General features: G+C 48.8%; 3 protein-coding genes across 5 annotated transcripts; 2 read left to right on the forward strand and 1 right to left on the reverse strand.

Annotated features, from left to right (window-relative positions):
• Positions 1 to 263: 263 nt before the first annotated feature.
• On the reverse strand, positions 264 to 21,688 carry P3H1 (prolyl 3-hydroxylase 1). Its single transcript, XM_059716394.1, has 15 exons — positions 21,213 to 21,688; positions 19,050 to 19,202; positions 13,396 to 13,585; positions 12,939 to 13,070; positions 11,673 to 11,812; positions 10,324 to 10,413; positions 10,059 to 10,111; positions 6,780 to 6,901; positions 6,542 to 6,669; positions 5,686 to 5,781; positions 5,103 to 5,253; positions 3,120 to 3,237; positions 1,892 to 1,967; positions 1,184 to 1,324; positions 264 to 967 (listed from the first exon to the last, which is right to left on the reverse strand). The coding sequence occupies exons 1-15, from the start codon at positions 21,660 to 21,662 to the stop codon at positions 824 to 826; spliced, it is 2,184 nt and encodes a 727-aa protein (XP_059572377.1). The 5' UTR covers positions 21,663 to 21,688; the 3' UTR covers positions 264 to 823.
• A 190-nt stretch (positions 21,689 to 21,878) lies between these two features.
• C13H1orf50 (chromosome 13 C1orf50 homolog) lies at positions 21,879 to 28,716 on the forward strand. The gene is made up of 4 exons (XM_059716396.1): positions 21,879 to 22,064; positions 22,655 to 22,741; positions 25,743 to 25,874; positions 27,437 to 28,716. The coding sequence occupies exons 1-4, from the start codon at positions 21,894 to 21,896 to the stop codon at positions 27,620 to 27,622; spliced, it is 576 nt and encodes a 191-aa protein (XP_059572379.1). The 5' UTR covers positions 21,879 to 21,893; the 3' UTR covers positions 27,623 to 28,716.
• A 4,667-nt stretch (positions 28,717 to 33,383) lies between these two features.
• On the forward strand, positions 33,384 to 60,248 carry CDC42 (cell division cycle 42). 3 transcript variants are annotated; one of them, XM_014597186.3, is made up of 6 exons: positions 33,384 to 33,486; positions 46,570 to 46,711; positions 49,644 to 49,716; positions 51,931 to 52,040; positions 52,151 to 52,348; positions 57,262 to 58,151. In XM_014597186.3, the coding sequence occupies exons 2-6, from the start codon at positions 46,607 to 46,609 to the stop codon at positions 57,349 to 57,351; spliced, it is 576 nt and encodes a 191-aa protein (XP_014452672.1). In that variant the 5' UTR covers positions 33,384 to 33,486; positions 46,570 to 46,606; the 3' UTR covers positions 57,352 to 58,151. The 3 variants fall into 3 exon arrangements, with proteins under 3 accessions (XP_014452672.1, XP_014452671.1, XP_014452673.1); XM_014597185.3 differs by lacking the exon at positions 57,262 to 58,151 and adding an exon at positions 58,809 to 60,248 and having other exon boundaries at positions 33,387 to 33,486; XM_014597187.3 differs by lacking the exon at positions 57,262 to 58,151 and adding an exon at positions 58,809 to 60,248 and having other exon boundaries at positions 33,420 to 33,490.
• The last annotated feature ends 9,118 nt before the right edge of the window (positions 60,249 to 69,366 follow it).

Below are 69,366 nucleotides of genomic sequence, written 5' to 3' on the forward strand. Positions count from 1 at the left end.
GGGAGTCTAAACCAGGACAAGGACAGGAGCATCATCTGCATAGAGAAACCAAAAAGCATAAGCAGATCAGGTGGAGGCACCAGACCGGCAGGTGGAAAGGTCTTTGGGAAACAGGGGAAACGCAGGACACCTACCTATACCCCAGCCCTGACCCACTCCCTGCTGCAACCCAAGCGCAGGGAGCCAAGAGGGGCCTGGAATCCCACCCACGTAAGCAGCAGACAGGAGCTCCAGACACGGCTGACAAAGAAACAACGAACATATTAGAAAAGAAACCTTTATTTCCTAATCATCTGCAGAAGGCACTTAAATACTTGTGGCACATAATGGTTTGGATTCAGAGGTCCTCTGTGGGCTGTGGGGGGCACTGGCTGCAGCTCCAGCTCTTTCCCACACCGAAGTACCAAGTCTCAAGGTGTTTGACCTCAGCATTCTGGACTTTTGCCACCCAGGGGCAGAGAGAGTCCCCACTGCAGGTGCAGCCTTGTCTGTGACACGACCTACCATGGGCTAGCCTCAGTAGCCAAGGATTTGTGTCCTTGCAATGGGAGATCGGGAGCCTGGTTGTGACAAAGGACCCAGGTGTGGTGGGTACGGTGCAAAACCAGCAGGTTCCTTTTCAGCCCCAGCTGTGCTCAGACTCCAGGCATCAAAGCAGCCCACAGATACTGCTGCTCCTGCCGAGAGGCTTTAAAGGAGCTAGTCAGTTGTTGGAGGCTCAGGACAAGTGCCTCACATCCATGAGCTGCAGTCAAGGCAGGTGGAGTCCTGAAATGCTTTAGCTAGCACCCTTCTTCCCAGCAGGGCAGAGCCTCAGAAGGCATCATAGCTCATCCTTTCCTTCCACACGCTGTCTGGGAGCATCTGTTGTGGTTGCCGGCTCCACTTCTGGCACCTTCTCCGGAGGCAGATCCACCTCCTCTGCACTGAAAAGCATCTTCACCAGCTCATCTGCTTGCACACGCTCCTGCGGGTGAGAGCAGGGTTACTGCGTGCTGCAGGAGCTGGGACGTGCCCCCGCACTGCTGTTATGGGACCGGGGGGTGCATACCAGAACCTACAAACAGCCAGCTTCAGAGGGAGAGGTGAACTGCTGGAAACCTCATCCAGCCACCTCTGTGCCCCAGAGCTCTCTAGAGCCCTTGGGAAAGAGGAGACAAAGCAGCAGCCTGGGACCACTTACCCGTTCACTGTGCCGGGGGTCCAGGGTGAACCAGAGCGCAATGGCACAGCGCTGGCCCTTGGTCACAGCCTTCACCCCGTGAGGGTTTTCTGAGCCCGAGGAAAAGCCAACCGCACGCCCGCACTGTGGCTGCACCTCTGCCTGCAGTGGGGAGATTGGTTAGGAGCTACCCCCGGCACTGCCCTGTGGACGCTCCCCAAGTTCCTGAGCCCCGTGCACAGGCTGGCAAGGCTGAATCAGTGCCGAGTCTGGGTTTGGGGTGTTGTGACAAATGCCAGGCTGCATCTTCTTCAGGAGTGCTCCCTGCCCAGCACTGGAGTGCCTCTGCCGCACAGGGAACCCTGCTCAGCCCACAGCACGGCACAGCCAGGCCCCATTTCCCTGCTGCCGCATTAGAGGGAACACTGTGCAGGTGCTCTGTGCTCAGGATTGGGAGAGATGCAGCTGAGTGCGGCATCCAGCCCGGCCTCTTCTGCACCCTGACAGCCATGCAGTTCCAGCCTCACCAGCTCAGGGTTGTTCCCACCGCAGTCTCTCAGACTAAGTTGTTTAGCCAGGCAGAGCTGGCAGGGGCAAGCGAGAGGAGCAGTTTGTCCATGCCTCCAGAGGTGTCTAATCCAGATCCCAGAGGCATAACGTGGCCGGGCACCCAGCCCCAGTCATGCCCCTGCCACAATCACCCAAAAGGCACATGCAGAGGCCACTGACCGTCTCAGTCTTGGCATCCATTTCGGTGAAGTAAAACGTTCCTCCTTCGAAGTCCCCGTTGAGATAGAGGATGGCGCTAGAGCCAGACACGAAGCAGAAAGAGTGTCATTTCCTAGCCCCATGCCCACAGGCCTCAGAGAGCCCTTCCTTCTTCCAAGCCAGATAGAAGAGATGACTGCTGATTCCTCTGCCCCTCCTAAGCCCCTTCCTCAAGAAGGCAGGCAACCCCATCCTGAAGCTGCACAGCAGCGCTGCTGAGAGATGCCAAACACCTGCTCTTCCTCACAGGGTGGGACAGGACCCTAGAGCAGCGTGGCCACATCGGAGCCTTGCTCTTCTGCAAGGGCCCAGCCAGCAAGCACATGTCTGTGCCTCTTTCACCGTGCTGAGGAGCACTGTCAAGAAGCATGACCCACCCACCCACTCCTGTCCAGAGTGTGCCAGGAACGGAGGCAGTGAAACTGCCCTGAGGACATCTCCTGCCACTGCTCGCACAGCCCATCTCCAGCAGGCCCGAAAGTGGCTCCAGCCCTCGTGTCTGGGACTGGCTTACGCAGGCCAGGCCAAGCAGGCAGGGCTTGCTTCTCAGCAGTGCTTCAGGAGTGCTGCAGCAGTGTATACGTGACCAAGTGCAGCACTTGCACTGAAAAGGGCAGGCACCAACCAGGCTGTTCCTGGGCTTGGCTCTTTAAGGGAAGGGAATTTGGGGATCTGAAGCCTCCCAGGAAGGACTGACAGTCTACAGAACAAGTCACAGCATCGTAGAGCAGTGGGGCTGGAAGAGAACTGCAGAGGTCACATCTGGCCCAACCCCAGCCTGAGACAGCACCAGCCCTGACAAGCCATCATCTGAACTCTTCACAAAACTACTGTCAACCCTGATACACCACCAGACATCACACCCACGCCTGCCGCAGGGAAAACAGGGGGACCACAGCAGCCAACATCCTGCTTCTAATAAAAGGTTAACATACGCTCAAGAGATCCCAGGTATAGACTGTGCCCCCTGCTAGAGGAAGGCAACCCCTCCCCTCCCAGTCTGACCAGAGGGTAAAATTCCTTCCTGACCCCACATATGGCACTGGTCCGACTTGGAGCAGCGGGGCAAAACCCTCTAGCCAGGAACCTCTACCCAGGTGACCAAAGGGGAACCAGTCAAGTGTGCGACACCCTCAGGCCAGCAGCAGCAGGAGTGCCTGGAGCTGGGCGCTGTGCCGATGGGCCTCACCTGTAGTCCCGGAACGTGTATGCCGGGGGCTCCTTGACACACACCATAGCTTCTGCGTTGAGGATGCAGTTATCCACATGCACATCGTGGCTGTTGTCTGTCCGGTCTTCTTGCTTATCTAAGAGAAGACAGCCTGGCTGATCAGACTGGCTACTGTCATGTCAGAGGGCAGGACTTGGATATCCATCTCACTTACCAAGCACTAAGCCAAAGGAAACCTGCAGCAAGACCCCACCCCACAACACCAAAAGCCTATCCCTTTACCAGCGCTCTGACTTGAGGATTTGGGGCTGTCCCCAAGGAGGCCGCAGTGCAGTGGGAGAGCTCTGTCATCCTGTTGCCTGGCCTGACTTACACCTGCAAGGTGTCCGAACCCCTCCCTATTTTTGGTGGGACATCAGTTATTCCCCTACTCATTCTGAGACAGGCATTGAACTGCTCTACTTTACCCAGCACTTCTGAGGGTGTGGACAGACATGGGGCAGAGCCTGGGATGGTGGGCCAAGGCAGGGAACAAGAAATTCAAGCATCTGCCAATACTTCAGGAAGCCACTGCCCCTTCTCAGGGGTAAAAGGCTTAAATCTCCGAGTGCTGAAAACCTAACTCCCTTCCCAACATGTCCCAGAAGGGCAACAAGCTCCACCTTGCTGTGTCCCACCGCTCTTGCTCCAGTTGCACCGTTGTGCGGTGCAGTCGCTTGCTGCCAGCACAAAAGTCTGCAGCCCAAGGAGAGCATGGAGTTGAACTGCAGCTGCTGAGGCATCAGGCATCACATCCTGCACAAATGGGGAGAGGTTCCCTTGGGCACACAGAGCCTGGGTCTTCTCCAGGTTGAAGTTCTCAGAGCACATCTTTACCCTGAATTACAATTATGTAGCAGTAACCTCGTGTCTCACTGCAAAGTTTATTCCCTGCAACTGGGAGACAAGTTCTCTGACTTTAGCAACAGCCTGCCTAGTTTCCTCCTCCCTTTATCCCTGCAAAGGCAGCTTGGTTCAGAAGGAGAGTGCTGGACCCCGTTCCCTCCTGTGCCGTGACTGAATTGTTCACCGAGTTCCACGCAGTTGCCCCAGTGCAAACACCCGGGGCTGTACAGGCTGTCTGTGTGCAGGACACTCATGGACGGAAGTGACTCACGGACAGAGAGAACCAGCGGGACCCTTGGATCAGGTGGGACTTTCAGGGCTTGCTGCTGGAGGACTGAGGAGCCAAGTATCTAGCTTGTTTGCAGCTGCATGATCTGGAGGGGAGGATGGCGAGGAGCAAGAGGGAATCCCAAGGACTCATGCATGCAGCTCACTGGACTGAGCAGCAACAACATGCTGAGGGCAGTGCTTGGCCTGTGTCATGAGGGAGGTGAGGCTAGAGGGTCCCAGTGGTCCCTTCTAGATGGTGACCATCTGAATCTGTGGGCACTGCTGCCCTTGAAATTCAAACCCAGGTAGTCAGGATGCCCAGCTCTTTCACATGCTCATGGACACTCACTGCCCCAGGAGGTACTGGTGGAACCCATCTTTACTTGGTATCTGGGAGCAGGGAAGATCCCCAAGGTGGGGAGTGTCCAGAAGGGACAAGATGATCAAACACACAGTCTTGGTTCAGATACTGGCTGGATCGCTGTTCTAAGTCTGGGATGGGGGAAGGATTCCAGGGAAGCCAAGAAAGGGTCCTGCGAGATGCAGCTCAAGATCATCCCCCAATAACAGGCAGGCATATGCCACCTAAATCTCCAGTAATTTCAGGGAGCCCTGCAGGTAAGTGTCCTCTGAAGCCCCCATGCTTTGGGGCAGGTATGTTAATAAGCACAGGGCTGAGCCACACATGGACCTCTGATCTCCAGGGAGGGGTAAGAAGGAGCCCTTAGCATCTGACCCAGAGCCTGAAGGCCACTGAGGGCAGCAACACCAGTGAAAACCAGGAAAGGGAAAGCACAAGGCCTAGGTCTCACTGAGGCCGGGTCAGGCCCTGCCACCTGCATTTACCTTCGATGGCTGTGCGACACACCAGGTGCGAATAAGAGAAGTAGAGCGGTGTGTCCAGGCGGAAGTAGGACTCCATCAGGCGCCGCACCTTCTCCGTCACGTTGTAGTAGAGCCAGGCACTCTGCACAGGGACTTTGTGCTCCTGGCCCAGCTGCGGGAGACAGACAGCATGTTCATGAGGGCTGCAGCTGCCGGGCAGCCAGGCTTCTCCCCTGGCTGTTACCCTGATCTGTGCCTCCAGCTGCTCTATGGGAATGGCAGTGTTCAAGAGATGGTGCCCTTTGCCCAAGGCTGGGATACGAAGACTGGGGCCCACCCCCTCGGCCCTCTCTGGCTGGCACAGGGGCAGTTCTTTGCATTCACTCAGGGGTTACTCTACAGTTTGGCCATTCTCTGAATCAACTTGTCATGGGTAGCCAGTGCTGTTCATGTCTCCAGGCAAGAACAGATGGGTGTGAGGTCTGCCAAGACCTCCTTCCTCACTGGCCCAAACCCCAGCCCCACCCAGCTCTAGTCCCACTCTTCTGCCCACTTGCACCTGGGGTTCACCCCTTCCCCAAATCTGCCACAACAGCAGTCCTACCCTGAGGGCTTTATAGACTGTCACGCCGTAGAAGGTCTCGCTGGGAGTGTGAGGGGATGTTTTCCCACGATAGCCATCCCCAGCAGAGGCAGCCGCCTGCAAAACCCAGAGTCAGAGGTGAGACATCTGTGCCACTGCCTGCCCAAGAGAAGGGACCAGGCAGACCCTGGTGAGAGCAAGGAGACCAAGCAGGGCATTTGGGGACCCCACACAAGCACAGTAGGTAGGAACTCCTCAAAAAAACAATGCCAGGAGTAGACACCAAGATTCATGGTGCCGGGAACCAGCCCTGCTAGAAACTCCAGTCCCAGCTACAAGCATCAGACTCCAAGGTGAGGAATTCAGCCTGGCCCCTCTCCACCCAACACAGGCCCTCAGTGACCTCCATCCTGCCTTCCAAACCAGACCCCACACCCCTCCCTTCCCAGTACAGGCTGGACACGCAACAGCTACATTCGTTGTCTTGCAAGTCAGACAACGGGATGTCCCTTGTATGCAGCAGTGGGTGGGCTGGAGAGAAGGGGTGTCTGCACTGCCAGTTGGGGAGGGGGGCTAGAAGGGGGTTGGGCTGGGAGACAAAGGACTCCGTTTCACATCTTAAGAATGACAGTGGATTCGTCAGTGGATACTCTCTCTAAAGAGTTTGCTCAGGTATTTTTAAGTGTCACTCCTCCATCATCTCCCTCTCCCAGCTACACCCAGAGTCAATCCTTCCCTCCTTCCTGCCTGGCTTTGGTGTCTACCTGGACCCACACACCTCAGTTTCTCAGGATTTCCCTACCCAGGCTCTCCATGTCTCCCAGCCAGCCTGTTCCTCCCCAGCCCTGTTTCCTGCGGATAGCAACTAGCCACTCACGTTGGTGAGCCTCTGCAGTTCCCGACACTCCTCATCAGAAATAACTCCATCCACCACCACGCGCTGAGAGCCATTCAACATCCTGGAGTTCATGGTGATGCTGACCCCATCATACAGCAGTGGGCCACCTGCAGAGCCAATGCACAGGTCAGGGGAGCACCCGGAGGGGTCAGTGGGACCAAGGGTAGAAGAGGGTGTGTTGGCCCCTCCTCACCCACTGCCCTCTGGCTCCTCTCACCTTCCCGAATTAACTTGTTCATGTCCACAGACTCTTTGGTCTTCTCCTCCACCAGCGTCTCTATCTCCTTCATCAAGTTGCCAATCTCTTCAGAGATTCGTGCTGCTGTCTCACGCTCTACCCTGCAAACAGAGAGGCCTTCAGGAGCAGCCCCAGGGCTCCACTGCCCCAACCTGCCTTGGAGGCGGGGGCCAGATTGGAAGACCTGCAGGAGACTGTGGGGGGCAACTTTGAAGTCTCCATAGAGGGGGCAGTGACACACAGTAGGGCTGCGCGAAATTTCAGCACCAGTCTTGTTTCGACTTGTTTTGAGGTTGAAACAGCAAAATCGAAACAAAACAGATATGGTTGAAACAGCCTCGAAACGAAACGAGGCAAGTCAAAACGTTTCGCCGTTTCGTCCATAGGCTATAATGGGAAAGGTCAAAACAGTCTATAACTTTGTCATTTCTGGACCGATTTGGATAAAACTTTCAGAAATAGTAGCCCCTTCTGAGGGCATAAAACGTGCCAAGTCTCAAGAAGATAGGTGCAGGGAGTTTGGAGAAACGGCACCCCAAAATCCTGAGAGCCAAATTTGTGTCATGTGTATGCGTTAAGGCACAGCAGGGTCAAAACTACAGGAAAGCTAGTGCCTGGCGAGGCCACAAAGCCTTCCACATTTGAAGGAGATCAGTGCAGGGGGTTCAGAGAAACTGCACCCCAAAATCCTGAAAGCAAAACTCACGTCACATGTATGTGTTAAGCCACAGCAGGGTCAAAACTGTAGGCATGCTAGCCCCTGCTGAGGCCACGAAGCCTGCCACGTTTCAAGGAGATAAGTGCAGGGGTTTGGGGGGAACTGCCCCTCAAGCTGCGGACAAGCAAAACTGGTGCCACGGGTGACACTGCGTGTGTTAATGCGCAGCGGGGTGACAGCTGCAGGGATGGTGGCTCCTGCTGTGGCCACAAAGCCTGCCAGCTGTTGAGGAGATCGGTGCAGGGGGGGTTCTGGGGCCTGCACCCCTAACTGCTGACAGACAAAACTCGTGACATGGGTGCTTGTGCAACTGACTGTGTCTGTCTTGGGGCAGTTGATTCATAGTAGCTAGGGACAGGAGGGACCTGAACAGATCATCTAGCCTGACCCCCTGCCACAGGCAGGAATGAGTGCTGGGTTCACAAGACCCCAGGCAGGTGATCGTCCAACCTCCTCTTCAATTTGCCCAAGGGAGGGGCGAGGACCACTTCCCTGGGAAGCTGGTTCCAGATTTTGGCCACCCTAACTGTAAAATATTACCTTCTGATCTCTAACCTAAACCTATTCTCCATCAGCTTATGACCATTGTTCCTCGTCACCCCAGGTGGTGCTGGGGAGAAAAGGGCTCTTCCTATTTGCTGTCGATCCCCCCTGATGAGCTTGTAGGCAGCCACCAGGTCCCCCTTCAGCCTCCTCTTGCTCAGGCTGAACAGGTTCAGGTCCCTCAGTCTCTCCTCGTAGGTCCTGCCCTGCTGCCCTCTCACCAAGCGGGTGGCCCTCCTCTGACCCCTCTCCAGGCTGGCCACATCCCTCCTGAAGTGCGGTGCCCAGTACTGGACGCAGTACTCCAACTGCGGCCTGACCAAAGTTGCATAGAGAGGAAGTATCACCTCTCCGGACCGGCTCGAGATGCACCTTTGGATGCACGACAAGGTCTGGCTGGCCTTGCTGGCTGTGGTCTGGCATTGGCGGCTCATGTTCACCTTGGAGTCGATAATGACTCCAAGATCCCTTTCCGCCTCTGTGCTTTCAAGAGGGGAACTCCCCAGCCTGTATGTATGCTGTGGAGTCTTTCTCCCCAGGTGCAGCACCCTGCATTTGTCTACGTTGAACCCCATCCTATTCTCGCCTGCCCACTTTTGTAGTCTGTCTAAATCTATTTGCAGCCTCTCTCTCCCTTCAAGTGTGTCCATCTCACCCCACATCTTAGTGTCATCAGCAAACTTGGACAGTTCGCATCGGGTTTGTCATCAGCAAACTTGGATTGTTTGTATTGATTATTTCCTCTCCTTGGCCTCTGGTTTTGTAGGTGTTAATCCACGCTGGTTAAGTCATTATGTAGTAGCTAGGTACTGTGTATTGAGCTGGTCCCTGAGTGAATCATAACTGGTAACTGGTAACACAGTAGCTTAGCAGCCAGGCCTGCAGTAGTCCCTCGCGCCCCCCCAGTGCCTTGGGACAGACACAGTTGCACAAGCACCCATGTCACGAGTTTTGCTTGTCCGCACATTGAGGTGCAGTTTCCCCCAAACCCCTGCACTTGTCTCCTTGAAACTTGGCAGGCTTTGTGGCCTCACCAGGGGCCACCAGCCCTGCAGTTTTGACTTCCCTGTGACTTAACACATACATGTAACAGGAGCTTCGCTTTCAAGAATTTGGGGTACAGTTCCCCCCAAACCCCTGCACCGACCTTCTTGAAACTTGGGAGGCTTCGTGGCCTCAGCAGGGGCTGCCATCCCTGCAGTTTTGACCCCACTGTGGCTTAACACATACACGTAACACAAGTTTTGCTTTCAGGATTTTGGGGTGGAGTTTCTCTGAATCCTCTGCACCTATCTTCTCAAAACTTGGCACGCATCATGCCCTCAGAAGGGGCTACCATTTCTGCAAGTTTCATCCAAATCAGGCCAGAAATTACAAAGTTATATCCTGTTTCGACCTTCCCCATTATATGCTATGGGTGAAATGTCAAAACGGCAAAAAATTTCAACGGAATGAAATGGAACAGACATTTCGACTCGAAACACAAGTCGAAACGAAACACCGTTCTGTCGAAATGCTGGTCGAAATGAAACGCTTCCATTTCGCACAGCCTTAACACACGGGTACCGGGGGGTAGGTAATGGGTACAAGAGGGCAGGGTCCAACAGTTAGCTACACAGGCTCCTCTCCCTTGAACTGCCCAGGAGCCCCATCAGCCCTCAGACAAGCTAGAGCAGCATATGCTTTAGCCACAAGCCCGATCTCCTGCCTAGCTGCAGAAGGCAGCCTGGGGGAACCCCAGCAGCCCTGCAGCACTTTGAGCTCTACACAGGAGCTCTCAATGGGACAAGTCGACAGGCCAGCTACATGTCTTCTATCCATGGTGGGAGGGTCAAAGGACTTCCCCTTTCAGCGGTCTCTAGCCCTTCCTGCCTGTCCTGCAACAGCCAGGTGGTCTGAGGCTGTTACCCAAACTGCCTGCCAAGAAGGCTGTTGGGTAAGCTGGCCTCCACAAGCAAACGGGCTGCCTTGCAGCTGGCATTGCTGACAGTACTCACTTTTGCTTCTCTCGCAGTCTCTTTGGTATCACCTCCTCTGGGGTCCACGTATCCTACAGGCAGGAAAGAAACCAGTCACCAGCGATAAGGAGAGACTCAAGGAATCAGTGATGTGCCGTGCCAGCCCCGGACGCACCGCAGTGCTGCTGAAGGGCACTTGACCTGTCACAACTCCTCCCTGAAGCCACTCTCCTCCTCCCCAGGCTATCTGCACCTTCCAGGTCTTGCTGCACCTCTAGGTCCAGCCAAGAGAGCCTCTACTCACCGGGTCCACAAACGGAATCCCAAAGACATCGTAGCTAAAGAAGAGCAGCTCCTTCTCCAGCAGACTGCGCTGCCGGTACACCCGGATATTCTGAAAGGGCAGGAGATGGGGACAGGTCTGAGTCTGGAGACTGAGGTGGGGGTGGGAAGCCTGAGCTTGAAACAAGGAGCCAGGGGTAGCAATGAGAGGAGATGGAGGGGATGGAGCTTAAAGGACCATCCTCAGCTCCCCAAGATGTCTATAAACTGACACCATGAGTCTGGGCAATTAGTTCACCAATTCCCGATTACAGTCTTCAATGATAACCCAGGGTGTTGATTTACGAGTGCTTAGCTTCCCCGAGCATCCCCTTACCTCTCTTGATCAGTAACCGTTTCTACAAGGCGCTCTCACTTCCTAGCTGTCAGGAGGCAGAGAAGAGACAGGACAGAGAGGTTGGGAGGGAGGAGCACAAGAGGTCAAGGCTGGAATATTTCTGAGTCATCAACAGAAGCATCTCTCCCTCCCACCTGCCTGATACATTACTAACAGTCCAGCAGCTTGGCAGACCAGTGACAGAGCTAACAAAGAGGATAGGAACTGCCTCAGTGGATCAGATTGGGGTGTCAGGGAAGTAGCTCCAGCTCTCGCACAGAGCATGCAGCGGTGGCAGTTCCAGGTCTGGCACCAGGCTGTGGCAGGGCTGGTGGTCTAGGAGCTAGGCCATAGCAGTGGCAACAGGCAAAGCAGTTGGAGGGCGACTGGGCCAGTGTCAGCTCTCGCTCCCCTTCTGCCACTGATCACCATGTCCACTAAGGTCCAAGCAACCTGGATTCTGCGGCAGGCCACTACCCCCTGGCCATGGCCCCCAACTTTTGGTGGCTCGTCAGCAGCCCAGCAGGCTGGACATGGAGCTCCCAGCCAGCTGTGTATTTGACACCCTGAATTAGATCATGGGACTTTCTAGTTTGTGATCCTGCCTGCACGTGACCTGGACATCATTCTTCAGAGGAAGGTGTAAAGCTGGAAGTGTGCACCACAGCATCCTAATAGGAGATACTCAAAGGCTTATGCCCTAGGTTATGTTCATGCCTAGCCCAGTCGTATTCATTGTCTGGTTTGGACTGAGGTTCAACTAGAAAGCTCCAGTCCAGATTCCTAGCACAACAGGAACCCTCACAAAAGGAATGAAGGTGATCCATTCCCATGCTGTCCCTTCTGCACGATAATGCACATAGACTGGACACTGAGCCCCTTCCCTAAAAGCTGTGATCCCAGCACCCCAGCAGCTGTTTCACTAGGACTGGGAAACACAAGATGACAACCCAGCTGGCAAAGATCTAGAAGAAGGTTGCCTGAAGGGCACTCACTTCTCGGGGCTGAATTGGTGCAGCCAGATTTTCCCCAAGCACAGCTGTGTAGTAGGCCACGTTCTGATTCATTACTTCGTCGTTTGGGAAGAAAAGCAAGTAGGTTTTGGCACACTCAATGGCCTTCTCGTAATTCCCACCTGAAAAAGAAATCAGCTCATTAAGAGAAGATTTTTTCTTGCTTCTCTGCTGGATGCTGGCTAGGAGAAGCACAAAGCAGAGCAACCTTATAGATGTTTTCATGCAGAGACAGTCTGATCCAGGAACAGCCACATCCCCGGAATGCAAAGGCCCAGAGCCCAGGCCCTTGTTACCCTAACAACTAAGAGATCATTTGCTCCTGGTCGGCCTGATTCCCGTCACTGAGCTGTGATTTCTGAACCTCACAACTGAGGAGGGAGCAAGGAAAAAGCTACAGGATGTGGCTGGAAACCCACAGCAATGCACGACTTCAATCCAGCCAATAGATGAAACAAGGGGTTGCCTTGCACTCTTCAATGGAAATAATTTATTTGCAGAAATAAAAAGATCATGCCGCTGAACTTGTCTAGTGCCAAAGGCAAACAGGAATTGGCTCTGCAGCTGGAGCTGTCTGCTGAGATGGGAATGGGGGCATTCCTCCCCTTCATTCATCTCTTACTTCTACACAAAGCCAAATAAAAGGCCAAGTCACTCTCCTCCCCATCACTTGCTGAAAGGGAACAGACAACTGCACAGGGGCTGGCAGGCTCATATTCACTGATAACAAATTGGGACAATGGATCAGTAACCCAGATACTATGCTAAGGCATGCAACTGAAAAGCCACCAATGAAATAAATCCCACCACATTTTGTGAAGTTTTGGGATGACGAATAGTAACTGAGGCTGAGGCCACACATGAAATAATAATAAGAAATTCTTGAGAGCTACCTCATTCTTGAGCAGCATCCATCCCATGCCCTAAATTTATTAATGCAAAGGTTCTGTGGAAAAGAACCAGTGAAGGGTCCTGTAATGCAGGGCTGTATCTTAGTGCATGAATGCAAAGGGTCAGGACTGAAGTTGTCTGTGAGGCTGTACTTATGGCATTTTCTGACTCCCTGACTGCAACATCAGCTGTCTTCTGCTAACATATATGCATTATATATTTTAATATAGAATATGCTACACACTGCTGCCTCTTTCTTCTGTCTAGGCATCAATAGAGCTGTGCTGTGGCCAACAATCCCAGAAGCGTGACTGGAGGGACCTACCAGCCTGGAAAGGGACAAGAGAAGCCACTTACTGTTGTAATAGGCAAACTGCAGGTAGTTGAAGTGAGATGGAAGGAAATCCTCAATGGGCTTCTCTTGGCCATCCTCGGAAGCCAATTCAGTGACACAGCCTTGTTTACAGCTTAGCACCTGCATGTAGTGATCTGACAGAGAAAGCACATTTAACTGGTCAACAAAGTCTTGAGTCAGAGCAAAGTCTCTTCATTCATGAGAGCCTCAGACAGCAACCACTTCATTAGAACCTACAAAATAAGCCTGGGAAATTAAAAGTTGCATAGGCTCAAGTTTGGCTCCTTCTCTTCAGCCATCGACTCCTCACGTCCAACATGAAAGTGTCCTGGTAGTCTGTACCAAGTTCAGAAAACCTTCTAAGAGCAAACTGTAGAAGGGAGATTCACCTGTAGGAGGCTCCAGCAAGAGAGGCTTGTGCTGCACACTAGCTGGCAAAGGGCTGTGCGCTGCACTCACCTGTCATGGCCTGGAAAAGGTCAGCGCTGTATTCCAGGTAATTGTAGCCTTCATAATCATAAGGCCCCTCACACAGCGCACGGCATTCTGCGTCAGCCACAAAATATTCCTCCAGCGCCTTCTCCAGATGCAGAATGGCTGCGGCTGGCTGCTCCTCCGTGTAGAACCTCACGCCCAAACGGAACTTGGTCTGCAAAAAGCCAGAAAGAAAAGTGAACCCTAAAGTTAAGCAGAAACGTTCCAGCCCTGGGGCAGTTTGGCACAATTCCCCCAACTCTCTGACCCTCAAGCCCAGGGAGAGCAGGTCGTGGCTGCCCATCTTCACAGGGACCTTCAGTAAGAAATGTCTAAGAAGAGAGCAGGCAGAGTCCATGCCAGCCTGCCTATGCCAGGCCACTGAGTTGGGGGGACCGAAGCAGTCTTGACAGCTTCGGTCAATAATGCCTTCAAAGCAACTGAGTAAGGGGAGAACCTCCTTATCCCAACCCTCGCTACTGGAGAAATCCAAGGAAGAAAAGCTTATTGCAAGTTTGTGCTGTGTGACTTGAGATGGGGTCTGAGCTCCACAGCGTCGCAGGAACTGCATTGCCACATGCTACAGCCACATGGGCGGTACATATTGAGGGCTATAGATTGTACAGAAAGGACAGGGTGGGGAAGAAAGGGGGAGGGGTTGCGCTCTATGTCAGTGAGCAATATACATCAACCCTCATCAAGATGGAATCCAAGGATGAGGAAGTAGAAGGACTGTGGGTTAGGCTACATGGGGGGCAAGGAGAAAGGGATTTGGTGGTAGGGGTCTGCTACAGACCCCCACACCAAGGGGAAGAAAGAGATTCGGGGGTCCTGAGGCAGCTCTCGGAGACCATAAAAGCTAAGGAGGCGGTAGTCACGGGGGACCTAAACTACCCGGACATCTGCTGGGAGTCACAGACAGCAAAGTCCCACCGCTCACACAGGTTTCTAACCTGTGTACAGGACCTCCACCTGACACAGGAGGTACACGGTCCCACTAGGGGGAATGCCATACTGGATCTGGTATTGGCAACGGGAGATGACATGGTAGAGGACCTCCAGATCGGTAGCCATCTGGGGGACAGCGATCACCTAATAATAGAATACACCATAAGACATCAAGTGGGTAAGGTAACTAGTAGGGTGAAAGTGCTAGACTTTAGGAAAGCTGATTTCAATGAACTCAGGGGATTAGTCAAGGACGCACTGCAGAGTAGGAGTTTTGATGGGATGGGTGCCCAAGAAGGGTGGCTGTGCCTAAAGGAAACGATCCTTCGGGCACAAAGCAAGACGATCCCCAAGCGAGGCAAAAGAGGGAAAGGGGCCAGGAGGCTTCCCTGGCTGACCAGAGAAATCCAGGGCAGCCTAAGGGCCAAAAGGGGAGCACATAAAAAGTGGAAACAGGGAGAGATCACCAAAGACGAATATACCTCCTCTGCTCGTGCTTGTAGGGAGGCAGTTAGATGGGCCAAAGCTACCATGGAGCTGAGGATGGCAACCCAAGTAAAAGACAACAAGAAATTGTTTTTTAGATATATAGGAGTAAAAGGAAGGCCCAGGGAGGAATAGGACCGCTGCTAAATGGGCAGAAACAATTGGTGACGGACAGGGGGACAAGGCTGAACTCCTCAACGAGTTCTTTGCCTCAGTGTTCCTAAGTGAGGGGCACGACAAGTCTCTCACTGGGATGATAGAGAGGCAGCAGCAAGGCGCCAGACTGCCACGCATAGATCCTGAGGTGGTGCAGAGTCACTTGGAAGAACTGGATGCCTTTAAGTCGGCAGGCCCGGATGGGCTCCATCCGAGGGTGCTGAAGGCACTGGCCGACATCATTGCAGAGCCACTGGCGGGAATATTCGAACGCTCGTGGCGCACGGGCCAAGTCCCGGAGAACTGGAAAAGGGCCAACATGGTCTCCATTTTCAAGAAGGGGAGGAAGGAGGACCCGGGCAACTATAGGCCAGTCAGTCTCACCTCCATCCTTGGCAAAGTCTTTGAAAAAATTATCAAGGCTCACATTTGTGAGAGCCCGGCAGGGCAGATTATGCTGAGGGGAAACCAGCACGGGTTCGTGGCAGGCAGATCGTGCCTGACCAATCTAGTTTCTTTTTATGACCAGGTTACGAAACGCCTGGACACAGGAGGAGGGGTGGATGTCGTATACTTAGACTTCAGGAAGGCCTTCGATACGGTATCCCACCCCATACTGGTGAACAAGTTAAGAGGCTGTGACTTGGATGACTACACCGTCCGGTGGGTGGCGAATTGGCTAAAGGGTCGCACCCAGAGAGTCGTGGTGGATGGGTCGGTCTCGACCTGGAAGGGTGTGGGCAGTGGGGTCCCGCAGGGCTCGGTCCTTGGACCGATACTCTTTAATGTCTTCATCAGCAACTTGGACGAGGGAGTGAAATGTACTCTGTCCAAGTTTGCAGATGACACAAAGCTATGGGGAGATGTGGACACACAGGAGGGCAGGGAACAGCTGCAGGCAGACCTGGACAGGTTGGACAAGTGGGCAGAAAACAACAGGATGCAGTTCAACAAGGAGAAATGCAAAGTGCTGCACCTAGGGAGGAAAAATGTCCAGCACACCTACAGCCTAGGGAATGACCTGCTGGGTGGCACAGAGGTGGAAAGGGATCTTGGAGTCCTAGTGGACTCCAAGATGAACATGAGTCGGCAGTGTGACGAAGCCATTAGAAAAGCCAATGGCACTTTATCGTGCATCAGCAGATGCATGACGAATAGGTCCAGGGAGGTGATACTTCCCCTCTATCGGGCGCTGGTCAGACCGCAGTTGCAGTACTGCGTGCAATTCTGGGCGCCACTCTTCAAGAGGGATGCGGATAACCTGGAGAGGGTCCAGAGAAGGGCCACTCGTATGGTCAAGGGCCTGCAGACCAAGCCCTACGAGGAGAGACTAGAGATACTGGACCTTTTCAGCCTCCGCAAGAGAAGGTTGAGAGGCGACCTTGTGGCTGCCTATAAGATCATCACGGGGGCACAGAAGGGAATTGGTGAGGATTTATTCAGCAAGGCGCCCCCAGGGGTTACAAGAAATAATGGCCACAAGCTAGCAGAGAGCAGATTTAGACTGGACATTAGGAAGAACTTCTTCACAGTTCGAGTGGCCAGGGTCTGGAACGGGTTCCCAAGGGAGGTGGTGCTCTCCCCTACCCTGGGGGTCTTCAAGAGGTTAGATGAGTATCTAGCTGGGGTCATCTAGACCCAGCACTCTTTCCTGCCTATGCAGGGGTTTCAGACTCGATGATCTATTGAGGTCCCTTCCGACCCTAACATCTATGAATCTATGGAGGGATTCTGCCTCCCCTAGACAGGGCCACTTCCCTGACTTCAGAGCACAACTCTCAGTCATGCAGTCAACTCCATCTGGTCATAACTCAAGAGGCCACAAGACCTTTCCCTGACTAGCCTCAAGGCTGGATCGTATTGGGAGGCTGGGCCTTTAAGGATCCCTGCACATACGGACTGTCAGTCACTTTTAGTTAATTGCAATCACCTGGCACTGAGAACAGCTCAGCAGTCTGTGCTATATTCATTAACTCAGAAACAGAAGGCAATGCCTGCAGGTGGCGTTTATGGTATCAAGCTACCACCTCCACTGGCCACACCTGCCCCTTACCTATAAACTGCCAAGAACTGAACAAAGCAACCAGTAGCAGGTAGATCTTGCCCGATTAATCTAGTCTGCTTTTACGACCAGGTTACAAAACACCTGGATGCAGGAGTAGGGGTTGATGTCGTATACTTGGACTTCAGGAAGGCCTTCGACACAGTATCCCACCCCATACTGGTGAACAAGTTAAGAGGCTGTGACTTGGATGACTACACAGTCCGGTGGGTGGCGAATTGGCTAGAGGGGCGTACCCAGAGAGTCGTTGTGGATGGGTCGGTATCAACCTGGAAGGGTGTGGGCAGTCGGGTCCCGCAGGGCTTGGTCCTTGGACCGATACTCTTTAATGTCTTCATCAGCGACTTGAACGAGGGAGTCAAATGTACTCTGTCCAAGTTTGCGGATGACACAAAACTGTGGGGAGAAGTGGACATGCCGGAGGGCAGGGAACAACTATAGGCAGACCTGGACAGGTTGGACAAGTGGGCAGAAAACAACAGAATGCAATTCAACAAGGAGAAATGCAAAGTGCTGCATCTAGGGAGGAAAAATGTCCAGCACACCTACAGCCTAGGGAATGACCTGCTGGGTGGCACGGAAGTGGAAAGGGATCTCGGAGTCCTAGTGGACTCCAAGATGAACATGAGTCGGCAGTGTGACGAAGCCATCAGGAAAGCTAATGGCACTTTATCGTGCATCAGCAGACGCATGACGAACAGATCCAAGGAGGTGATACTTCCCCTCTATCTGGCGCTGGTCAGACCGCAGTTGGAGTACTGCGTGTACTTTTGGGCGCCGCACTTCAGGAGGGATGCGGATAACCTGGAGAGGGTCCAGAGAAGGGCCACTCCTATGGTTAAGGGCTTGCAGACCAATCCCTACGAAGAGAGACTGGGGCACCTGGACCTCTTCAGCCTCTGCAAGAGAAGGTTGAGAGGTGACCTTGTGGCTGCCTATAAGTTCATCATGGGGGCACAGAAGGGAATTGGTGAGGCTTTACTCACCAAGGCACCCCCGGGGGTTACAAGAAATAATGGTCACAAGCTAGCAGAGAGCAGATTTAGATTAGACATTAGGAAGAACTTCTTCACAGTTCGAGTGGCCAGGGTCTGGAATGGGCTGCAAGGGAGGTGGTGCTCTCCCCTACCCTGGGGGTCTTCAAGAGGAGGTTGGATATGCATCTGGCTGGGGTTATCTAGACCCAGCACTCTTTCCTGCTTATGCAGGGGGTTGGACTCAATGATCTACTGAAGTCCCTTCCGACCCTAGCATCTATGAATCTATGAGTCCCTCACTTTAAGCCTTACAGTCACCTGCTAAGGGATTTTTCATCTGGGTTTGTGCCTTTCCTGGGTTTTTATGTCCTAAGTCCCTGGGACTTAGCCTGGAAGGTTATTTTCACCCCTTTTCTCCAAGAGGGAGAGGCCTGCTTTTATTAAAAATCCCCTGATAAATATTAGAAACCTCACGTTGAGCTCCCCTCAGTTATGCTAGAAGGCTTCTTGCATATCAGGAGCCCTTCCATCTTAACTGAAGATCAAAAGGTAAAAATCATTAACCAAGGCATCCTTTCTCCAAAGTGTCCATCAGGTGCAACAAGTTAAGTGGGTATAAAATGCACACACACTCTTAAGTTTTAAAACAGTCACCAAATTACTTTCCTTCTCAACTGTTCAGCTCTCACTTCCTTGTCTCTTTGATGTCACTATTTTTCTAGGTCTGCAGTCACCAGGCCTAAATTCCTACCACAAAGTCAGAATTCTTCCCCTGCCAACTCTGTTAGGCATTTTTATCTGTTACAAAGCAGCCAATAGGACAAATATCTAATCTGATATGCTGTAACCATTACAGATCAGCTTTAGAGGCCACTGACTCCTGCAAAAGATGAGGGAGACTTTGGGCACTGTGGCCCTGGGAAGGCAGCACGAGTATAAGTGCTGACCCTAATGCCAAAGCAGTAGGAGGAGACTGCACTGCCAAATGCTCTGGAAAGAGCTCCTCTTACCATGTGGGGCTTGGCCTCCAGGTCCATGAAGTCTGACTCTTTGACTCCTGCCATCATCTGGTAGTACTCCAGGTTCTGCTTCATCTCCATGTGGTTGGGGTTCCCCACAAAGAAGGTGTGTGCAGCAGACACAGCCTTATCGATCTTGTGAATCTGAGCAAACAGACATGGAAAAGTGAGACGAAAGCTGGGAATCACTAGCCATATACAGCCAGCTTCCTGAGAGCGCATTGCAGCACAGTGCAGAGGGACACCAAGATCTCAGACCCATCTCTAGCCTAAGTAGCCTAACCAAGCCTAGGGAGAGTCCTCTCCTACCATATACACCTGGCTTCAGGCACCTTCCCCAGCCCCAAGACACTGCACTAATGACAGTCATAAAAGTCCATTTGGACTATAGACCCAGCCCCTGCCTTCTGACCAGGCCTAGCCTCCTGGAGCTAGACTGACTGTCATAGCCTTATTTTCCCTTGTGCTACGAAGCCCAGGAAAGGAATGGGGCATTAACTAATCCAGGCTGCGTGAATGCTGGCTGCCCGTCTTGGAGATGCAGAACAGAGCTGCAGCTAAAATGTACAGGACCCCGATCACCCCCGAGTTTCCACAGGCTTTGCCTCCACTTCCTTAAGTTGCAGCGAAAGATGGTTTTGTGCTTTGGGCACAGGGACTCCCCCACACATGCTCTGCTGCCCTACCCTCCTCTAGTCCCCGAGGAACCGGTAGGCAAAAGGTGGGGTCAGTCCTTCTTCCCCTCCTTGCTGCATTTTTGGGACAGACTAAAACGACAGCATGCTACCAAGTAGCATAACAGGGCTCTGAAATTGGTTAGGACCTCCAGGCACTAGGGTCATTCAAATTAGAGACCCCCCCCACAGCAGCACATATTGCCTTCTCCCCTCCACCTGGTCTAGAAAGTGGTAGGGGAAGGAAGAAAAAAGACACCACCACACGAGGAAGATGGTGGTCACTTGATGCGTCTTTGGGAGGCATTCAGATCTGAGGATCCAGTACAAAAACCTGCACGGTGCCATAGCAGGCCCCAGTCACTTGGGTTGTATATCAAACTGGACGCGACAAAGCCTGACAGGCCCTGAAGAGACTAATTCTGCCCCAGCATCGACTGGACTAGCTGATTTGTTAGATCTATTTTATTTCTACTTAGTGTGATTCTGCAGATGGTGCTTAAAACTGGCAGTCTAGTTTTTATAACAATTTGTACATCAGCATGGACTAGCCGTTGGCAACCGTATTGCAGTGGTGGCCCCGCGCGGGTCCGAGGCACGCTGGTGCTGCGCCCTGGCCACCACCACTTCTCCCAGGCCCAGCACAGGCAAAGCCTCCCCTCCCTGGCTGCAGCGCAGCGCGGGAAAGCCCCGGACCACCGCGGCCTCCTGCGGCCTGGCCCCTGCCCCCGAGGTCTGGAAACGGCCTGCAGGCTGCTGACCCCCATCTAGACGTCCAAAGCAAGGGACCACTGGGGCAGGGGGCTGCCAGGTCCCTTCCAGCCTGAGTGTGCATGAAACCTATTAAGTAGTTTCAGGGTCTACCCAGAGGTTCCCTATGAAACCTGGTAATTTTGAAATCCAGACTCATCTCTAAGCACCTCTCTCCCTCCACGCAGCTGTGCGCGAGGCAAGCGTCCAGGGAGAGGAGCGAAAGTCCCCGTGCACAAAGAGCTGCCGAACGCTCGCGATGACGGAGCAGACACCTCTCCCTCTCATCGCCCCAGGGCACAGATTTTGTCTTCCTTCTGCTAACACCAGCTATTCTAACAAGAGCATCAGCCTCTCTCCAACCAGCCCGACCCCATTGTCTTCAAGCTTTCTCTGGGGCGCGCGAGACCGACTCTAAAAGCGCTCCCGGACCAGGTCCGGCGCCAGGGTGGCGGGTTCGGTCGGTGCGTCGCATCACTGCCAGCATGTACCGGTGCAGGGGGAGCGGGGCACCGCTGCGCGCGACTCGCACGCGGGACAGAGGGGCCGCGCACCCGCAGAGCGGAGACCACGTCGCGCGGGGGCGGTGGGCGCAACGCCCAGCTCGCGACGTGGCGTCGCGGCTTCTGGACCGGGGGAGGGGGGCGGCGCGCGGCAGGAAAAGGCGGGGAGACGTGTGGCGCCGGGCGGGGGGGCTCGGCAGGCATCCCTCCCCCCTCCAGCCGCGCACCTTGAAGTAGGCGACCTGCAGGTAGTTGTAGGGGCTGCGCTTGCGGAACTCGAGCTCCAGCTCCTCGGCCAGCAGCAGGCGCGAGGGCGCGGCGGGCCCGCAGGCGCGCAGGCAGGCGGCGCGGCGCAGCAGGGCGCCGAAGAAGCGGAGGTCGCGCAGGGCGGCGGGCTCGGCGGCGGCGGGCTCGGGCCAGGCGGCGGCGGCGGCGTTGGCGCAGCGCAGGCGGCAGTGGCGCAGGCGGGCGCGGAGGGCGGCCCGGGCCCGCAGCGCGCGCTCCATGTGCAGGATCACGGCGGCCCAGTCGCCCCGCGCGTACGCCGCCGCGCCCGCCGCGAACAGCGTGTCCGCCGCCTCGACCGGCACTGGCGGCGCGGGGGGCTCGGGCTCGGGCCCCGCCTCAGCCTCGGCCCCGGCCACCAGCCACAGCAGCAGCAGCGCGACCGGCGCCATAGCGGACCCCCACACAGCCCCGCCGCCGCCGGCTCCGCGCCCCGCCCCCCTCAGCCTCCGCCCCGCCCTGCAGGCCAGCGCGCCGCGCTGTCTCGCTGCGTGCGCAGCCACGTCGCCGCCCTGTCGTCATAGCCCCGCCCAGCGAGCCGGCTCGCCGCGCGGCAACGTCGTGGCTCTACCGTCATAGCTCCGCCCCCTGGCCTGGCCCGCTCCGCCCACGTGGCGCAGGCGATGGCGGCGGGGCGGGAGGAGGCGGCGGCGGCGGCGGCGGCGGGAGCGGGGGGCCCCGAGGGCGCGGCGCTGGTGGAGCGGGGCACGGCGCTGCCGTTGCTGAGCCCCGCGCGGGCCGGGCGCGCCGGGGACCCCGCCGACCTGGTGGCGCTGGCGCAGCGCGTGCAGCAGGTGCGGGCGGGCGGGCGGGTGGCGTTCATTGGGGCCCTCGCGGGGATGCGGCTGATCGCGTGTGCGGGGTTCGTTACTGTTATAATTAACGTGTTGTTATTAATCGCGGTCACGGACGGCGCTGAGTGGAAGCAGGCCGGCACAGGCCGTGCCCGCGGTCGGGGTCGGGGTCGGGGTCGGGCCAGGACGCGGTGCCGGGCGCTCACGTGGATGACCATATCGGCGATTCGTTCACTCATTATTGCCATGATTTACTCCTCGTTTATTGCTATTATTCGTTGCTGCTGCTGCTGTTAGTCACGGTGGTTAATGGCGAGGGGGAGAGCAGGTCCTGGTGGCGGTTGCGCAACGCCGCTCGCTCTTTGCCCCGCGGCCGCCCCCGACCCCCCGCGCAGCTGGCCACGCGCCGCCGGGGAGGGGCAGCCGGGCACTGCCCGCACGCTGCCCTGCGTTCCCCTTCCCCTCCTCCACCACAGCCTAGTAATAAAAAGGCAGTTTTGCTCATCCAAATGTGTGTCCGTAAGGGACGAGGCGCAACGGGACTGGCTTGCCCTGAGCTCGTCTGACAAAGGGTGTCTTCTTCCCGACAGGCAGATGAATTCATCCGAGCCAACGCCTGCAATAAACTGACCGTCATAGCGGAGCAAATCCGGTACTTGCAGGAGCAGGCGCGGAAGGTAAGGAGGAACCGGCCGCTCTCGGTGCGTCCTCTCGGCACCTGGAGGCCGCCTGAACGAATAGCTAAAATCTGAAGGATGAAAGAGCCCTTAAGGGTCGTCCTGGCCCAACCCTCTGCACGGATTCAGGCTAGAGCCCTACCCAGCCCCTCTCAGAGGGCCAAGAGACATGCCGCTTGTAGCTGTCCATTAATGGTGCAGAGAACAGAAAGCAAAGCCAGCAGGAGCTCCTTCCTGTCTCCAGCACAGAAGTGATTTCTGCTTTCCAGGAATATTGTGTGTGTGGGGAGCGTGGAGGGAGAGAGCAAGCATCCCGATTCATTAAACACAGCCAGAAGCTCTCAGGATATCTTTGCTCTGGCTCCCCGGTTCTGTTTTTTCCTATGGAGATGGTGCAGGTCACACCGAGAAGGGAGATGCCACCGCAGCAGAAGTATCAGTTTTGCTAGGATGATGGAGCTTGTCCGAGATCTGTGGTCCAGAAACTATTCTGACACGTCCGGGGGTTTTGAGGAGGAGAGGGAGAGCATAACGAAACACCAGGATTAGATGCAACCTGGAGGTGTGGGCCAGGGGGTGCCTGAAAACAATTCGGGTTGTGCTATCGGATGTGACGGGTGAGGAAGAGTAGCTTGCGGCTGAGCTTGGCTTTGGTTAGACATCAGGAGGAAATGGGGACTAGACAGAGGCAAGAGAATAGGCACCAATGTAAAGGTGATACATGAAGTCATGTGAGTAGATAAGAGAAAATAACTCAAGGTGCAAAGGAAGGAGAGGCGTGAACGTCAGGAGTAGCCCTGGGGGAGTGGGTGGAGAACAGGATCTGGCACAGGGGTGGGGTGGAGGAAGCGTGCGTTTCAAATGCCAGGAGAGGACAGCATATCGGAGATGGTCAGACTGACAGGCCTCACACAGTAGATGTGTCACCGAGAGGTATGTGGTGCCATCCTAGGAGATGATGATGGCAGTGATGATTGTAGGAGGGCAGGAATTGCTTCTTTGGTTAAGGGCCTGTGTCCTTAGAAATGCTATAGATTGATCTGTGACCGTGATTCAAGTCTGCAACCCGGGGTGAAAGCAGTGGGTGGCCGTGTCCCTTCCTTTTAGTCTGTTCTGTGTCCTTTCCCTGAATTCAACAGCCCCGAGATTTTTGATCCCTCCGTCTGGATTCTTAACCCTGATGCCCGCTCCAGTTCGTGGTAGGTGGTGGTTGCCAGTCTTTTTTGGCCTGTTGCCACAAGTTCAACCCTGCCCCTCCCCAAGGGCCCCGCTTGCCCCCAGCTCCCAGAGGTGTCCGTGACAGTCTGTGCTCCGGGGTGCTGGCGTGGAGCCAAGGGGGGCCCAGCCCCTGGCTGCATGGAGCAGAGAGGAGTGGGGACAGGATGCTGCAAGAGGGGCCTCCCTTCCAGGAGCCAGGTGAACTGTTCCCTGGCCCTGCAAGCCCAGCTGTTTTGTATGGTGGGCAAGGATCCAAAGCCCGAATTTTGGTGCCAGCTGCAGGGCTGGGGATGGGTTAACCTAGCTCTTGGGGGTGATACTTTATACCTTCTCTCACAGCAGCTGTCTTGCTCTGCTTCATGTGGCCAGAGCCTGAGTTTCCCCCAGCCCACTGTGGCACCTCCCTTTACCGGGCACTTGGGGCTCCCATGCTACACACAGCAGCTCCCGGTGCCACTAGGTGAGCGGGGCCAACCTGGTCTTAAGTAATGTGCAGCCATATGTCTTCTGTCAGCGCCAAAGAAGGAAGCCTGGGAACTTGAGATCTGGAAACGTAAATAGGAACAGAACAGGGATAGATCTCTTGGCTCGGTGCCGTTGCGAGCCCTTGTGTCATGTGAGCCCGGTTATAAACTGACCATGGAGCAGTGTGCTGACTCGAGCAGCATTCTGAATTTCCCTTTTGTTTGCTGGCTGAGATCCTGGTCTTGGGCAGTTCTGCTGAAGCCCTAGCGTAGCAGACCAGAAAATCCTAGCAGGGGGGTTGCGTGCAGTCCAGCCGCTAGAGAGATCCTTCCCACCAGAGACAGAAGGCACACCTCTGAGCCAGGAGTGTCAGGCCCAGGCAGGAGCTGCTCCGACAGGGGAAGGTGGGTCCTGCTACTTCTGGCAATTGGTCTCGCCCTGCTGCCGCTGCATACAGAGGTCAGAAGCCACTAACTGAGTCACTCGCCTGCACTGAGAAAGTCCCAGGCTGAAGAGAACCCTGCCCTGCCCTCAGTGTCTGCAGTGAGCCTTTGTGCTCCAAGACTTGTGCAACTGCTACTGAAGCAGCACCTAGGTGAGCTCATTAGTCCCAGGGCTGGTCCTAGTAATCTGCCTGCTCTCTCAGGAGAAAGGTTGCTAGACTCCTTCTTGAGTATTACTGTATGTTCTTGCATGCAGCACGTACCTCTTTTTCTGAAACTCAGCTGCTGGAAGTTGGGGTGTTGTTCATTATAAGGAAGGAAATACAGTAATAGCAGGTTCTGCCTCTCCTGGGAGCAAGCGAAAGTAATGCTGTAGGGGGGCTTCCAAGCTACTGGCGGTGAACACCTTTTCTTTCAATGCGCCTGCTAAAGCTCTGGCCACAGGAGCTGCTGCTCAGTTAGTACTGCTCAGCAGTATTTTCAAGGAAAGGTCTTTTTTTCTTCATTCTACCTTTCAGAAGCAAGGTGTGTGTCGTATTTGGGGGGTGTGCTATATGCAAGAGATTACAGCATAGCTAAGCAAGCCATTTACATTGCATATCTAAGTCTAATAATCTTCAGTTGCAGAGCAGGGGACTTGTTGGCATTTGAGTATCACCAAATTAATTAGCCCACTCTTAGCTGATCTTCCTCAAGAAAGTTCTTTCCTTCCTTTCCAGCACTCCTACAGCCCAAGGAGGAGGTGGTGGTTGGATAAGTGGTATATCATTTGAAAGGGACTTCAGGCAGAAAGGGGTTACTGCTTTGTTTTTCTTCTCCCCTGTGTGGACTCGCTGGGGGCAGGAACCTTACAGTTCTGTCTGTCTGTGCCTTAGGTCTTGGATGAAGCTAACAGAGATGCTGATCTACACCACGTGGCCTGCAATTTCGTGAAGAAACCAGGAAGCATCTACTACTTGTACCAGCGGGAAAGTGGCCAAAGATGCTTCTCCATAATCTCTCCTAAGGTAGATGATGAATTCTCTTTGTTTTAGGAAAAATGTTAAGTGAAGCCAAGAGAGAGTAGGAAGAGGAAGTCAACAAAAAATATTCAAAGTCCAGTTTATCCATCCTTGGCTCTCTTGCCAAAAGCCATATTGGCTTAAGAAGTGTGGCACATACTAAAGCTTGCTTTGTGGGTGACTGGAATTGTGTTCATGACTGAGGAGCTGTGTTGTGAAGTCACCTTTAAAGAAAGTTGACGTGCTTTTTCTGTTTGAAAAGTGTGTAAAAAGATACTCTTCTTGGGTGACTTGAGAACTGAGCGGATGGGGTTTTGTAGGAATCCCCCTGAAGGAGTTAATATACATGCTTTCAGAGCCTTCTCTGTCTCCAGCCACTACTGTCTGTTTAGGTCTTGAGACCGATTCACTGACTCCCACAGTTCCACGTCGGTGTGGATATGGGAACCAGGAGCGACCTGTGCCCAACTAGGAGTTAAGTATCCAAAATCTCCTCCTTCAGGCAGGCAGCCTTCTGTGAGCATGACCGATGGGGGTTGGAATTGTCATTAAATATGATATTGAGGCCTCCTATATCCATGTATCTTCAAATAGAGCGCGCAGCACAGCATGGAGGCAACCCTATCTCCTGCCCTGGCAGCAGCTTTCTAGGAGCTCTACAAGAAAGCTAAGGATAGAAAATGTAATGGAGCCAGGCCCCTTTCTGACTGATGTGCTACCCAGTACCAGATGTTGAGGAACATGTCAGAGTCATCAGATTGCTTGTGCCAAAGATCCCAGGTTTGGTTAGCCTTTGCTGAAGCATCCAGTATCTAATGTGTGTTGTTAAACAAAAGCAGTTTTTAATGGCCAAGTACAGAAAATTAAGAACAAGCCATACAAATGAGGCTTCTACACTATTGTCATTGCACAGAGCTTGCACTAGAAAGTGTAGTAACCTGCCTGAATTGGGAGCAGCGTTCTTCAGTCTCCTGTGTAGCGCCATCACACCCTCAAGTAACCTGTTAAGTTTGCAATGAGCATGAGCTATGCATGAATCCACTGGTTTGCATGACTTGCGGTGCTTGTCGACTGGCTTTTATGGAGGCACCCTGTGGACAGGAGGAAGCGACAGCTGTGATGTATCTTCATTTTTAGTAAGGCTTCTGATGCCATTTCCCACAACCTTCTCATATAAGTAAGCTAAAGAACGGTGGTGTAGATAAAAGTACTATAATGTGGGTGCATAACTGGTTGGATTATAGAGCTCGGCGCCAAATTGTGAGGGGGCAGAGTTCCCTAGGGGTCTATCCTGATCATGAGAGAGGCTGTGGAGTCTCAATCACTGGAAGTTTTAGTTGCAGGTTAGGCAGATATCTTGTCTGGAGTGGTTTAGACAGGAATGACGTCTTGAGCAGGAATCTGGCCTGCATGACTTTTCACGGTTTCTTCCAGCACTATATATTCCTGATTGTACAGCAGTGTGGTTCTGGTAGATGGGCCTAGGCATCATCTGCCTGTCAAGCTGATCTTCCAGCGAGTATGTGAGCGGATGCTGATGTGAATTTGTTCCCTTCTGTTTTCTACAGGAGTGGGGGACCAGTTGCCCACATGCTTTTCTTGGTGCCTACAAGCTTCAGCATGACATGTCCTGGACTCCATCTGAGAACATTGAAAGACGAGATGCTGAAATTGGCATCATTGATAAGCTGCTGAGCCAGCAGGCAGCACTACCTCAGTGTGCAGAGCCCAATTTCCAAGGCCTCATCAAGTGAAGCAGGCTGGCAGTAATCGTGGAGGAGATGTGAACAGCTGAAGTTGCTAGCACTGCAAAGAGTTTCAGGAATAGACCAAGAAGAAAAAATGGTGATTCTGCTCATTTCAGCTACTACTAATTCATTTTTCCTTGAAAAGTTTGAACACAAAGTTTTGGGGGTTTTTCAGTCCCACCCAAACATCCAGTAATGTGTAGGTTTGGCTTACGACTGTATAAGGGCAAAAAACAAAACACTGTCTTTTTCACTAGGCTCTTTTTTCTGTGATAACATGAAAAAGAGGTGACGTTGCTTCCCTGATAGTCTAGGAGATGCACGAGAGGCAAGAATTTGTGTATGATATCCCTTATTGGGCCAACTGCATGGTTGGTACGGATCTAGACCAATGTTCAGGTACCACAGGGCTGAAGGAGCATATTGTAATACCCAAAAGTTTGCCTATACTTATTTCAAGCATACAGTTGGTTCAAATAAAAGGTATCGCCCACAAGAACATAGAAAAGAGGTATTCCTTCTCCCCAAAGGAGTCTCCAGATACATATCAACCAAAAGACTAATAAGAAAATCTTGTTTTTTCAATCACCAGTTTTGTAACTCTGCCATTTGTATCAGACTTGCACAGCTTAATGTTCACCCTGCCCTTTTCTGCAGCTGCTAAGGACTCGTAATCGTGAATCAGTCTCGCTGCAGTGATCTCTTTCACTGACGTTTGCTCAATTCCAGTGAAAGGAATTGCTCCAGTATCAATGCAAGTAAATCCTTGTGTGCTCCCGTTTAGAATATCCTTCTGTTATCAGGTTCCCCTCGGATATAGGGGGGAGTAAGAAATAGGATCCACCCGGGAGTGTGTTGTGTGTGTGCCTGTCTGTCAGCTGTGCTGCCACTGTTGAGGAAAGTGGTCCATTCTAGCTAACTCTGGTTTATACAGTGTAGTACCATCTAGTACAATGGGGCTTTGAGATCTGTTTAAGGGTACTATGGGGTGCTGAGCAATATTAGCACTGTTGGGTGTGTAAACATCTCTACGCGATTTGCAAGAAAAACCCAGAGATTTCAAAGACGAATCTATAGCATTAAAAACACTCTGCCCTGTTGTGGTCTTTCTGAGTTCTGTTCAGCAGGAGAATTGTTCTTTTATTCTTCCATAGTCCAAAAAAGCAGTGAAAGCTAATAACTGGCATTTTCTAAGGGGTGCCATTGGTGCATATGCACAGGTAACTGGTTTTTCCGTTTGAGGGCAGGTCCTGGGATCCAACAAACCCTGGTTTTGGGAGTTCTCAGCCCTATGGGCTTTGAGTTGCAGGGGAACCGAGGGAGGCTGTGGCCTCCCTGCCTCTAGTGCCATGATATAGGAGAACAGGAAAATACCTAGTACCTGCTCAGCTCCAGTGGATGCTACTACTTAGTAAGACTCCAGCAGTGTTTGTATGAGGCAGCCGTGTACCTACAATGTCATCTGCAATTTGGTAGGGAACCACAGTTACTGTAGGGCGGGGTGTCACACTTATCTTGGGTTCTGGACCATGGGGGCTCCTTCTAGGCCAGATCCAGCCCAGGGCATGGGGTAGTGACTACAGCCATGGCAGCTGCTTGCGTGGGGGCAGAGATATAACAAGGCAGCTGGTGCCCAGTGCCCTGTCAGGGTATGAGAATAAAAGCATTTTCCTACTTCACAGGTGGATGTGAGAACAGGTACATTAAGGATAGTGAGGTATTCTGATGCTATGAGAATGGGGCCTAGGCAAGTGTAATAGCCTGCAATACATGCATTAGACAAAAATCTCCAGACTGATCATGGGGTGCTAGGCAATGTTAGTAGTGATTTGAAATAGGAATCCATAGGATTAAAACTGTTCTGCCCTGCTGTGGGCTTTCTGAGTTCTGTGCAACAGAAGAATTGCTCTAGTGTTTTTCTGTCATCAGAAAACAAGTGGAAGTTCAGCGCTGGCATTTCTGAGGGGTGCCTCGAGTCTAGCAAAGGGTGCCTTAAGTTTAACAAGGCTGAGACTTAATTAACAGTAGACACTAAACATGCAACTGAAAGCCCCATACGTATGTATTTGGCTGATCTTTCCTACGTGGATCCTCAGCCTGAGTATTTCTAGACTACCCCTTTGCTTTCTCCCTCCTTCCCCGCCCCCTTGCCCTTGTACTCCCAGCTCTGGCTCCAGAGCCTCTGGCAGCAGGGAGGGAAAGAGGAACAGTGGCAGCAGAGCAGCTGGAGGTTTGGTGGTGCTGAGGGGAAATATCACCCCTTTTTATTTTATTTTTTTTTGCCACAGACTTGCATTTAGTGGCCAAAGAAACCCCCCACAGTTTCTGGCAGAAAAAATGCAATGACATCACCCTATAACAAGAACTACATTTCCCAGATTGCCCTTGTGCTGCTGCTGCTGCTGCTGCATCTTCCCCTGCCAGAGCTGGAGACAAGGGGAAGGGAAGAGAGGGAGGTTGCAGCTCCTGCCCACACTTCTGGCAGTGCCCACCCAGCTCCTGCAGGAGAGACAAGAAATTGGCATCTCTGGGCTCTCCTTGCTGAGACTGACTGCAGAGTACCAAAAAAGAAAAGTCCCCATTTTAAAATGTGAACAGTTATTGGGCTGTGGCTTGTAATATGGAGTGGAACGAGGCGGTGTTAGCAATCTGCTGACATTGCCAGCATGCTGACTCCTAGGGAAAGAGGACCCCTCCCAGTCATTTTAGTCTTGGTGAATGTGCAGTGTGCTGTTTTCTGGAAAAGTGGCCTCCATCTACCCTTGCTCCATCTCTGTATTGGAAGGAGGAACATGTTCTAAGCTACGTATATTTGAGGGATCAGGGCCCTGCTAATTTCAGCCCTATTTCTGTTGCAAGAGCAGCTCTGCTTTCCCCAGCCTTATAGTTAATGCAGCACAATGCACTCTCGACACATTCCTGATGCTTCATGTCCGCTGCAGGGTTAGCTTGGAGCTTGTATGCCCGCTGTGTGATCACTAGGGAGGTTCCTGTACACGCGACGTCCTGAGGGTCTTGTTCTGCCCTCTGTTGCTAGGGTGGCACAAAATGGCCTTAAATGAGGATTAGGCCCCGTGTGTTCGAACTGCAACTCTTCCAGTGCTCAGTATTAATAACATTGACAGAAAGCCAAGAACTATTCCTATCCTCAGAGGCAGCAAGTATCACTTACTCCCTCCCCCTTTTGCAAACAAGAAACAAGGACACTTGCAGCAGTGATAAATGCTCCGTTAAGGTCCCCTTGCATATCCCTTCAAAGACTAGTGTTGAAACCCCAGAGACACAGTCATAAGCATTAGAAAACCAGGAAGTGCACAGCTCCGGTAATATTTCCCAAACAACTTGGTGTCTATAGACATGCCACACACAAGATGCATGGTAGCCCTGGCTGCAGTGATGCTGGAAGAACAGGGTGGCACTTTGCATCATGCCAGAAGTGTCAGGCCCAAAACTCGGGGGATTATTTTGGAGAAGTAGGGTATTTTGTTGAATGGGGGCAGACTTCAAATTTCCTGACTCTATTGTGTGCAAAGTACTACTTCAAACATTGACTTCCTGTTTTCGTAGAGTTGTGGTGAGGGCTCTTCAACCTCAATATTGTGCGTGGGATGAGGGAGCATCGCTGGTTTTGAAGTCTCAGTTCAGGGTTTTGAAATCTCATGTTCTGCAACAGTGCAGGGATCTGGAGGAACTACTGAGCAGCATAAACTCCACTTCAGTAGAACACTTTGTGACCAGAGCATTGCAGCTCCAAAAAATCTATAAAAAACAGGAGCAGAAAAACATGGTCGGAAAGGCCCGTAGGAGGTCATGTAGTCCAGCTCCCCGTTCAAGGCGCTGTCACCTTGTTGTGAGCCGTCCCAAATGTTTGTCCGATTTGTCCTTAAAATCTTCCAGTGCTGGCAATTCCCCACACTCTGAGCAATGTGTTTCAGTATTCAACCCCTGTCATAGGTAGGGGAAGTTCTTTGTAAAATCTAACCTTACTGCCCCTTGTTGCCTTTTTAGCTTATTACTACTTCTGTCCCCCTGCCCGTGAACACAGACAGCAATTGACTGCCATCCTCTATAACAATCCTTTCTATATTTGAAGGCTATTATCAGATGCCCTCTCTGTCTTATCTTTTCCAAAGTAAATAATCCCAATTCTTCCAGTCTTTTTTCAAATGTCATATTTGCTAGACCTCTAATCATTTTATTGGTTTTCCATAGTCTCTGTCCAGTTTGTTCAATTAGTTCTTGAAGGGCGGGCAGCGCCCCAAACTGGAGAAAGTACTACAGGTGAGGCCTTCTCAGCACTGAATAGGGTGGAAGAAGTATTTCCTGTGACTTGAGTCTCACAATTGTATTAATGCATCTCAAATGCTGCTAGCTTTTTGTGCGACGATATTGCAGCGTTGAGTCACTCACTTGTCATCTCCTATAGCTTCCAGGTCCTTTTCACAATACTGCAGACTAACCAGTAATTCCTCATTTCATATTCGTGAATTTGACTGTTTTTTATTAAGTGTAGCACTTTGTGTATGTAAGGGTATTGGCCTTGTAACAGGTTTGTCTGAAAATAACTATGTTGTTCAGAGAAAACTGACAGTGGGCAGTCGGGTTAGGAGCAGGGCTCCGGGCTGTTGCCCACTGGGATTGATTCTCAGTTAATATCCATCTCCTTTAGTTTATTTATTAATAAATGTAACCTGTTCCTGAAAGCTGACTATGGTTCCTCAATTCATAGATTCATAGATGTTAGGGCCGGAAGGGATCTCAATAGACCACGAGTCCGACCCCCGGCATAGTGACCCTGCAGAGCGCTGGGTTCAGATGACCCCAGCCAGATGCCTATCCAACCTCCTCTTGAAGACCCGCAGGTAGGGGAGAGCACCACCTCCCTTGGGAGCCCGTTCCAGACCTTGGCCACTCTCACTGTGAAGAAGTTCTTCCTAACTGAAGCACAAACAACACCTTTTGCCCTTGACCTTACTGAATTTCATCCTGTTTATTTCAGATCATTCCCCCCAATTTATCAGGGGATCCTAGTCCTTTCTTCTAAAGCAGTGGTTCTCAACCTTTTTTTAGTGTAGTATGAAGGCACCCCCCAAAATATTTTGGAGTGGAGTGACACGGTGGTTGAGAACCGCTCAGCCTAGAACCTAGCTCCGTGGCGCGTAGGTTTTTAAAATGCGTGCTGGTCCGTGGGCAGCGTTTATGGAGACGGCCTTGAGGCTAGAAGGGTTGAGCACCGCTGATGTAGCGGGCGGGGGCGACGCCTGAGCTCGCCGTGCCCTGCCCTTCCCATCGTGCGCCCCCTCCTTGCACCGGGGCCAGGGGAGCTCCCGGCCCCAGGAGCTGAACGGGGCAGCCCCGTGGCCCACCTCCCCGCTTGGCCGGTGCAGCGGGGAGTCGCGGCACGCCCGTGGTAGGACCTCGCGGCCCCGAGTCACTGGTGGAGGGGCTCGTGCTGGACCACCCTGCGCTCCAGGATTGGGCCCGCCGGGCCTCGACTGGTCCCTGCGCACCGGGACTGGGGCCTGAGCCCCTGCAGGCCGGGCCCGGGTTCGGAGTGGGGCTGGGGCCAGACACGGCCTAAGGTGGCCATCCCCGAGGACCGTTGGGCTGTCCTCTAGTAACAGAGAACCGGACAACTTGGTGTGTGGGGGACAAGAGCAGGGCACAAGGGGTCGGGTTTTGCACCGCGGGAGGACGAGCAACCCGGCCGGCCTCTGGCGGGGTGGGGACGCGCTTGCCCCACACGTGTCCGCGCACGACACACGACAGCGCCCAAGCCCCGCCCTGCCCCGCGCCGTGCGCGCTGACGTCAGGCCCCTGCTCGGAGGCGAGGAGACCCCGCAGAGCTGCCAACGCCCGGCGCGGACGAGGTGGGTGAGTGCGGCGGGGCCGGGCCGGGGCCGGGGCCGGGGGGCCTGTCCGCCCGCGGGGGCCGGGGCCGGGCCGATCCTCCGCCGCGGGGCGCTGCTGGGGCGGCGGCCGCTGCCTCTGCCTCCCCGGCGCCACTTCCTGCTGCAGCCGCAGACATCTTGCGGGGGGCCCGGCCCGGCCCGGGCGCGCTCCCCGAGCCCCGCGCTGACACGTCCTCACGGCCACCCCCGCCTCCTCTGTAACCCCCCCCGCCCCGCCCCGCCCGACCACACGTTGCCGTTTGCCGGCAGCCCGCGCTCCCCTCCCCGCCCGGCTGCCACCCGCAGCCTGCCCGGTCCCTCGGCGCGGCGCGGCGCGGGCTCCCCTCCCCTCCCCTCCCCTCCCCGCCCCTCCCCGCGCTGCCGGGGCGCGAGCGCAGAGCCGAGCCGAGCCGTGTTGTCGGGCACGTGCCCGCGTCCGCCGTCTGCGCTCGTCGCTCCGATCCCGACAAGATGGTGGGAGCCGTCTTGCTGTGCTAGAGATGCCGCCGGGGAGGGGGGCAGCCCCGGCCCCAACCCCATCCTCCCCGCCAGGGCGTTGTCCGCCCGGGGCTCGCGCACCTGCGAGGATGGAGGGTGAGTCCCACACCTCTGTGGGCGGCCTGGCCCAGCGCGTCCCTGCCTTGTCAGTCCTGGCATGAAAGCGGGCTGGCAGACGCATCGCGGGCAGCCGTGCGGTCCCGAGAGGTTCAGCGCTGCAGTTTGTGATCGAGTCCCGTAGTCCGCGGCTTGTCCGTAGACGCGGCGCGCTTCGAGCAGAACGAGATGCGCCGTCCGTCTCGCTGCCTGACACGACCCGCGGCGCCCGGACTTGAAACGGGGCGCGGGAGTTGGGTCAGCGTCTCGCGTGTTTGCAGAATGACTTGGGATAGCGATCCTTTATTTGCCTCTTGTCATCAGTACAAGACCAAAGGGAAACGATCAAGTATTTTTGCAGTAATAACATTTCAGTCTGGGGACTCGGCAGCTGGAATGGATGGCGCCCGTAAAGTTCCCCATTATCTGTCCTGTAAAGGGGCAGCATGTTCTGAAAGGAAAATCGGCAGACGAATCAATTTTTTGTGAAAATGATCATGTTTGGGTAAGACTGTTTTTACTAAGGAGCGTAGAGCTGGTTCTGTCTGTCCAAACCAGTCACTTAGTATTTCCAGTATTACCCTTATATAAAGATCACCGTACGTCTCCATAAAGCAGGGGCGGGCGGGCAATTATTTTGGGCAGAGAGCCGCTTACTGAGTTTCGGCAAGCCATCGAGAGCTGCTTGACAGGCAGCCCAGGGCAGATTAATATTCATTTTCTAAATGTTTAGGGGCCCCGCGGGCCAGATAAAAGGGCCTGGCGGGCAGCATCCGGCCCCCAGGCCACATTTTGCCCACCCCTGCCATAAGGAATAATTGAACAAAATGGTTGTACCAAAGAGTGGGTAGCTTTATGTCAAAATTTCACCAGGTAAAACCGATATACATATATGTAGTGTCTTTGTATGTGGCTGCTCACGCTTAGGCTGATAATCTTGAGACTAGGTGCATGGTTGGTAAACTGAAAAAAAAAAAAAAAAAGGATGCTATAAAATGATTACTTATTCCAGGAAATTAAATTAGGTTTTCATTGCTAATACAGGTTTCCTGCAGTCTTTCCAACATTTCTGAAGTAAACAATCTAAATTAGGGCTCTAAACATGAAATAGTTTTGATTTCCTGAGCACTGAAATAATTTGCACTGAATATGACTAGCAGGCTACTTTAAAATTCTCGCTGTGCAAAATTGAAGGCATAGGAGTGGAAGGAGTTCTGGCTGAGAGAAGGAGGTTGGAGATGACTGAGGAGATAATGCACATGCAATTAATGAATGTAAGAAGTTGGTTACTTGGGGGAGGGGGTTTATTGATGTTATCTCTGTTACAAGAGCAATGGTAAATTGAAAGGCAGTGGATTTTAGAGCTAAGAGGAAACTCCTTCCCCTCTCTAATGTGAACATGTAAGTGCAGATTTTCATTTCTGAGTATCTTGCTGCTTCCTGTCAGATGTCTAACACTAGGTCAGTCTTTGACAGTTACAGTAGTAAATAGATCGCTGGTCTAATTCAGCATGGAAGCTCCTTTGTGTCTATTAGAAAGTCCTTTCTAGTACCAAAACTGCCCTGCCCACCCCAGCTCCTGGCCCTCTGAAAAAAACCCAAACCCCCCACCCTGCACTCACTGGCTGCTACAGTGGCCTTGGGGCTTCTGGGGGCTTGTGGCAGAGCCCCCCACGCAGCACGGGTGAGTGCAGGCGTTTTTGTTTTCTCTTCAAAGAGCCAGAGCTGGGGCAGGCAAGGCAGCCGTTGAGAGCAGGCAGGGGATGGGATGCCTGTGTGATTCAGCACCAGCCAAACCTCTGAATCAGATTCGGCAGAATCGATTTGGGACAGCGATTCGAATCACCAAATTGTATCGCTGTCCCCCGAATTGGCCCTATCCGGAGCGAATACAAGCCACTTCGCACAGGTCTATTAGTTTTACAGTCTGGCAAAACTATCATTAGTTTCATAGGGTTAAAATTTGGTACAGAATTCTAGGTGACCTGGGTATTTATGGTTCTCCACTACTTGGCTAGAGTGGTGTGTGGATAAATGCCCGACATTTAATGATGGGCTGGGAGAAGTAAACACTAGTTTCAAGTAGTAGAGAGTCTGAGGGTTTTGGTTAAACATCCTGTAGTTTATTGAATTGTTGAATGAAAGAAACAAATCCAAACCTACCTGTGTTCCTCAAATGAAGCATTAAACTGGTGAATATAAGCCTTAGGGATGTTAGCAGCACTGGTAGTATTTCATGTTGGGTTTGGACTTCTGCTTTTCTGACTCTTACTAATTCCTTCTTTTAATTGAAGTAATTTAAAACCTCAAATTACTGTTGAACGTGCACTTCCTTAGCCAAATAATCATGTCTGTCTATCATCTGGGTGAAAAGAGATGAGTTAAAAATAATTTGGTTATCCCAATCTCTCTCTCTTTCCCCCCCCCCCCTTTTAAATTTAGATCAGGCATGCAGATGTGTTAAATCTGGTATTTCTGGATTTTGGATGTTTTGGTAATACTCACTTTAGGTTATTATGCTATGCCATTAGCAGCTGAGCACCTCTTTCTGTCTCTCGCTTTTGCGCAGTATCTTCAGTTGTGTAGTGAAAAGACCAGAAAACTAATAGCATGCCTTTCTTGAAACATCCATCTGTAGTAGAATAACCCCCTCTGAGCCCAGCCCCGTTGGGCTGAGGCATAAATGTCAAATCCTTGTCTCTATGAAAGCACGCTGTTGTAACTAAATCTAGTAATAGTGGTGTTCATTTTATATATTATATAGACAGAATGAGGGATGGGCAAGACCCCTGCCACAAGAAGCTTGCAATATAAATGACCACCCCCAAAAATGAGTAGCAAAGGAAGGCAAATGGGGAATTAAAGGCTACACCTCTCCTTTCCTCTGCAAATGTCTTGTATGGTGGTTTATATTCATGAACACAGGGTGTCACACAAGAAATGTGGAGTGCTAGGGTCTCTGTCTTTTACTTCCTGGCTTTTAGGCAGAAGGTAGTGCAGAGTGGTATGTAAGTGGTTCAGAGAGGTACTTTTTATTTCTCCAGGGTAGCTTCTGCATGCATGTGTTTCTGAGGGATCACCAACCGTGCATGCTTGTCCATGATCATCAGGGTGGTGAATGTTTTCCACCTCATGTTGCACAAAGGAGGTGTGGTTTCCAACTGCTTTACTTCCTTTCCGTGATTAGGCTGTAAGTACAGAAACCACCCTGCATCTTAAGTCTGGTTTTGGCTAGGCTTCTAGCTCTCTTGAGTTACTTGCTTTTGACTGTAAATATATTTTTAGGTAATCTAATTTTAGGAAGTTTTATATGCTGCCTTTTTTCTTCCCATTTTGTTTAATGAAACCTCATAGGTCCCCTACCTGACCGGTCGGACAAATATAATTTCTACTGTTTTAAATGAGAATCCTCAAAAATACATAACTGTCTTGGAAGGGGTAGAAAATCCACAGGACATATGCACAAAACTCTGCTGGGAGTGTGCTCTGCTATGTTACTGTACACAAGTGTATATTGAGCCAGTACCAGCAAATAGTCCAACAGTATGCCACGGACAAAACTTAATTGTCTGTCTTGGTCACTGTTAACTCAGGAGTTTACTGACATACGTTAGGCTGAGAGACTCATGCAGCCAGTTGGTAACAAACTAGCTTAGGAAGCTGTAGTATGTTTGGGAATCAGAATTGGTGAACATACTGTGTAATAAGTCGGATATAGTTACTCGATGCATTCTGTTAACTATTTTTCCCTAAAAGTTGACCAGATTGTAAATTAGTGGAGACACATTCTTAAAATCCCCTCCTTAATACTGCCTTCTCTTGAAAGCTCTCAGAGCTGTTTTACAATCTACTGTAGACAAGCATTTGAAAAGGACCATGCAAAACAGAAGTTATGTTATTATTACAGACAGTAATTAAGATTGTACATGCTGACTGACAAACTACTAATACTTTTTTTTCAAATGTAAGTTTAGTGCTTGGTCTCTGTCCAGAAGTCACTCTAATGAGAAAATGATGTTCAAATTTGTTGTAAGGTAGTCTGAATTAGCAGGGCTGAAAATATTCACTAATTTCAAAATATTGATTCTGCATGCAAAACTGTAACAACACTTAGGTTAGCTGTTCCTATACTGTCAAATCCATTGGAAGGAGCGCAAAGCTCAGCTTACTGTGAGGGGCGACACCTTATTGTGGGTTGTAGGCAGATCTTGGAGTATTGCTGCCTTCAGAATGTTGGATTAATTTGCTGCCATCTGAATGTCGGATTGATTTAGGCTGTTTCTCCCCTTACAGCTGCCATCCCGGAGTGTCACTCCAGTTTCCTTCCCCTGCCCAATCTGATGCTTTACTTCCTGCTCCCTGTCTCCTGCCTAACCTATAGTGTGCCATGCACAGGGGCTGCCCATGTCATTTGTGGCATGTGTGCTGTAGGCTGACCTCTCCTGTCATAAGGAAACATGTTTTGAGAAGTGAAAATATTAATGGATAGTATGATTTCATCTCAGAGCTTTACACTGCACTACCATTTGTTTAAATGCCTTTCTCACAGAATTGATAGCAAAGCATCTGAATTGTCAGTGTCATAGCAGAAAAGCTTTTTCTGAGTGGTGAGCCATCTCAGCCCGCTGTAAAAATGACCAGACTTGCAACTGGTCCCCCTCAGTAGCTGGTTTTGCTTTCAGCTCTTGGGGACTTTATTCTGGTCCAAGTGATATGCCCCTCTTGGAAGGGGTCAGCCCCTCTGTGATGGTTCCCAGATTAATATTTGGTCTCTGCAGTCAGACACAGGAGAAAGGGTCAGGTGCTCAGCGAAGTGGAGGTGGCAGGCATTTTTAGAAACTAAGGCTACCTGGTTATTCATGCTTAGCAAGAAATCAAAGAGAATCCTTAAGCTTTGAACCACTCTAAGGGATTCTTTATGCCATGAGTTTGAGAGAACTGAACCTGGTCTTGAAAGGATTTCCTCTTGCCTCTTGTGTTGCTTTGTTGCTTGGAGTTGGCGTGAGCTACCTGCTTTTGATCCAAGAGTTTAACTTGTTACAGGTGTTCTGCAGTCCTAGTTGATGTGACCCTTTGCTGTGCTTCAGAACGAGATGCGGAGTTAAACATCATCAGCATATCTTAGCACAGGTTTAATTGACAATCTCAGTACTTCTTGCAGGAGATCCAAAGTTCACAGAGGTTGATGGCCTTGAGAGGTGAAGCCAGTACTTGGGACCACTTGAGGCCTGCAGGAGGGGAACAATACAGCCACTGCTCCTGCTACATGTGGGAATATTATTAGTCTCTTATGGTCACTGCCCAATTGTAGAGAGCAGTAAAAGCATTGACATTTCTGTGATCAAGGACTTAAGAAGAGGTCATGTAGTGTAGGTAGACGTAATGCCCTGGTTGAAAGTCTGATGCGTGGCAGCCACAGTGTCACTCACTATGTAGGCTGGGTGCTTTCTCGGGGCTGGCTGTCACTTCCTCATGGCTCCTGTTGCTAGGGAGAAGGCCTTGTTTTAGAGACACAGTGTTGTATTTATATCAATGTGTGATCCCGATATGCTTCTGAATAGCATGCGTGTTAGTAGATTCAGCCTTCAGCTGCATACATTTCAAGCTATTGTCAAAGTGCGTAAGGTTAGTGTGAGCAGCACTGGAATATGTGGGATTCTGTTGTGTCCCATGATTCCCCGCATTGTGAGCGCTGTTTGGCCAGTTGCCCAGAGGAGTGAAATGAATGGTCTAATTTGTTTGTGAAATCGCTTGGTTTTTTTAAACCGCTTTTCAAAAACAGTTTTGCTTTCTTCTGCAGAAGACGAGGTTTTTTAATGTATTAAATAGCAAACTGTCAGCAAGCAAGGTGCCTCACTCAGCAAATATTTTCCCTAAGTAATTTGTAACTTCATTATTATACATCTGAAATTAAGTGGTTGATGAAAGTTCTAAGACAAAAAGGTAGCAAATGAAATCTAGTATTTTAAAGAGCTTGATGAAATAGGTTCTTAACTGCCTGCTGGTGACTTATCTGTAGCAATCTTTTAACTCGAGCAGTGAAATGGCAGCAGCAGTACTGCATGAAAAGAGGAAGCTGTGATGCAGCTGTCTCTCAACAGGAAACTAAGACAGGATATGCAGTCAAATTTGACAGCTCAGCTTCCTGGCTAAAGATGTGTGTGTTTTTAGGTTAAAAACATGAGACATTTAAATTTAAACATACAAGTCCGCAAAAAGATGGATTTCAGCCGACTCGAGGAAGAGGTAGAGATGGTAGGCATGGTGCCATGGGAGGACAGACGGAAGGATGAAAGTGCCCAGGGAAGCTTCTAAAGAGCACAGGATTGGAAGCCCAGCAAGAAGCTCATCTGACATGATGGAAAGGCAAGAAGAGTGGCAAGAGACCAATGTGGCTGCACAAAGAGCTTCTAGGATGCCTCAAATGCATAAGAAAAGCATACAGGCAACAGAAAGATGGGCAACTCGCCCAGGAAGCATACCAGCAAATAGCAAGAACTTGCAGAGACAAAACCAGGAAGGCGCAAAGGTAAAAAGTGAACTTCACCTGGCAAGGCAAGTTAAGGACAACAAGAGGCTCTGTAAATATCTTGGCTAGAAAAGAACAACCAAGGAAGCTGTGGGCTCAAGATACAGAACATGCAAAGAGAGCAGAGCTCCTCCACAGCTGTTATGCCCCAGTCTTCACAAAGTAGGATGCAACCAGACAGCTAAAAGGATTATTTTGTTAAGGAAGGGGACAAGCTGAGAAATGTGCTAACAGAAGAAACGGTCAGAGAGCTTTTGAGGATTTGAATTAATTTAGGTTCGCAGGGCCTGACGAACTTCAACCTAGGGTACTGAGGGAGTTGACAGAGGAGATCTGAGCCCTTGGCAATCATATTTTACAGAGTTGCGGCAAAAGAGGGGGCCGGGGAGCTATAGACCAGTTAGCCTCACCTCTATGCCTAGGTAGTTGGAGCATATTCTAAGGAAGTCCTTCTGCGAGCATCTAGAGAAGGAAGAGCTGATCAAAGAGCAGTCAGCATGTGGGGCAAACTTGATTGTCTTCTTTGACATAACTAGTTGGGTGGATAAGGAGAGTGCTGTGGATATAGTGTATCTGGATTTTGGCAAGGCTTTTGACAAAGTCCCACGTGACCATCACTTAAATTGGAGAAATGTGGGTTAGACAAACCTACTACAAGGAGGATAGCTAGGTAAATAGCCACAAGCAAAAGATAAAACAGCGCAGCTGTTTGAGCGCTCGTGGCACTTGGGACAGGTCCCAGAGGACTGGAAAAGGGCCAGTGTGGTCCCTATCTTTAAGAAGGGGAGGAAGGAGGACCCAGGTAATTACAGACCCATTAGCCTCACCTCTATTCTCATCCAAACCTTAGAAAAAATCATAAAGGATCACATTTGCAGGGGACCAGTGGGTAACACAATGGTGAGGGGCAACCAGTATGGGTTTATCAGCAGGCAGATCTTGCCTGACTAACCTGGTCTCTTTTTATGACCAGGTCACGTAGTGCTTAGATGCAGAGGAGGAAGTAAATATTATTTACCTGGATTTTAAAAAGAATTTTGACATGGTGTCGCACCCAGTTCTTTCGAGTAGACTGAGTAGCTGTGATATGGATTTTTTTCACAGTAAGGTGGGTGAAAAACCAGCTTATGGGACGCACCCAGAGAGTGGTGGTGGATGGGGCAGTTTCTCCCTGGAGGGATGTGGGCAGTGGGGTCCCCCAAGGCTCTGTCCTTGGGCCCGTACTGTTTAATATCTTCATCAGTGATTTGGATGAATGTGCTGAAAGCACCTTGTCCAAATTCGCAGATGACACTAAACTGTGGGGCATAGTAAACACACTGGAGGGCAGGGAGCGAATTCAGGCAGATCTGGACAGACTGGGGATGTGGGCAGATCAGAATAAGATGCAATTCTACAAGGATAAATGCAAGGTGTTGCACCTGGGGAGAGAGAATCTCCAACACACCTATAGACTGGGGGGCGCCTTTCTGAGAACCGTAACAGCGGAAAGAGATCTCCGGGTCCTGGTTGATGCAGAAATGAACGTGAGTCGCCAGTGCGACGAGGCAATAAGCAAGGCTAACCGCACTCTTTCTTGCATCAGCAGGAGCATCATGAGCAGGTCTAGGGAAGTGATAATTCCCCTCCATGCAGCATTGGTGAGGCTGCAGTTGGAGTACTGCATCCAGTTTTGGGCACCGCACTTCAAGAGGGTTGTGGATAACCTTGAGAGGGTTCTGAGAAGGTCTGCTCATATGGTTGAGGGTCTGCAGGTGAGACCCTAAGAAGACGGACTAAGGGACTGGAATCTCTTCAGCCTCCGCAAGAGAAGGCTGGGAGGCGATCTTGTGGCTGCCTACAAACTCATCGGGGGGGGCCAGCAGGGAATAGGGGACACTCTGTTTGCCAAGGTGCCCCTCGGGGTTACCAGAAATAGTGGCCACAAACTGAAGGAAACAGATTTAGATTGGACTTGAGGAAGAAACTATTTACAGTAAGGGTCGTCAAAATATGGAATGGGCTGCCAAGGGAGGTGGTGCTTTCCCCTACCTTGGAGGTGTTCAAGAGGAGATTAGACAGGCATCTGGCTGGGGTTACCTAACCCCAGTGCTCTTTCCTGCCTGGAGCAGGGGGTTGGACCCGATGCTCTACCAGGTCCCTTTCAAACCTATCTATCATTATAAATGATCCATGTTGGAGTGGCAGGAGTGGAGACCCACAGAATCTGATCTGGGCCTGGTGCTGTTCAACAAGTTTATTAGTGATTTGGATGGGGAAATAAAGAGCTTCTTGAGCAAATTTTGCAGATTGCAAGATTGGGAAGGATTGCAAATGCACTAGAGAACGGAACAACCTTGATAGATTGCAGAGTTGGTCTGGAGCTAACAGGATGGAAGCACTGGGTGTTGGCTGCAGCCAAAGCTGGGGATTTTGACTGGGATGTGCTAGTGTTCCTGCTAGGACTAAAACCTGGAGGTTCTTGGCTAGAAGGTCTTAGCCTTTTGCTCAGGGTCAGACTGATCACCACGTTTGGGACCAAGAATGGTATGGACTTGGGGAGGCTTTGCCTTCCTCTGTAACAAGAAGTGTATCCTTCTTCCTTAGATCTCTCAAGCATATTTGAACAGTTCTTGCAGCAACAGGACACTGGCAACTGTTGTCCCCCTTCTTCACCTGTGGAGGTTAGGGTGTTATGCTTGGTGGTTGTGTAGGAGGGTTGCTGCGTTCTTTTAGTAATAGGCTAGTTAAGGATTTATCTCAGATGGTTTGGATAGGGATGCTCCTCTTTGGTCTAAAAGGGATCCTTACAGTCTAAACAAGCCATAGAATTGATTCAGCAGCTCTTGAGCTGAACGCAGTAACTCAGATTTGCGTTCCGTTTTGTCTGTAGTGTATGAATGATCTTGTGTCGCTGTGAGACCTTTTATCCTGTTTAAACTTGCAAGGAAATTTAAATCTTTAACAGTGTTCCCAGCAAACTGCAAAATATTTTAAGGGGAAGGGAAATAGAGGCAAAGAAGGTTTGGGGGCTTAGCTATATTGTGATGGAGCTGTGCAGCCTCTCCTTTCTGTTTCTGTACACAAATTTTATTCTCCTGTAGAAAAGAGTATGAGGAGGATGCATCTGACTTGTTTTGTATTTTGTCAACATTGCCAAAAAATGCTGTTGGGCAAAAGCCACCTAATTGGAAGGACAAGAGATGCTGAATGAGGATGGGTGATGGGTATGGTGGTATGTTTTTAAATTTTCCATGCTGTTGCCATGTTACATGCATCCACATTTTGTGCATCTGTACATATCAGTGATGTACAGGATGCAGTGGAGAGTCTGTTTTAACCAGCTATCTTGGTTACAGCTTGCCTTTATATGAAATTAGCTTTATTTATGACACGGTATAAACTTTTACAGGTGTCTGTACTGTGTGTATAATGCAGTTTGTATTACACTTATAACTAAGTGTGTGTGTATATGTGCAAGGGGAAAAGGGGGCATTTGTGCTAGCAGTCTTTATTTTAACAGTCCATAAGCACTTAACGTTAATGTTGTATGAAATCAACATCGGGTGGCCATGTTAGTGGCTGTGGCTGGAGAAATTAATTTCATTTTTAGAAATATTAATTGCTTTCTGAGTGGAAAGGAAAGGCAGATTTCAGATAAGACACTTAGTGATTAAAAAAACCCCAAAATTACATCTTGTTCTTTCATCAGAAGATGATGATGTTGACGTACGGTACAGATTGGAGGACTGAGATTGTGCAGGATTTATGTAGGCATGGTAGATAGAGTAAAGGGCTTCACTTATGTGAAAAGAACTGTATAAATGGCAGTGTCATCAGTACAGGAAATAGCAGATGCTGCTTTTAGGTGATGGTGGTAAGATACTTTCTCAGTATGATTTGAAGTTGTTTTAGTTGTTGCTGACTGACCCATGACTGAGGCACAGGAGAAACGATTGCAATAGGTATTGAACTTCTTAACAACTGTTGAGAAATATTTTTTCTGAAAACTGAGATTTTCTCCAACAGCCACTGCAGAAATATGCGATTGTTTTCAAAGGCAAAGGGAAAATGGCTTGTTTCACCTTGTTAACAATTATCTTGCTTTGAAATTTTGACCAGGGCGTAACATTTCAGTGGGCGCCTCTAGCTAGAAATGGTTTGTTTAGACATGCATTCTCTGTTCATCCTGCTTGGACTTTATACAGAAAAGGGTTTAGCTAAACCCTTCTTGTGCATCTTGAGAATAATTGCTGAATTTTTATAGGGCATAATTTTGAGAAGCAGTTAGTTAAATATATTTTTAAAAAGGTTTACTGTACTTTTGAAAAGTGACTAGTGCCATGTGTCCCCCGTCTCCCACCCCACAACTGTAGTTCAAGCTGTCCTCACCTATTTACTGGAGTGACATGGAACTGAGAGATCAAGTGACTTGTATTGTGTGCTGGACTTAGAGCTTGGACATGAGTGTCCAAGTGCTCGTCAGTGCTCTGGCAACAAGACACTTGCAATGGCATGTAGGTGGGGTGGCATCCAGGTAATGATGAAATCAGTGGGAGTTTTAGCACTGACTTCCCTGGGGTTAGCCTAGCCCAGGATGTGAGGTTTGTGCCATTTAGACTAAGTGTGTTGAGTCACTGGAATATATAAAGCCCAGTGGCTTCTCCTGAATTTTGTGATCTCTCTAGGGAACATGACTTCTGGGGAATGTAATCCCTATGGAATTTCAGCTGCGCAGTGTTTCCTCCCCCACTCTGGGAAATTCAGGTTGTTACTTAAGATGAGTTTATCTTGAATGTTAAGTGCAATTTTTAAAATCTTGTTAGCTCAGTAGTTCAGCTAGGTGAGTTAGTCGAGCATTAATGTGCATACCATAAAAATCTACGTTCATATTCAGAACTCATGCTTCTGGTGTTTCTACATTTCCTCCCCTTAAGTATTTTTCCATTAAGACGCCTTAGAAAACGCATTGAAGGGTTAAGTGATTCAGTGAATGTTTTTTATTTTTAATCTAGTACTTACTTTCTTATACTTGTTTAATACAGGACACTCAGGTGCACAGTCATGCAATATTACATTGAAAAAACCTTGTCTTTAGCACTCTGCCAAAAACTATAACAAAGACTGCAACTGGAATTAGTATCTAACCCTAGACACTGACTGAGTAGTTATTTTCTTAATAGACATGCTAGGAATTACAACAGTTAACTTCCTTCTTGCGGATTCTCAGCAGTGCTGCCAAGCTGGGGATGACATGCGTGAGGGAGAGGAGCAGGAAGAAACACAGTATGCTTGGATTTATGAGAGTGTTTGGCTTGTCTTTTGGTAGATAAGCTTAACTTGCGGTTTGATCAGTAGCGACTAGATGGTAAAATAAATAGCTAAACAGTGGATATAAAACTACTTCAGAAAAGAGTAATTGCCTACCTTGCTGAGAGATGATTTTGTTTAAGTATGGAAGGCCAAGTGCTCTAAGCCTTTTGGATATTGTGGGATATACATCTAATGAATAAATCTTACTAACATTACATCTCAGTTAAATTGCCTCAACTCTGACCTGGAGTGAAGGGAGAGTTAAACATTTCTGACACATTTACACCTGCAGGATTCTGTAGCAATACCATATTTGCACTGTAACAGTGTGTATCAGTGTCCTTTTGATAAGGATACGACTGTTATCTGCCTATACCAGGGGTTCCCAGAGCTTTGCCCCTGAAGGTCTGTTTCAGAGGGACCTGCACTTTGGGAACCCTGGTCTTCGCTGTTAGCTTGTTTTTCCTCTGACCTGATTGAGGCGTGCATGAATTTTGAAGAATAAATTGGTTATCTTGACTGCTAGAAGGCTACAGCATCTGAAGCTAGTTATGTTTTAATTAAACTTGGGGTAATAATTATACTTAATGCTTTCCAGTAAGAAAGCAAGCAAGGATCTTAATCTCTCTTTTTTTGTAATCCCTTAGGTTCTTATTGGCCTGGATAGACTAACCAACTCCAGCTATGCAGACAATTAAGTGCGTGGTCGTGGGTGATGGTGCTGTTGGTAAAACATGTCTCTTAATTTCTTATACAACAAACAAATTCCCATCGGAATATGTACCAACGGTGAGTATAAAGGACTCTTTCTAATTGTGTTTTGGGTGTGGGGAAGGAAAAATTCTGGGTAGTTAGCTTTTATTTTGTGTCCTACCAAACCTTTTATGAGTAGCTTCTTTTTTCTTCCATTTCTGCTTGAGAGTAGTATCTGCCATCTCCTGGAAGACTTGAACAAACTTAGCTTAGGGTGTATTTTGCTCGTACTCTCTCTGTGCATTAACTCATTTTGATAACTTGTCTGTTTCTGCTGGTTGGGCATCTCTCTAAACCTGAGTATCTGTTGACAACCATTTGGGTTATGTGAGTAAGACTCCAAAGTGTTTCCTCTTTTTTAAGTGGGAATGAGCAGCAGGAGCCTATGGGCTGAAAACATGGTTGTTTAAAAGTTGTCTCTTCACATTCCCAGATTGGAGTGTTCTTCAAATGGTGCTTTTGGGAATGCTGCCCCCCCAGATCTTCCTGGACAGCTGTCAGTGGACAGACTAGAGTATCAGCCGCTCTTCTAACAGACCAAGTTCTAAGCTTGACTAGTTTGGTCTATACACTGTTGTGTCTCTGCATTACCAGCATAGGGTTTAGGTTTTAGAGCCCTTAGGGCTTGTTGATAAAGGGCCAGTCAAAGAAGTGACAGGCCAGGAAACGGAAGATATTTTTTTGAAGCCGCACAGTAGTAGCATAACAAGCTGAGCTGGTACCTGGAGCAAATCCTGTGAGGGGTGGGGAGGGTAAGTCGTCTTACCCAGGTGGGAACGCTGAGGAACATGAGATGAGCCACTGCTGTGGTGTGTGCTCTGTCTGCCCCAGCTCTGTTATTCTTGAAGTAACAGCAGCTGGGAAGTGTTTTGGAGTTCCCAGCGTGGCAGTGCTTTGGGGGCACAGACTCTGTAGGGGTGGGGGTGATTGTGGCACCCCTCCTAACTCGGCACTTGAGGCGAGTGCCCCTCTTGCCCACCCTTAGTTACAGTAGCGACTCGGGTACCTGTCCTGGCACCGCCTCAGTTTTATTCACTGTGTCTGTAGCTGGAAAAAATTTGACGAGCACATAAGCTTCTGAAGCTGTACTGAGCAGTAAAAAAGGCAGGTACCCTAAGCTTCTGAGCCTTCAAAACCTTAAGGATTTCTGGGAATAGGGGGTGCAGGTTTATAACACGTTAAATGTCAGTGAGTTGCACTGGGAATCTTGTCCACCGGCCTCTTCTCCTTCTTGTGCCTTGTTTACATTGCGCACGTGTAAGACCTGCATTTGGAACAATATCTGATAACTAAATTCATCGGTCAAAATAAGAGGCACTAAAATTGATGTTTCCCGATTAGCACTGTCAACTGAAACCCGATTTCAAAACAGGATTCTTTTTTGAAGGAGTGAGAGACTGGTTCCAAGATGAACTGTAGCATCTAGAGCAGATACAGGCAAACTGGAAAAGAATGGAAAGTTAAACTGGACTGGACCGAGCTTCAAAGCTATCTCCATTTTATTAATCTCAAGACCTGATATTTGATGATATATTTTTCAAGACTATTAAACTTGTGACATAGTCCTGCTAATACCCCACCTTTCTGTGGTAATCTTCTGTGTTGTATTTTTGGATGGGGTTGTGCATTCACTGTGTTTTCTTTGCGTACCATGCACCCCTAAATAAGACTTGCTTTGTTTCAGGAAAGCAGAATGAAGGAATAAAGATTTTCCACCCTTTTCCCCTCGCTGAGTCGTGGCTAAATCCTGCCCAGTGCTCTTCAGGAAAAAAACTACAGTTTTAACCCTCTCACAGCTGCCAGTCTCTCCCTTCTGTAGACCCCTGGCTCATCTGAGCAAGGATCAGTGTGATACTGGTTTCAGAGTTTGGCTGTGCTGGTATTAAACTGGTGAAAACCTGCATTGTTCCTGATGAAGGACGTGTGTGTTTTTTTTGAAGGGCAGTTCTGGACTTTGAGAGCCTTCCTATAGATAATAGATTTTGACGTAATAAAAGTTTTCCTTAAAGAACAAACAGTATTGGACAGCTCATTTCTTGGTTTGGCTTCATTCCCGTACATGCCTACATGCCTCAAAAGGCTTTCTTGAGCACAGTGTCACTTTAATGCTGTGCATCATTGAACTGAACCTTAAATAAATTGAGTACGCTTACACCTATCCTATATGGATGTTAAAATTAGCTCAGGTGGTAGCAGTCCAGGAACCATTTAAGAAATTTCCTTCACTCCCCTAACTCTGTCTACAGGAAATCCTAGATGCTCTGAAGGGATGAAGCCCACAGTCTCTGGAACATGTAGGGAGGCACACTGCACTGCACTGTTCTGGAAGACCCAGTGTTCATTTAGCCTCTCAAATCCTCTCTCCCCTCCCCTTGCCCCCCTGTTCTAGATATTGTCACACAGGGAAGTATAGATAATGGTAAATAACAAATTTAATTTTGAATGAAGCTAAAAGTTTTTAACTTTTTTCCTTTCAGGTCAAATGAAACATTTTAATTTTGAGATGAGATTTGAAATGTGTGGGGTGTCTTTTGCTCACCTGTGTGTCTTAAGGGTTATTTCTGCTGCCCTCTTACTCCTGCCCCTTGGCTTTAAGTGAAATCAGGTTCTCTCTTCTCATTTGATTTCCAGATCTAATGTGAACCAGCCTTGATAAGATCTAGAAAGCCTTACTTCTAAGGCATTACCCAAATTGGAACAAATTTTCACTATAGTTTTCAATTATAACTTGTCTTCATATTGGATTCTCTAGAATTCTTCACATTCCATGTGTTGACTAGACTATTGCAGGCTTCAGGGACTTTATGTAAACGGGTATCTGGAAAGTATGGTGCTAGCCTGCTTTAATAATCCTAGAGGCACGGATTGAGGGGGTCTGACAAAGTAAGTAGGATGATCAATGTTGGACAGAAGTGACTTCCTCTTGCTCCCAAAACTAATTTAAATGTTTTTCCCCCTTCTCCTTTAGGTGTTTGATAACTATGCTGTTACAGTGATGATTGGTGGGGAGCCATACACCCTAGGCCTGTTTGATACAGCAGGTGAGAAGGTTAATCTTTCAGTAACCACACCAAAGTACAACATTTAGTTATGTGAATTTGGGCTACTAATTACACAAGCTGTGTATTGGTTGGTTCCTTGTAGAGGGAAACATCTAATACTGCTCATAATACAGTTCTCAGTGACATACTTGTTTAGTAACTGCTTTCCCAACCCTTTTTTGAAGTGGTCTTCAGAAGTTTCCCTTTTCTTCCCCATTAACCACCCCTTGGCCCCACCGTCACACATTTGCACCTGCATGCATGCAGGGGGGTTGTATTCGCTCTGGTGGATGTTTGACGAGGTTCTAAATGGTGTCTAGACTGTTCACCAAACGAATGCCAAATGCTTCTGTCCTAGATTTTGGTGGCTCTCTGGACACTTGCCTAGACTACGGGGGAGTAGGGGAGTGGGTTTTATTTGCATATAAGAATGGAATTTGGCCACTAAAAAAAAAATCAGTCTTTTTTTAAGTCCTGTCTGCATACTTTTAAAACAGGTGTTTTTTTTAAAGAAGATACTAGTCTTAAGATCTCACTTTAGGTTAGGCAAATCCTGGGAGGACTAGAGGACCGTTATTCTGGTTTGTTATTAAGTATAGTTCCATGTTGGTTGACTGCTGAATATATTTGCTGTTTAGGGATAATCGGGTGCTTTCATCTACTTCAGAAGCTGTGAATGCAGTAACTTTTCAGACTAAATAAGTTCTTTAAGTCTTCTACTTGCACATTTAAAAAAGATTCTTAAAACATCAGACATGTAAGCTTGCCTTCTAGGAGTCAGAATATGTTTGCAGGGATAGATCCTGACTTTTAATGGTCTTTCATCTCATTAAGTCAGTACACACTAGTCAATACAATCGCACAGCCAGCACCTATCCCTTGTGCAGGAACAATTACAGGCTTTGGCTAGTTCTAGACTGACAGTTGTAATGGTTTGTTTAGAACTAGACAGTTTCGACTTGTGGGAGGGAGTTCATCCATAATAGTAGGAAGCAGAGTTAGGAGAAACCCACTCTTGTTGTCGACTGTGACCATCATTCAAGCAAGCACTGCTTATATTGTGACTTCAAGGGTTCCCTATGCATCTAGCAAAGTGTGATGGAAAACATTTGACATGAAGATTTCCTTCCTCTTGTTAGGCTGTGATAGGTAGCTCTATCATTAGAGATGCTATAGTCCTTGCCCCTGCCCTACCAACCAACAGGAGCTTTTTGTGAGAATAAGTCTCTTGAACTTATAAGATGAGATCTTTGAATCGGCTACCTGTGAATAGAGCAGATGACTTGTAAGTGCTCCTTGACTGTCAAGGGTTGCTTCTAAAAAGAAAATTAATGAATGAAGTTGGAGGACGCATCCAGCTTCTGCGTTTATAGACCCAGTGGTCAGAGTCTACCATGATTGTCCTGCAGTGAGGGGACCTCAGTTGTGAAAGAGAGAATCTTGCATGCTTTCTTTGGAGTACCCTTTACCCCAGCCCTTCTTGGGACTTGGCTTCTTTTAGGTGGTGCTGTCATAGGATATAGATCCAATAAAGGGAGTCCTAACTACTCCTTTTTCTAGTTATAAGGATATTCATTCTGTACCTTATGACAAATGCAGCTTTAAGACATTCGTGATATGAGTACTCTTCATGCTGGTTGTTTTCAGTCTCTCTTTTAGACTGGCCTGGATGTTAGAAGTGTGCATTAGTCATAGATTTTTGCTAAATGTTTTCCAGGATGCTATTGCCTGTTACCAAATAAAAAAAATCTTGTGTTGTTCCAGTTATGCAATTCTGCCAGTTCTGGTAGAGTGAAATGTTATGTAGTTGAGGCCATTTATTATTGAAACTTTTGTGGATAGTATGATGATGGTATTTTATCATCCTACCCCCCGTGTTCTGCTTGCATCATTCCAAGAACAAAATTTAAGATTGTTTTGGTGATGTGTGTTACATGGAATGGAGGCAGATAATTTTTGTTCATCTGTCATGTATTTGAAAAGTAAGTGTATATATGGGGTTTCTTTAACATTTGCATTTGTGGTGGCTGTATTTGTTTAACCATTGGTTACTCAGTATCAGGTCTCTCTAGTGTAATACTGACTGGTTATGTAATTCCTTACAGACGCGAATAGGGTACATTGTTGTTCGACTGAAAAGCTATCATCCTGGAGCAGCTTTTGAAGGATTCCCCTTCTAACACTGTGCCTGCTGGGTTTTTTTTTCCTTTCTAGGACAAGAAGATTATGATAGATTACGACCCCTCAGCTATCCACAGACAGATGTGTTTCTGGTCTGTTTTTCAGTGGTTTCTCCCTCTTCATTTGAAAATGTGAAAGAAAAGGTTAGTCGCACGTTTTTGCCCCAAATGGGGCTGGTACACAGCGTTGGCAATAACCGTGAAATCATGCCAAGTATTAATATTATAACCAATATGTTCTTTGTCTCCTTTAGTGGGTACCTGAAATTACTCATCATTGTCCAAAGACTCCTTTCCTGCTTGTTGGGACCCAAATAGATCTCAGAGATGATCCCTCAACAATTGAGAAACTTGCCAAGAACAAGCAGAAGCCTATAACTCCGGAGACTGCTGAAAAGTTGGCCCGGGACCTGAAAGCTGTCAAATACGTGGAGTGTTCTGCACTCACACAGGTAAGAACTGTCCTCTAAATAGCTTTGCCTGTCTGTGTTTACAATTTTTTTTTCTTTTCACAGCTGTGGAGAACAGCTAATTATAGAAGAAGGCTCTTAACCTCTTTAACGTGGTGGTATTGACACTATATGACCAGACAGAGATTCTCAGAAATGAGGGCTTAGATGTGGCATAAAGGGAAGTGCTAGCATGGGGAGTCAGCCCAGACAAATGGGGACTGAGACTGTAGGGGTAGGTGAGGTATTGCCTACCGCTGTTCATTGTTGGCGGATCTGTAGTTTCATTGCCTAATTAGGAAGAGGAGGATCTGAGCAGTGAGAGAGAATACAGAATGCAGCTTGCCAGTGGGGAGAGTAGGCAAAGTGGAGGCCTGCTGATGGTGAACATATTCCCCTTTAAAAGGGCTAAATTAACACTTTCTTTCAAGGACTAGGAACCTTCATTTGAAAGTGTCCTTCCCTTCCCGTGTATTTTAGGGAGCAGCATTCCTGCATCTTCCCTTCAGAAGTGTTTAATTATCACAAAACGATAGAATGGCAACTCTTAGGACAAGTGTTCTTCACAGCCATGGACACAGTGATTAGCTATTCATGTTTGGGGGGGCTGTTTAAGCTTTTTGGATTCCGAGAAGGTCTGCCTACTTCTTGCCTGCCTCATATAAACCAGTTCCATAAGCTTAGCTTAGTTGCATCATGGTGTTTTTAACGGCAATGTTCAGAGTACTTGCATTCACAGTATTGTGATAGAGACAATAGTCCATGGGACTAACCCCTGCTCAGAGGATGATTTAACTATGCTTCCTGTTGTACCACTCTCAGTTGGCAATTTGAAAGCTATTCACATTTTAGATATAATTTTCCTAGGTGATCGTTAGCATTGGGACCAGAACTATGCTGGTTACAGTCACCTAAATCTTGTGGTAAACCAGATTCTACCACGTACTAGCTAGACAGCATACAGGGTGTATTTCTGGTCCTTTTGACCCCTCTTCCCCCCCAATCTATTACCTTATTTTATCTTGAATAGATGCAGACAAATTTTACATGGCAATACTTACAATTCCTGGAGTAAGAACATGCATGTTAAAAGCCATTCTCCATCAGTTTTTTAAAAATTTTTACATGTTAAAACAGGAGAAACACAATAAATCTTTTTGCAGGGGAAGAGGACTTCTTTGTTTCTCAGTGTCCTCTCTTTCTTTTGACTACTATTTCTAAAATCTATAGATTTGTAAGAAAGCAAGCTAATTATGTTGGAGCTTTTTTCACAGACTCCTTCTGAGATTCTGGTAGGACACCTCTTCATGCTTTCTGGAGATCCAAGGGCAGTTCTGTATGATAGAGCTGACAAGTGTCTAATCTGGGAGACTCCAGAGCATGACCAGTAGGTTCGCTGGTAATCCCACCTACCCACTGAAGTTTAAAAAATGGATTAGTGAGAGTCAGTGTTTCTTAATGACTACAGCTTTAGGCTGGGATTTGAAGGTCTCAGTTTCATTCTGTCTGACACGTCCCTTGGGGGGTGATCTTGGACAGATTACTTCACCTCTTTGCCTTCATTTTCCCCATCTTGGGATAAAGATGCTGACATCTTTTAATAAAATGTTTCAAGATATCTGGGTGAAGAAAAGTTTATATAAGTTTAAGTACTGTGTTTTGAGAGAGATTTGGAAACCTCCTCAATGCCATTTTGCAGCTGTGAAATATTTGCATACAGTTAGACTCATCAGGGGTTAATAAACACTAGTGGCTTTTTGTAGGACTTCGGGGGAAAATGGTGCGTCCTAAATGTAGCCTAATACCTTCTGTTCACTAAAATTAGTATCTTACTCCAGTTGAACTGTCTTCATAGTCTCTCTTATGACTATATTCACTTGTTAGACTTTCCCAATTCTCAGATGGATTCTGGGTATTCACCTGAAGTCTGCCCACTGTTTCTGTTCTTTAGCATCCCTACGCTCTCTTACTTTCCTGTGTCACTCTCCCCGTCTTGTAGCTGATCTAGCTAAACAGCCGCACAACAGAAGTAGTCTGCAGGGCAGTGCCTGAGTTCCTGATGAGTTTTCACCAGTGCAGTTAACGTGCATATTCTAAATACAAAACGAACTTGACTTTCCTAGGAAGGATGAAGGGTTTTTTCACTGAAGCTTGAGTCAGTAGAAACTGATGAGAAACATGGAGATTTGAGATGTAGGCAGATGTAACAACTTCATCAGTAACAACTGATACAGTATAACTGTTTCAACAGGGTGTTTCTGTAACAAGCAGTGTAACTTTAACCTTGTTACTCTCCAAGATTAAAGTTGACAGTGATTTAGCTAAGTTGTATCACTACAGGAGCATGCAGATGTTGCATGGTAACAGCTGCCCCATCCTTGTTAGAGGTGGTGAAAGGTATGCTTGTCCAGAGCCTTTCTTTAGTTCCCTGCTGCAGCGGGTTACATGTGTAAAGTGCTTCTCCAGAGCTCTTGTCTCTCTAGGACGTCGGCCTTTATTGGTGGCTAATGCTTTCATGCGTGGACCTGTTGCTTTCATGTGACAGATGACTACAATGTGGATAGTTACATAGTTGATACCATTTAGTCTTCTGTTGTGGGGTAGGAAATTTCCTTCTGTGCAGGGAAAAAAAAGTTCCTATTAAAATCCTGAATGAACTATAGGCAGGTAACTTCTGGGACTTGTGTGAGGAATAAAATATGCCCATTCTGTATGCCCCCCCTTCATATTTGCCGGCTGATTCAGTGGCACGAGGTCATGTAGCTTTTGACCAACCCACTTTCCCTCCCTCTGGAGATGGGCAACTTTAAAGCACCGGATTAAAGTAAGGCTGTTTCTGGTTCTGGCCTAGAGTCCCTTTGGTGACTCGGTGTCGCAGTCTGTCACGGTGGTGGTGGGAGCCGCTGGATAATACTGACCTGAATCACGAGAGGATTGAGAGCTGCTTGGATGCTGCTGTATTGAAAGTTGTAGAAAAGCTTGGGGGGCAGGGGAGAGGGTGAGTAAGAGTTAGTGATTGTGAAGAAGCAGGTGGCCTCTTACTTTTTGATGCGGTCGCTGCCTTTATCTGTTTTTTAGCTAGACTTTAAGCTGGCCGAGACTCACGGAGCACTCGAGGCTCTAGTTACTTAAGATAGTGGAGAGTTGAATGCTGTTTATAACTGGTCTCATTTCTCTGCTTGTGAAGTTAGACTTCATCATAATTAGCTGACAGTTTTGATGAAACCAGATTTGGAAAGTATTCATGTCTATGAACAGGGTGAAAATGGCCTGAACAGGGTATCTAGTTTAGCCAGCCAGAGTAGGTGGTTAGAGGGACAGAGCTGAACATCTCTTGAATGAAGATTTCACACCGCTCGCTTTGTTTCAGTCTGCCAGACATCTATGGCACAGTCTGTTTCATGTTAGGACTGTACTGTGCAGTCTTAGTCTCTTGTCTTCTCTTCTTTTTGCCTTCTGTGGTGCCTCTTAAAAATCTTTTTGAAGGTCCCCTGAACTAAAAGTATAACTCTTCAGTAAAACAGAGAAATGCTGATAGATGAGCCAAGCAAACTGAAAATATCTTTTCCTATAGTATTTCAGTTGTAATAACTTTAGATGTAGCTTGTAACTTTTAGATTTACAAATTTTCAGGTAGAGATGGGTTTTTCAGTCTCTTCTTGATTCATGCACACTTCTAATAAAAGCATATTGAATTCTGGTTTCAGAGAGAGCTTTCCAGCAGAGTGCTTTTCCCCAATCCAGTCAGGAAGGGAGAAATGTTTTCCGTCTTGGGTGACAAAATTTCTTCCTATAAGCAGTGGTGGTCTCTGTGGAATGAGTGTTTTAACTTTTTATTTTCCTCTTCTATTTAAACTAGTTCCTCTGAATTTTCTGAAGGCCTCACATTTTCTGAAGGTCACAGTAGATTTAGGCGAGTCCAGTTAGCATAACCTGAGCCAGGTTCCACTTCTGGCACCCACAAGTAACTTGGTAGACTTGTATGGGAATGGTAATGTATTGTAGAGTCCCTGTTCTTCCTGGGTCAGACGCGATGCATGCTTTGTGCTCTGGTGTAACCCCTGCAAACTTAGCCTGTGACTGCTTGCTTTGGTGTTGGGTCCCACAGTGTCATAAAAGCATTCTAATTCTAACACCCTTTTTCTGTCTTCCCGTAAGATGAGTGGTTATACTTGCTTTAGTAATGAGACTGAATAACTGAAATATGCCACTTCCACAGCGGGCTCTCTACGCATTGTGTTAATAGCACTGGTAAGGCATTGCCTCTCTCTTTAAAGACTGGATGTTTATATTGGAAGACAGTGGTTTATGAGGCTGAAGTACTGCTTCCAGCTCTGTTTTTAATATGCCCGGCAGTCTGGAGATCTCAGTTATTCAGGGGCTGAATTCACAGAGCAATTCAGTAATTCTAAACTGGCATTTAAATTGCTTTGGCAGTGAGCAGGGGCCACTAGCATGAGCTCAGTTCCATTTATCTGAAGCGTTCATGTATCCAGCATGAAACTGGAAACATGTACCTGATGGTTCATTGTGTTGACATGGGATAAACCCATGCCTTTGCCCATTTTTCACATATAAGCATGTTGGAAATGTTCACTCTAATAGTCCAGATAAGTGGAAATGAAATTCTCTTAACAGCATTCTCACTAACCCCTGCTTTGTTTGTCATTCTGCCCTCCTGGATGTACGTCTAACTTGTTGGACTTCTGTACTTTCCTGTGTCTCTCTAACCTGGTCTCCTGACTCTGGATCTTGGAGACGATAATTTTCACCGCTTTAATAACAAAACAAAGCAAACTTGCTTGTTACATTTGTGAATTCAGCCCGATTTTATCCTGAATGCTCTTTATATCTGCTTGTTTCTCTCTAATCCTCTAACCTGGCTGCTATTTTTTCTCCTCCCCTCTGTCTTGTAGAGAGGTCTGAAGAATGTGTTTGATGAGGCTATCCTAGCTGCCCTCGAGCCTCCGGAAACTCAGCCCAAAAGGAAGTGCTGTATATTCTAAACTGTTTCTCCTTTCCCTCATGCTGCTGCTTCCTCTGTCCCACTACTGTAGAAACCTGGTTAAAAATGAATAAACCATCCTGATTTGAAAGCTTCTGTGTCTCTGCTTACCATCTTAGAGCAACCTCTGTATTAGCTTTTGGACTGAAAACAGTATACACAGTTCCTCAGTAAAGCATTTGTGATAACGTGGAACATGAACTGGACTCGCTTAACTCTGCTGCTTGGGTTGCCAGATGTGGATAGCTTTACAATTTAGGATATTGGGGAAAGGGCCTAAGTATCTAATAAAATAAAATAAACCAACAAACCCCCCCCCACAAATAAATAAAAACAAACCACCCTGATTATTTAACTTTCCTGAGAGCCAGCTGGGAAGAAATAATGCACACTTCTCATTTCTACTTGTGACTATTGTTAACTGTATTTGCATGACAAACGTACATGAAACGGTGACCTGCAAGTAATGCTGTAATGTGAAGGATTTTCTGGTTCTCCTTTGTGCAGTGAGATTTTTGTTGCTTATTGCTTTGGCTGTCTGTGCTGTAGTGGAGTATGTCAATCCTCGGGGGAAGGAAATATCAGTGTACCTGCTACTGCTTCGAAAATATGTTAAATTCCTGCTTTCACCAACACTACTAGACTTCTTTGTTTTTAACAATAGATTCTTAAAAGCTTGTCAATGTAAGATGTAAAGCTGCTTCTTACTTTCATGCTTCTGACTTTTGTCATAAGGGGAAAAACTTCAATTGTAGTTTACCTTTAACTTTTGAAATTAAAAATTGGAGTTGTTTGTATAAATGACTGATGAGGCTTTATTCCTGTTTGCACTTGCTGGCTTCAGTTTAACATTTATACAGTGTACAGTATCCCATTTTGTAATTCTCTCATTTTGAAGTCTTTGACTGATACCATGCACAGCTTCTGAATTCGACTTGTCTGCTTCTAAGCATTTAATGTGGGGGCAGGAGCTTGATCAAAACAGCAGACTGCAATTCATCTTTGCATGCTTGCCTCCTATCTATTATCTAAAACACAGGTGTCACTGCACCATGTTGGGGAATCATTACTCCAAGTGTGTTCAGATCCAGCTGTTTCATTTGAATGAATGCAGTACCTTCTGCTTTGTCATTAGCATGTGAAATGTGTGACCAGCAAACTAATCCAGAAAAATCAGTATTTCTTTTGCTTCTTGTGAAATGTGTTGGTCTGCAGAGAGAATTTTCAGAGGATTACTACGTTGTTCTGAATATGGAATACTCAGATAAAGGACTGCTAGCCACGGCGACACAACTTGGACAAGGCGTAGTTAAGCAAAATGGCTTTCTGGAAATTCTAGATCGCAGTACTTTTTATTCTTCAGTCTTGGGGTTTAATTCTGCCTTTGGTTTTATTTTGGCTTTTGTTTTCATAATCCAGAAAATGAGACCGCCCCTTTTTCTCTTTGCCCCTTTTCAGAAAGGCCTAAAGAATGTATTTGACGAGGCGATATTGGCTGCCCTGGAGCCTCCGGAGCCGAAGAAGAGTCGCAGGTGTGTGCTGCTATGAACATCCCTCCGCAGTCCCTTCTGCAAAGCTGGTGTTTGATGTCATACTAAAAGCAATGTTTAAATCAGACTAAGGATACAAATTTTAAAACATGGTTATTTGGGGGGTTGTTTTTTGCGCAATAATGACAAATGCCCTGCACTCCCATCTCCCCCACACGTTCCCTGTGTGAGATGAGAATGTTAGTGTTCATTCCCAGTGCCCCTTCCAATTCAGTTAAAGACTAGTTAATTTTGAGTAATTATGTATTATCAGAAAACACTGATCAGTACTAGGTCTTTTTTTTTTTTTGTTTACTGTTTCTAATTTTTGTTTAAAGTCCAGGCATGCTTGTGATGACTTGTTCTGTAACAGACTAATTCTGGGCGGGCGGCCGTACTGAAGCCTTGTCCCTTACGCCGGGTCGGCAAGACTCTGGATTCTTTGAACTTCTGAGGCTGCTCTGTGGCTAGTTGAGCCTGGCAGCCTGGGTATGAGCATGTTTTGGTCCTCAGAACTGGTTCGGGAAACTAAGAAGTCCCAAGCTGGTGCTTCTCTAAAGAGGGGTGTAGAGTGCTTATCTGCATCTCCTCTTAAGTTGCCTTGTATCTCTTCCCTCGCTCTTCTCTGAGAAGGTCAGAAGTTTCCACCCTGTCCTTTCTAGTTTGTGAAACCTTAGGAATAAATTAACTGCATCTTTACTTCTGGATGCACCATCAGACTTCAAACCTGGTTTGCCACATGTGTCTCAATCTTCACATGCAAGCTGTCACCGTGGTAAGAAATAATTGTACCTTTTTAAGCAGGTCCAACTGATTTTCAGTTGGTTTTTAACAAACGATCTTTTGCCAACCAGTACATTTAAGAAGGAGCTTACAGTTACCAGCATATATGGTGTTGCTGAGACACTTCCATACAGAGCCTCTGAGAGTTGGAGGTGGTGCTGATGGGTGCATGCCTTACAGAATGGTTCAGCATCCTTTTAGGAGGGGTGGAAAGAGAGACCTTTGGTAGGAAAGAACTGTAGGGGAGGGATCTCTAGTATTTAGTGTGGCACCATAGGGACCAGTTAAGGGAATCCCCTTTGCCTGCATTGTGCTTGTAAGTAACCCTGGAGCCTGTAAAGAGGGTTCCAGTCTAATGAAGATCACATGTAGGATCTTTATGTAGACGCCAGTGTTCATAGGGATTTTACCAAAACTATATTTTGGCTTGCAGAATCAAATTTTTTAATACTCGGGGAATCCTCTCCATCTTCCCCAAACTCCTAATTCTTGTAGACTCACTAGTGTTGAACCAATGCTTTTTCATGTCTAAGTTCTTTGTATATGCATTCTTTTCAGATGTATTAAACATAAAGTATCTTCACAAGCCTGCCTGAGGATAATTTATTTTCCTGATGTTTATCTGTTAATTGTTTTAGAGAATGCAAACGTGGCCAGTTCTCCCCCATTCAGCCCTGTTCTCCATTTGAGTAATCTCTGGTTCATTCTGAACACCTAGTTCCAACTATTTCCCCTTTGTCTCTGTTTCCACAATTCCAGTGGTGGTTGCAAATCTATTGGGCTTGCTACAGTGTTCAGAAATAGCCAGCTTTGCACCACAAGTCATTGTCATGGTACTAGGCCCTGTAAAGGGATGTACACTTACTTGTCCTTGATACTGGGGGAGGATGTAACCTTTACTCATTATTGCACATGTCCCAAAATCATTGGTGCAAGCTCCTCCAGGTCACTTGAATGCTAATTGTCCTGGAGCAAGAAATGCTAGTCTGTTTGCAGAAACTAAATCTGACTTCCTGCATGTAGCTGGATCTCAGGAAACCATTGCGGTGTTCACCTGTCTGTGTTTGGGTTTTGTTAAAATTCTGTCTTTTCCGTGGAGAAGCAACGATGAAATCTTGCACTGTGGAAGCATGATTTGTGTTAACTATTAAAACACATTCCAAAGAGCCTTGTTGAAGATCATAACTTTTTTGTTTTAGGTTGGATACCAGCCCTAGTAGTTCAGCTGAAAGCATGTGCCTTCTGTCTTCATTTTTACTGTTAGCTCTGCTACTTTTTCTTTGTGGAGTTCAGCACTGAATTGTGGCCAACAGGAAAGGTGCGTTAAAGTGTCCATCTCAAGTTTGCTTATGGAAGTATTGGTTTTGACGAGCAGTAAAAACTGGATGCATGCAGTCTGCTGCCTACAGCAGGGACAAGTAGGCTGTTCTTTTCCAAGCTGCTAAGATTCAAATTGGGCAGTTTCAGCATTGAATGCTCATGATGTGGGTTGCATAAGTACAGAGAGACTAAGTGACTTATTGAAAAAAAGTCTGATCTGCAGAAGCAAGCATTATTTGACGTCTAAATATACCTCTCCTTTTAAGTAGTAACTTTTACTCAAATGCTGTTGCTTTGACTAACGCCTTTTCTTATTCTCCAGTGGTATACCGCCCTGGAGGAGTTGAATTTTGGATAAATGAGTACTGCTCCTTGAACTAGAGGACTCTGTCCCCATGCATCTTGTCCTTATTGGGGGGAGGGGGGGGATATGCCAGTTTTCTACACAACCCACAGACTAGCTTGTTAAAGTCTATAATGCAAGGTATGTTAGTCTTCAGCTTTGACTTGGAAAAAGAATGCCAAGGGCATGTATTCCACAGAGGTGGGGTAGTCCCTGGGAAAACCAGGCAGCTTTTCTGCTTGGTCTCTAATTGCAAAGCTAGCTTAGCCTCCAGCAGCAATTCCTCATACATAATTTAAAAACAAATGAGCAAATAGTCCATCATCTTTACTGAAGAGCTTATTTAAAGCTGAATGTGGTTTTAATACCCCAAGTATTTTATGTTCTTGGCAGTGGCAGTGTAAATAGTGTTATCAGATGTTTACTGCCTTTTGTGCTTAATGTAATTAAAAAAAAAAAAAAAGTCTCCAGTTCTGTCACCTGTCTAAAATCCATGTATTTTCCTGCTCCCCCCTTCACCCCCCTCATATATTTTTTTTTGGGGGGGGGGGGGGAGGGGGTAGCTTAAAATGTGCATTGAAGTTTTGTGTTTTATATGTACTTGGTTTATAGCAATAGCAGATATTTGATGTAAGAATGCTAGAGTATATTGCTCTGGACATGTCTGCTGAGGTTTTATTTCTCAATATTTTTGAATGTTTTAAAATTAGAATTGCTCCTCTGAGCACGACAGCTGTTTCTGATCCTGACTAGTTTTCTGGGGCTCTGCTCCACGTTCACAGTACATTCCAGCTTTCTGGCAGATTGGTGACCTGGACTGCTCTGTGCAAGGATACAGCGAGGTGTGAAAGGGAGCAGGGTTGGCAAGCCCGTTTTGCCACCATAGCAGTGTGCAGATGTGTTGTGCTTGCTCAGTTTGCTGTGAAGCGGTCAAAGGGAGTCACCTCGAGTAATTTCTGTGTTTGACTGATGAAATTCATATCAAAGAATGATGTCTTTTGTCCTTGGGGAGAGCTTCAGAAGGCAACAGCTTCTGCTCTAGTTTCTTGCTCGAGCTTTTGGGTCCAGGTCAACATCTCTCCTGGTGTTCAAAACCCTGTGTATTAACTGTCTAAGAATATGTGTCTTAGTAATAGCGACATGTGAGCAGTGTGATGCAGACCAGCCTTTTCCTGCAAATGGGCTAAAACCATCCAATTTTCTGTTTGAAACTATAGAAGCTGGAGGTCTCACTGCTCTGAATGTAATGCAAAACTCTTCTGCTTACCTCTTTCTTCTGATTTCTCTTTCCTCTCTGCTTAATCTTTAAAAAATATTACTGATTGACTATATGCTGTCTAAAGCTGTAAACTCATTTTAAGCTGTTTCTCTTGAAGACTACTCAGGAAGGGGGTGGGAGGAGATCTTTTTTATTCTTTTCTAAAAATAACTGGAAGAGACTTGGGCTCTATGATGAGGGGGGCTGTAGGTGGACGCTGAGGACTTGCTTCGTGTGCGTTTCAAACCTTTTCTTGAAACAAACATGGCACAACCGAAAATGGCTATCTAGCCTTTCCTGCTGGGATGCTCCAGGATGTACAGACCTAACAAAGGTCCTCTGCTTCCCTTTCTTCAGCTCCTAGTATATGCTATGCCCCAGCTATCCCCACGTGTGGGCAAGGCCCCTGGAAGCTGCCATAACTCACTCTGGAATAGACTCGGTGACAGTAAGCTACTGCTAATGCCTTCCTCCTTTTCCTGAAGGCTTTATGGGAGAAATGAGCCATCCTGTGTGCTCTGGGATTCGGTCGTGACTGGCTGAAGTCTGTTCTTCCCATCCCTCCTTTTCGATGTAGGTGGGGGGCAGTGGGGTGCTGCTGCGCCGAGGCAGGCTGGGGTTTAAAGGGAGGAGGACCAGTCTCTCTTCTTGGGGACAGCGGGGTTGATTCCAGCACTTCTATTGAGAAATTACAGAGGACAGCTAGGGGCTCGCTTTCCGTTCAGAATGATGCATTTGCCCCTACCACTGCTGCCCTGAGGGCTACACGTGCTGTCCCCCTGGCATATTTTGAATCTTTTTCAGACTTTTAGAAACTGGTATCCTGGAATGAGAGCGGGTAAAAGCCAGAGCGACTGGTGTTCAGCTGCCATGCAGAAACAGCACCGTTCTGCTTCTGTTCTCCCGGCCCAATTCGAACCCCATTTCCCTGTCCGTTTGGTAAAGTTCCCATCCTTACTCACCACTTCCTCCGTAGCGTGCTAGGCCTTGCTTTCGGCACTGTGCACTTAACTCAGCTGGGTGTGGGCTTTATTAACACAAGGGCAGGGTGTTGCGCAGAAAAAAATAAGCATATTGATTCCTGGCCATCTAGAAGGGGACTGTCTGGTGCTGCATCTCTCACCAAGCATGGGTGGAGGGCTTGTTGGGAACAACTTTATATCCTCTGGGCGTAACAGTTAATTGGATTGTATTTGGGAACTGTACACGGGACAAACAGTGCATGTGTGTGTACCTGCTGGAATTTGCTGAATAAACTCCGCACTGTGTCGTTAGCTGAGAGAAGTGAATTTCATCCCATCTGAAGAGCTGTCGTCTTGCAGAGGGAGAACAGTGGTAGTTGTTGGCTTGAACCCATGTAGCACCCACTTCTTCTCTTGCTCTCTGCTGCCGTGGCAAGGGAGGTGTTGGGGAGTGCTGCCTGGGATGCATGGGCTTTATCATGACGTGTGCCCAAGGGCGCTGGATTAAAGCTGCATGGGAAACCTTAATGCTAGTGTTTCTTAACACTTGAGTGCTTGGCTCTGCAGCTTGGGTGTTCTTTTAATGTTGGATTTTGTACATAGTATCCCTCAAATATCTGCAATACGCTGTGCAGCATCTGCTCCAAACCAAAGCTAGCTAGTATGAATGCGCTCAGTTAATACAGCTGGCACTGATGCAATCCCAGTGACAAGATGCAAAGGAATAAACAGGGCAAGGTAGCATTGGAGAGACGAGGAATCCAGCTCCTGGCCAGCTAGGTTTATAAGCAAAAATGGCAGGGCTTCCTGAGCTACTTGTTGCGTTTATGATCAACTTGCATACAGGAGCCTAGTCTCTCTCCCTGCACACCATAGCTGCATCAGTTGGGTAGCTGGGTCCCAGTACTGTAGTAGATTATCTCTGGCCTAACATTGCCATAGTACGGATGGGAAGCAGAGGCACAGACAAGCTAAGTGACCTGTTCACAGACACATTAGTCAAGGACAGAGCGGGAGCTTGAGGTTTCCCAAGTCTAAGCCTAGCACCCTACCCCCTGGATCATAAATGCAGCAATTGGCTCAGGAAGCCCTAACATTTTTTTTCTTATAAATCAAGCCAGCCATAAACTCTTCCTCTTTCCAGTCCCCTGCTACCCTAGGACTAACCCACTGGGCAGTATTGTCCCATCATTGCAAGTAGGATAAAAACAGCTGGGCTTCACAGCCTTCTTTTGTGGGACTGTCTGCTCCTGGCCTGGACAATAGCCGCCAAAGGGGAAAGATGCATAAAGATTTCAGCCCTGGTAGAAGAGATGGTGTAGAGGTCAGTGTTTGGGTGGTGGGGTGATGAGTGAAGCAAATGGCAATCACAACCTTGCTATCCATGTTCTGTAGCACACGTACTTTCCCTGCGTCAGATCCACAGGTTAACAGTTCCCACCCGCATACACCAGCAGGGTTTGGGCCCAAAGCTGATTCAGGAGCACCAGCCTCTCCTTCCTTTGTCCTGACCCGATCTGAAGGCCCTTGGGTTGTCTAAGATAACAGCCAACTTTCTGTGACCAATCCTTGAAGCTGTTACTGGTTTCGTGATGCTTGGGGATCATGCTGAGAGCTCTGCTCTGTTCTAGGCCCTTCCCAGAAGCCAGTAATTCCTGGTCCTTGCCCTGTGGAGCTTTCAGTCCCAGTTCAGATGTGGTAGGCCCTGTTTAGGAGCATAATGAAGCTAGGAACCTGCTTACAGGATGCATGCGAGACGCTGGCTCCCAGAACCACCTGAAGGCAAACGCTGTGCAACGCTCATAAGTCACGGCCAGGCCAGCGTGGAGCAGAGACAAATTTATCTTTACATCTGAATCAGGGAGGGGCTGCACAGGACTGAGTCAGCAGCAGCTCTTTATTCCTTCATTTAGCAAGCTGGCGCAAAGGGCGCAAGGTGTGAAATGGCTGCTGCGAAGTGGCAGTATCAAAGCCCCAGAAGGCAAGTTTCAACATGGAAACAAAAAGTTATTTAAATTCTCATCCCTCCCGACGATGTAGCTGGTCCAACAAACACTTTCTTCCCTACAAGCCTTGCTTCTCGAATGAACAGCTGCATTTCGGGATGCCCTCTGCTGGCTTTACGCACAGTGACCGGGATTTCCAGAGAATGTTGTTTTTCCTGCCTGCATCACTGACTTCATGAGCTTGAAGCAGCATCCACAATAAATCAGGCCAGAGCCCATCCTGTGTCACACCCAGGACTTCCAGAGCTGAGTAACTGGGGATGAGAGCGCGACCGGCTGGGTGGAACCTGTTCGCACTCTTCTGGGCACATCTGCTGAGGACCATGCAGTGGGAGGGGAGGTTGTGTGCTTATGGGCAATCTTATTCATGCTCCACTGCAGAAGTATATGAAAGGCCACGCTTGGTCGGAACCCAGGCCCAGTTAGCTCAGTGTTGCGTCCGTGACGAGGCCAGAACCAGATGATTTGGAGCAAGGTGTAGGACACTGAAGTAGGCAGATGTGGGATAACATGTCGCTGTAGTAGATCTGATTTTAGTCTCCATAGGCTAGAAGACTGGCTTGAGCTTTGAAACACAAGTTTTTTAAATGACTTCCACTAGTGCTGTTATCATTAACTGCTACATGCGTGGATAGGCTGGAGTAGAGCTATGCTGTGTACTTCGGTCCACGTGTCTAATCTTGTTTTGAATGTTGTTAAGTTGTTGGCCGCGGGGATTACCAGTGGCAGAGCTGCACAGTTTAATTATGTGTTAGCATTTTCTTCTGTTAGTTCTGAATTTCCTACCTCTTTTGTTTTAATGAATGTCCGCCTGCTTCTGTGTTACTCTACCTGGGCCTACCAACTGGCAGGCTAGAGAGTAAGTAGCATACTTGCAGGTGTGTATGCACTACCAATATTTGGTCATTGCGCTTATACTGTGTAGCTGGTATTTCTTTGGCGCTAAAAGCATATGCATAAAATGTCTGCAGTTACCATAACCATGCAAGCAAACTGGGTAAAAAAAAGACCTAATTAGCTACATAAGTGCAGAGTCCTGTTTGTGTGTACAGTCAGCATACGGGCAGGCACTGGTGGGTAATTTGCATGCATCTGGACTGGGTGCAAGAACATGAGAGATGCCACGCTGGGGCAGACCACAGGTTCAGCTAGCCCAGTGCTCTGTACCTCTGAGTAGCAGGGAGCAGGTGCTGAGGGGAAGAGTACTTGCACCAGGCTTGTCCAGACTGCTCTGTCCCCTTTCAAAGCCCAGCACTCAGGGGCACAGGAAGGTCTCAGTTGGAGCTTGCACCGTTACTATAACATATACTCCCCGTTGGTGAATTGGTGGCTTCAAAAACCTGATCGCAGCTATTGATGCATGTAATTTGTTTGGCTGATTTCACATTCATGGAGGTGGTGTGAGTACTGACGGACAGTATAAAAGCATGACATCTGTGGACACGAGACCAAAGCCCCTCAGTACTCCTAGCACAAATACTGCTGCTGTCATCCTTTCAGTTCAACTCCTGTCCTCTCTCAATGCAGATCACTTCCAGAAGGCCCATAACCCCTCTCAAATGCCAGAGAACTGACAGTATTTTCAGTTCAAACTGGATGGGGAAAGCCATCTGGGACTTTTTTAGATGATGACATTAAGCAGAGCCTCTCTGCATTTGGACAATGCATTCAACTCCTACACGCAGAGAGACAGCCACTTTGACAAATAGTAGGGCTCAGTTAAGACACAGACCCAGCTGGAAGCTTTCAAGGGGGAATCTCATCGCTGGCCGTTTCTGGCACTTTAGCAAGCAGGCTCCCTGCACGTCCCACGCTCCATGCTGTCCTCTCACCCCGGTGCGGTGACTGGCAGCCACCCAGTCCCTGCGCGGGGGCTGGTCCTTCACCTGAACCTGCCTCCTAGGACTGGGGAGCGGGTGAACCAGGCCCTGGGCCTTGGTTCTTAAGCAAAGCAAATGTGATGATACAAATATGATAGCGTCCCCTCGTCCTGCTCCTCAGTACCGATCCAGCCAACAATATTGGTGCGCTGTGCAGCTCGCTCCTCCCCTCCGTGTGATGCTGCCACCTCTCTGAGGACAGACTGAGACATTCACCCAGCCCCTCTGGAGACAAACAGCCTGCGTTTCATGCAGGATGGGTGGGAGCCTCTGTTTTCTCTTCCTTCGTCCCCATGCTGGCTGGCTCTGGAGGGGTGCCTCTGCTGCATTGCCCTGGAGGGAGTCCGCTGTGGCTGAACAGCACCTCCCTCCGCTCCATAAGCCCCTGCCTTTATTGCGGTCCAGAGCTAACATAAGCAGGGAACAGCCTTAGTGCCAGCCTCCTAGCAAGGCCTATCTTTTTGGTAGATGTGCCACAGGTTAAGTCTTGCCCTCTTCCCCTGAATGCCACTCTAACCCCTGCCTCCCAGAGGCATGCCACACAGTTTGCAGCCCAGGATGCCAGAATGGAGATGGGACCTGAGCCTCGGCCGGGTGAGGCGGAGCAGGGGCAGGCCACTGCTATGGGAGGAAGTGTCTCTGCCAAGAGCCAGCTTAATCCTTCCCTGCCCTGCACCCGCCATGGCAAGGGAGGATCCGTCACCAGTGCTGCAAAGCTCAGTGGCGTGGTCAGGCAGGTCTGCGCCTGGGGTGGCCGTGGGATGCCCAGGGCAGTGTCAGCTGCTGCGGTGGCAGTCAGGTATCTGCACTCCCCTACCAAGGCGGTGCCTGGGGGTGCTACCCTAGTGTTGTTCCCTCCTTCTCTCCAGTTATGTTACTGGTAAAACTCAATGGCGGCAGCAGTGAGGAGCTTCCCCATGTCTACAATGCAGGCGGCCTAACGTTAATCACCTTAGCTAGTTGTGCTCTAATTGGCGCAGGTACCGACAGCAGTGATGATGCAGTGGCTGCAGCTTCAGCAGAGGCTGTATGAGCCTCTGTCCTGCTCCTCCTCCCCATGCTAGAAGATTAAAGCTCTGGTGCGTATGCCTACCTGGGCAGCTGTCTGTCCTCTGCTTGCTGTGCCCACACTGCTAAAATGGCTAAGAGATAAAGAAAGACTAAGGCCAGATGCTCATCTACTGTTCATCACCTTTATGATGCCTGAGTGGTGCTTCCTGTGCCCAGCCAGCTGAGACATCCCCTGGCAGGAGGCACATCCAGCTGTTGTGCCAGCCATCACCTCTGCCCAGCGTACGGGATGTCAGGGGAAGAACAGGTTGGGGCACAGCAGGGTGCTGCACCAGTTCTCTGCTGGGAGCACGGCCTGCTGGCAGACGCTGCGGCCAGAGCCAGATCTGGAGAATCCCGGCGCTGCAGCTGGGCCTGGCTCGCCCTCGCTCTGCCCCTGCGCAGAACTACTTCTGACCTTTCCGCGTCTGAGTCAGGTTCACACAGAGTTGAGGGGAAATAGAGCAAGTGGAATAAATGTAATGAAAGTAAATCATCTCTAGAATTTTTGTAATAGCCTGGAAACTTGCTGCGCACCAGAACTGGCAGTGCCTCAGCTTGGCGGCGTTCCCGTAGCATGTACAGGAGAGCTGATTCCTCGCTCTCTCACTGACCATGTAAGAAAACAAGCTGTAGCCGCAATAACTTTGCTTATCTTGCAAAAAAAGAAGAAGAAAATAGGTTCCTATTACTCTGGGTCTGTAACAGCTGATCTAGAGGAGTGCAGAAGCCCCACACGGATCAGTCTGTAATGCTGTCTTGCAAGACGCTCTGAAATGTTTTGTCAAATGTATTTCCCCTTCTTATTTGATGAAAGTCGATCACCTTGACTCAATACACGGGTGAGTACCCGAGATCTCGATCTGTCGCATGCTTAGCAGAGCG

This window comes from Alligator mississippiensis, chromosome 13 (assembly GCF_030867095.1).
Source record: "Alligator mississippiensis isolate rAllMis1 chromosome 13, rAllMis1, whole genome shotgun sequence".
NCBI classification, from domain to species: Eukaryota; Metazoa; Chordata; order Crocodylia; family Alligatoridae; genus Alligator; species Alligator mississippiensis.

Coding starts and splice junctions, on each gene's coding strand:
- P3H1 (XM_059716394.1), bottom strand. CDS start 21,662: ATGGCGCCGGTCGCGCTGCTGCTGCTGTGGCTGGTGGCCGGGGCCGAG. Junction 1,968..3,119: donor TACACGTTCCGGGACTACAG/GTGAGGCCCATC, acceptor GTCTGGCTCTAG/CGCCATCCTCTATCTCAACG. Junction 968..1,183: donor ACCCCCGGCACAGTGAACGG/GTAAGTGGTCCC, acceptor TCTCACCCGCAG/GAGCGTGTGCAAGCAGATGA.
- C13H1orf50 (XM_059716396.1), top strand. CDS start 21,894: ATGGCGGCGGGGCGGGAGGAGGCGGCGGCGGCGGCGGCGGCGGGAGCG. Junction 22,065..22,654: donor TGGCGCAGCGCGTGCAGCAG/GTGCGGGCGGGC, acceptor TCTTCCCGACAG/GCAGATGAATTCATCCGAGC. Junction 22,742..25,742: donor TGCAGGAGCAGGCGCGGAAG/GTAAGGAGGAAC, acceptor TCTGTGCCTTAG/GTCTTGGATGAAGCTAACAG.
- CDC42 (XM_014597186.3), top strand. CDS start 46,607: ATGCAGACAATTAAGTGCGTGGTCGTGGGTGATGGTGCTGTTGGTAAA. Junction 49,717..51,930: donor AGGCCTGTTTGATACAGCAG/GTGAGAAGGTTA, acceptor TTTCCTTTCTAG/GACAAGAAGATTATGATAGA. Junction 52,349..57,261: donor AGTGTTCTGCACTCACACAG/GTAAGAACTGTC, acceptor TCTGTCTTGTAG/AGAGGTCTGAAGAATGTGTT.